Source organism: Papaver somniferum, chromosome 2 (assembly GCF_003573695.1).
Source record: "Papaver somniferum cultivar HN1 chromosome 2, ASM357369v1, whole genome shotgun sequence".
In the NCBI taxonomy this organism is placed as follows: domain Eukaryota; kingdom Viridiplantae; phylum Streptophyta; class Magnoliopsida; order Ranunculales; family Papaveraceae; genus Papaver; species Papaver somniferum.
Genome location: NC_039359.1, coordinates 136,754,217 through 136,826,305, shown reverse-complemented (window position 1 = coordinate 136,826,305; position 72,089 = coordinate 136,754,217). Strand labels below are relative to the sequence as shown.

At 35.7% G+C, this 72,089-nt stretch overlaps 5 protein-coding genes and 1 non-coding gene across 6 annotated transcripts; 3 read left to right on the top strand and 3 right to left on the bottom strand.

The window, feature by feature from the left end:
• The first annotated feature begins 21,129 nt into the window (after positions 1-21,129).
• Positions 21,130-23,882, top strand: LOC113354001. Its single transcript, XM_026597459.1, has 4 exons — positions 21,130-21,466; positions 22,181-22,291; positions 22,380-23,364; positions 23,470-23,882. Exons 1-4 carry the CDS (start codon positions 21,230-21,232, stop codon positions 23,697-23,699), a joined length of 1,563 nt encoding a protein of 520 aa, XP_026453244.1. The 5' UTR covers positions 21,130-21,229; the 3' UTR covers positions 23,700-23,882.
• Positions 23,883-24,566: 684 nt separating this feature from the next.
• Positions 24,567-28,041, top strand: LOC113354000 (probable peptide/nitrate transporter At3g43790). The gene is made up of 15 exons (XM_026597458.1): positions 24,567-24,595; positions 25,393-25,534; positions 25,636-25,683; positions 25,799-25,859; positions 25,973-26,075; positions 26,181-26,283; positions 26,393-26,446; positions 26,533-26,595; positions 26,744-26,793; positions 26,873-26,948; positions 27,077-27,259; positions 27,344-27,517; positions 27,618-27,725; positions 27,820-27,864; positions 27,949-28,041. Exons 2-15 carry the CDS (start codon positions 25,403-25,405, stop codon positions 28,039-28,041), a joined length of 1,293 nt encoding a protein of 430 aa, XP_026453243.1. The 5' UTR covers positions 24,567-24,595; positions 25,393-25,402.
• A 6,320-nt stretch (positions 28,042-34,361) lies between these two features.
• Positions 34,362-44,538, bottom strand: LOC113349219 (nuclear pore complex protein NUP93A-like). The gene is made up of 16 exons (XM_026593150.1): positions 44,268-44,538; positions 44,063-44,187; positions 43,864-43,955; positions 43,675-43,741; positions 42,738-42,797; positions 41,836-41,925; positions 41,082-41,351; positions 40,671-40,766; positions 40,433-40,567; positions 38,973-39,026; positions 38,802-38,885; positions 37,800-37,886; positions 36,740-37,651; positions 35,400-35,581; positions 35,024-35,315; positions 34,362-34,636 (listed from the first exon to the last, which is right to left on the bottom strand). Exons 2-16 carry the CDS (start codon positions 44,162-44,164, stop codon positions 34,559-34,561), a joined length of 2,601 nt encoding a protein of 866 aa, XP_026448935.1. The 5' UTR covers positions 44,165-44,187; positions 44,268-44,538; the 3' UTR covers positions 34,362-34,558.
• Positions 44,539-52,275: 7,737 nt separating this feature from the next.
• LOC113352031 (extensin-1-like) lies at positions 52,276-52,761 on the bottom strand. The gene has a single exon (XM_026595915.1). It carries the CDS (start codon positions 52,759-52,761, stop codon positions 52,276-52,278), a length of 486 nt encoding a protein of 161 aa, XP_026451700.1.
• Positions 52,762-58,584: 5,823 nt separating this feature from the next.
• LOC113349218 (putative ABC transporter B family member 8) lies at positions 58,585-64,178 on the top strand. Its single transcript, XM_026593149.1, has 8 exons — positions 58,585-58,932; positions 59,027-59,081; positions 59,173-59,351; positions 60,359-60,816; positions 60,924-61,644; positions 61,719-63,011; positions 63,097-63,512; positions 63,614-64,178. Exons 1-8 carry the CDS (start codon positions 58,705-58,707, stop codon positions 63,963-63,965), a joined length of 3,702 nt encoding a protein of 1,233 aa, XP_026448934.1. The 5' UTR covers positions 58,585-58,704; the 3' UTR covers positions 63,966-64,178.
• Positions 64,024-64,095, bottom strand: TRNAC-GCA. The gene has a single exon. It is a non-coding gene; the product is annotated as a tRNA-Cys (tRNA).
• Positions 64,179-72,089: the final 7,911 nt, after the last annotated feature.

Sequence of the window (72,089 nt, the reverse complement as noted above, 5' to 3'; positions counted from 1 at the left end):
TTAGCTGATATCACCCACAACCAAGAGTTGCTGCGACCCAAAGTCGAAGACTTGATACAAATCTGTCTCACACGGAATAGTCTATTGGAATAGATAAATCTGTCTCCCACAGAAATACCTACGAGTTTTGTTCCGTTTTTTGATAAATCAAGGTGCACATTAACCAATTGATAAACCAGACTTATATTCCCGAAGAACAACCTAGTATTATCAATCACCTCACAATAATATTAATCGTATGGTAGTGAAATAAGATATTGTGGAATCACAAATGATGAGATGAAGATGTTTGTAACTACTTTTAATCTTACCTATCAGAGATAAATCTCAAGAAAATCTTAGCAAAGATAATACTCAATCACGATAGTAGAAGTAGGATCAGAACACACAATTACAGAGAAAATAGTTGGATCTGGCTTTACAATCCCAATGAAGTCTTCAAGTCATTAAACCTACAGGGTTTCGTGAAAAACCTAAGGTTAAAGGAGAATTGACTCTAGTCGCAACTACTATCACACAGGAGGTTTGTGGATTAGGTTTCCCAGTTGCTAGAGTTCTCCCTTATATAGTTTTCAAATCGGGGTTTGCAACCTAAGTTACCTTGGTAACAAAGCATTCAATATTCATCGTTAGATGAAAACCTGATTAGATTCAAGCTAATATCTTTCAGCTGATAGATCGAACTTAGCTTGTTATATACAAATGAAATGTACTTTAGTTTAAGTTTGAGTAACCGTACCTAAACGTGTACACTGGGTTGGCTCAACAGTAGTTAACCGTGGTTAGCTATATGAACACTCTCATATCAATCTTATTCATCTTAACCATAACTAGTTCAAATGACTCAAATTAAACTAGTAAAAGAGTTGTTCAATTGTTATATTCTCATAGAAGTATACAAGAACACAATTGAAGCAAAATCGATTTGATTCTCTCGAATCAATTCATGAACATTATAGACATGGTTTGCAAATAATGCATTCCTTATTATATAAATGTATTAGTTCATGTCACAACCGATTTTAGAACTTTAACCACTCAATTATGCAAACGGGTACGCATACTTAAGTAGCCGGACCAAGTTTGGTTTTCGCCAGTATGCGAACGGGTACGCATACCTCGAAACCCAGCAGAATTTTCCGGACTCAAAACCTTCGCCAGTACGCGTACGGGTACATGTACTTAGGTTCCCGGACTTCTCAAACCAACAGGTATGCATACGGGTATGCATACTATGGTTCCCGGACATGGATTACATATATGCAAGAGTGCATAACATGTTTACAATCCAATGTTGGTTAAGCGTTCTAAACTCTATTTCAATCATTGAAACTTTCTTAGAGAATGACAATAGCCGTTTTCACACACTATTAGCATCAAAGCAATTTTCAAGTTATTGAAATAATCATAACGAAACATTCCAAGTCTACACCAAATGATTGTATCACACAAACCATGTAAAATAATATAAGATGAACTTGGTTGAAGCGAAAGCTTACCAACACATATTTCGAGAAATATGTAAGCGAGTTAAACTCATCTCGAAGTCTCAAATGTGCATAATCGAATACTATATAGTAATACGACTTTTGTCTCAATATAGGAGATAGAGTAGAAATAGACTTTCCAAGTGATAGATGAGTTTTAGTCTCCACATACCTTTTGTTGATGAAGTTCCACAAGCTCTCCTTAGTAGTTCTTCATCTTCAATTGATGAACGTCGTGAAGTCTAATGCTCAACTACACAATTTATCCTAGTCCGAGACTTTACTATAAGTAGATTAGAAATCAAGACTTATAGTTTTGATCACTAACATTGACAAACAAGCTTGATGAAAAAGTGGGGGTCTAACAACCACACCTAATATTTCGATTAGCAATCTGTATGGACTAACTCCAATATACTTTTAAGAGAATCAACTAGACAGTCAGACTCAATCTTAATAAAAATATGTCAAAGAGTAATATCTCTCCTTCTCGATTCAATGCTTACTCAAGCAAATAGAAATCTGCGAGTCTAATTAAATACAAGAGAAATCACTTGAACGGTACCAAAGACCAATGTTCAAGTATCAATCAACAACCAAAGGTTGGATTTCCCAATTGATTGATTTAACGCACAACCTGTGATATTTCAATTATATAACAAAATATAATGCGGAAAAAAATAACACAGACACCAGAAGTTTTGTTAACGAGGAAACCGAAAATACAGAAAAACCTCGGGACCTAGTCCAGATTGAACACACATTGTATTAAGCCGCTACAGACACTAGCCTACTACAAACTAACTTCGGTCTGGACTATAGTTGAACTCCAATCAATCTCACACTGATCCAAGGTACAGTTGCGCTCCTACGTCTCTGATCCCGGCAGGATACTACGCATTTGATTCCCTTAGATGATCTCATCCACAACTAAGAGCTGCTACAACCCAGAGTCGAAGACTTTAATAAACAAATTTGTATCACACAGAAAAGTCTACGGTAATAGATAAATTTGTCTCCCACAGAAATACCTACGATTTTTTGTTCCGTCTTTTGATAAATCAAGGTGAGCAGGAACCAATTGATAAACCAAACTTATATTCCCGAAGAACAGCTTAGTATTATCAATCACCTCACAATAATCTAAATCGTATGATGACGAAACTAGATATTGTGGAATCACAAACGATGAGACGAAGATGTTTGTGACTACTTTTATATCTTGCCTATCGGAGAAATCAATCTCAAGTCAATCCTTATGATTGTACTTAGTACGATAGAAACAACAAGATCATATCACACAACTACGAGAAAGTAGTATCGGTCTGGCTTCACAATCCCAATGAAGTCTTTAAGTCGTTAACCTACATGGTCTCGGTAGAAACCTAAGGTTAAAGGAGAATCGACTCTAGCTCAAGTATATACTTTTGAGTGATAGATAAGTTCAAGTCTCCACATACCTTTTAGTCGATGAAGTTCCACCAGTTCCTTGAGTAGTTCTTCGTCTTTGTATGATGATTGCCATGGAGTCTTGAGATCAACTACACTTTCTATCCTAGTCCGAGACTTAGATAATAGTAGACTAGAAATCAAGACTCATAGTTATGATCACTAACATTGAAAAACATGCTTGAGATAGCAACGCATGCGAGTTCGACCGAGCAGTGCTCTAACAATCTCACCCTTTGTTAATTTTAGTGACAAAACTATCAATACATATGGAATACAAAAATAGACAAACAAACTTTTGTAGCTTCTCTTCCACATGCCTGATCTTCTTGGTTCTTCAACATTACTCGAAATCTTCGTCACTTCCAAGTACTCCAATAATCCCAAAGGTTGTAAGTTTAGTATCACCGTTGTTGAAAATCCGTAGTCATAACAATGAGAAAACAAGGATTCTCAGTCATTGTTATACAGTGTCATAGTATTATTATACAACATCAAAGTTCAATGGTATCACAACTTCGACAACAATACTATGGAGATATGTATCACTCCCCCTTAGTCAATACTCCATCTCATATGGAAACCACCCCCTCTTACATAATGATCCGAAAACCATATGTATTTGTAGTGTGAACTACACATTAATTCTCCCCCTTTTTGTCAATAAAATTGGCTTAGGTACGAAAACTAGTGGGATCCTAATGAAATTTCCATAAAGACATTTCATGACCAAAAGCAAGTACATATTAACTTTTTAGATGCCATCATAAGTCGAAACTAAATGCACTCATCAAGGAGTTTATAAAAACCTCTATAGTATTCCACAGCCGCACTTCCTACAAAGATTTGGCAATTAAGCACAAGTTCAATTAAGAACTCTCCCCATAAAATGTCATTCCCAAAAGAACAACAAGAGCGACCTTACTTTCACAAGAAAAGAAGGATTTCTTAGGACATAACAAATCACATACGAATATGAATTTGAACCCAAAAATACTGAATTAAATTAACCACAAGAAAACCCATGATTAATTCAATCGGAATACACAACTAAATTACCACAAGAGTGTGATCAATTCAATTGGTCATGCTCGACATAAGAGAACTTACGGAGCCGCACGGTATATACATAAAATATGGATCAGGGAAGATCAATACTGCGGAATAGACAAGGATTCATTCTATTTCCCATCACTATTTGCACAATGACATACAATAGACATAATCCTTGTAAACAAAAGTTCATCCTATCTTCCATCTATATTTGCATAATGACACAATAGGCTTAAAACTTTTGTAATGTCAAAAGCTCATTCATTCTTTTATCAATACATGCATATCGACATATGAAAGATTTAACTTTTGAGAAAGTATGGGACAATCATAGTTCACGGTCGCGAATACACATACCCCATAACAAGTTTTCAATATATAAAACCATAAATATTAATACTGCAAAAATCATCTTCCAAACAATTTTTTTAGAATTTAAACAAATAAATCTAAAAACAATAAAGATGAAAATGTTGGTCATAGCTATGCGTAATCACAATAATGGCTATTCCAAACTTTAATTATTCTTCCTAAAAACACAAGAATAAAATTCTCATAAGAAGATTTAATAGACATAATAAAATCAACAAGCTAAAGACAAAGTGGACTCCTATGCCGAAGGCGAACACGAGCTAGATAGACAATTCGGGATCCTCACGAGCCTTGAGGTCTTTGAGCTTGTGATCGACAACATCAACTGCTTCTTCAGAGAAGATATTCTCATTGAGAAGTTCTTTAACATGTGTCTTTATGAGACCAAGGTTAGAGGTAAACTTTTTCAACTCAGTTTTTAACACATCAAGACTCTTCAAAGTATCAACGAGCTGCAATTTTGCTTCCTCAAAATATTTAAGAAAATCATGAACCACTACAGCAGAAACCATGTCCTCATTCTCAACATCCTGATGTGTATAGGCATAGTAACATGAGGCATTAGGATGATCATCTTCTGCGAGGGTTCTTTTCTTCCTTCCCTTGGACTCAAAACCAATACCTTTGTCAAGAAACCCTTTTCCAAAACCACTAGAGTTAGAAGAAGACATTCTTGGTAGACCACAAAAAAAAATTCCAGAATATGCGTACAAGACTCAAGGGTTTTGGTATTTAAATGGTTTCTTAGGGAAGGTAACTTTTAGGGTTTCTAAAAATTGATTCGTGACAGTAACACGGGTAATCGTACGAACACAATCTTGACCCAACACAAAAGGTACGTTACCGGTCGTAAATTTACGACAAGACAGAGTTTCTGCTATATGAAAAATATCACAAGATTTTTGGCTCAATAAACATTATATCTCAGTGGAGAAACAATATTAGAGCACAAAAGTAGCAAGCAACATGGTTGCAAAAAAAAATTCTTCGAAAAAGAGAAGGCAAAACGAAGGACCGCATTAGACACAATTAATACTTTAGGCAAAGTTGTCTGCAGTCAATAGTTGAGTCATAAACGATAAGAAGATAACCCAACTAAAAAGAAAACAATTTTGACAGAAGTATACCCGATTATTAACACGACTTACCCAACAAGATTTTTATTAGTAAGTTCTCAATCCTTGTGATTAATTAGCACAAGAATAAGCTTTCAGCTCATTAGATGAACAAAGTTCATGGTTGAGTTTATTTTTCCTTTCAAGTCTAGGAAAAAATCTCTTTTGATGTGAAAAATTATCATAAAACTTACAGTCATCAAAATATGAGTTTGAGTTCTTACCAGAAGAATTTTGACTTGAGGAGGATGACAACCTGTTGACAATTTCTTTATAGCCTTCAATTATCTTTTTCAGGTTATTTCTCATATCATCAATTTTTCTTCTCTCTCCTGGGATTTCGTTCACATCAAAGGTAATGTTATTTCCAAAGGAAACGACTTGATCTTTCCTTAGACGATTTTTGTTAAGACATTTGTTCTGCTTTTGAGCATTCGAGGAACTCATTGAACTGACTCTCCTGGTAGCAAACACAGGGTAAATACTAAAACCAATTGGTTTAGACATGCGAATGTCAGTTACACCTTTGAGAATTAAGTCTAAGGTGTATTGAAGTTGAACAACGGAATTGTTATTCAACCTAGAGTTTCTCTTTAGCTTAACAGGCCCTTTTGAATCACAAAAGAGACATACTTTATGATCATGAGGATGATTAGAAGGTTTCGTCTTAACATCATCGTTTTAAGATTTCTTCATTCCATTTGATGTGCAACATCCTTGATTAATGGAGATTTCAGGCACATCCTTTTTAATAGGAAGGGATTTCGATTTTACTTCTAAACCTGGAGATTTGGTTTGAATAGAAGTAGATGGTATAGAGGACTTTTTGACACAACCTTGAATAGAGAGTTTATTCAAGCGATGTTCAATTTCCAACACATCCTTTTCAAGACTTGCCTCAAGTAGGATACGTGAAGACTGATCTTCAGCGTTTTTGGAATTGCAGTCTCTTACTACACCAAGAAGGACATTGACATGGTTTTTCAACCGATTAAATCTATCAACTTTGATTCTAACAAGATTTAGAATCAGTTGACTCTCTTCAGCTGTTTCCCTTTCATTAATGGAGATAAACTCTTTTGAAGGGTAATCGGAACAACACATGTCAGTGTTTGTCTGTCTCATCAGAATACTAGGTTCTTCTATATTTGAGATTGAAGAATCTTTCTCTTTAATAGATACAGCAGATACAGAACTTTTATTTCTGGTGATACGTTTATCAAAGATAGCACTCTTGTCCATAGAGTCAGATCGCTACAAACAGAGACTTATAAGGTCTTTAAACGTGTTTGCCTACTCTAATACCAATTGAAAAAGCGGGGGTCTAACAACCACACCCAATATTTCGATTAGAAATATGTATGGAATAACTCCAATATACTTTTAAGAGAATCAACTAGATAGTCAGACTCAATCTTAATAAAAGTATATCAAAGAGTTATATTTTTCTTTCTCGATTCAATGCTTGCTCAAGCAAATAGAAATCTGCGAGTCTAACTGAATACAAGAGAAATCACTTGAACAATACCAAAGACCAATGTTCAAGTATCAATCAATTTCAATAAACAACCAAAGGTTGGATTTCCCAATTCATTGATTTAACGCACAACCTGTGATATTTCAATTATATAACAAAATATAATGCGGAAAAGAAATAACACAAACACCAGAAGTTTTGTTAACGAGGAAACCGCAAATGTAAAAAAAAAACCGGGACCTAGTCTAGATTGAACACAAACTATATTAAGCTGCTACAGACACTAGCCTATTACAAACTAACTTCGATCTGGACTGTAGTTGAACCCCAATCAATCTCACAGTGATCCAAGGTACATTTGCGCTCCTATGTCTCTGATCCCCGCAGGATACTACGCACTTGATTCCCTTAGATGATCTCACCCACAACTAAGAGGTGCTACGACCCAAAGTCGAACACTTTAATAAAAAAATCTGTATCACACAGAAAATTCTACGGTAATAGATAAATCTGTCTCACACAGAAATACTTACGAGTTTTTGTTCTGTCTTTTGATAAATTAAGGTGAACAGGAACCAATTGATAAACCAGACTTATATTCCCGAAGAACAGCATAGTATTATCAATCACCTCACAATAATCTAAATTGTATGATGGCGAAACTAGATATTGTGGAATCACAAACGATGAGACGAAGATGTTTGTGACTACTTTTATATCTTACCTATCGGAGAAATCAATATCAAGTGAATACTTACGATTGTACTTAGTACGATAGAAACAGCAAGATAAGATCACACAACTACGAGAAAGTAGTATCGTTATGGCTTCACAATCCCAATGAAGTCTTCAAGTCGTTAACCTACAGGGTCTCGGTAGAAACCTAAGGTTAAAGAGGAATCGACTCTAGATAATACAACTAGTATCACACAGGAGGTGCAGGATTAGGTTTCCCAGTTGCTAGATTTCTCCCTTATATAGTCTTTCAAATCAGGGTTTGCAATCAATGTTAGCTTAGTAACAAAGCATTCAATATTTACCGTTAGATGAAAACCTGATTAGATTCAAGCTAATATATTTCAACTGTTAGATCGAAACTTAGCTTGTTACACACAAATGAAATTTACGTTTATCTAGGTTTGTGTAACCGTACCCAAACATGTACATCTAGTGGGTTCAACAGTAGTTAACCAAATGCTTAGTCATATGAGCACTTTCATGTCAACCATATTCTTCTTTACCACAACTAGTTCAAATGACTCAAATGAAATAGTTAGAGAGTTGTTCAATTGCTTAGATCTTTATAATAGACACAATTGAAACAAAAACGATTTGATTCACTCGAATCGATTCATGAACTTTATAGCCACGGTTTGCAAACTTGCATTCCTTGGTTTATATAAGTTTAAGTTCACGAATAATCGTTTTTAGAAAATAACCAACTTAAGTACGCGGACTGGTACGCGGGCTTTAGTAGCCGGAATAAGTTTGTAAATAGTTCACAAACTCCAACAGATTTTCTCGGGAAGAGAACCTCCGACAGTACGCGGACTGGGTTCGCGGACTCTGTTCCGGTTTTCCTGATCAACAAAGTACGCATACTTTGGTTCAAGGAATAAGAACTTATACATGTATGAGTTATCACACAATGCTTATATCCAACAATGGTTATATAATCTAAACTCTCATTTCAATCATTGAAACATTCTTAGAGGACGTTATATAGTTGTTCACAAACCAGTTTTCGTCAAAGCCACTTAAAGTGAAAACTTAACATGACTTTCGTCACTAGTAAAGATGAACTTGGCCAAATCGAAAGCTTACCAACACATATTTCGAGAAATATATAAGCGAGATAAACTTGGCTCGAAATATCAAATGTGTATAATCAAAGTCTATATAGCAAAACGACTTTTGTCTCAAGATAGGATATATAGTAGATAGACTTTTGAGTGATAAATAAGTTCAAGTCTCCACATACCTTTTAGTCGATGAAGTTCCACCAGTTCCTTGAATAGTTCTTCGTCTTTGTATAATGATCGCCATAGAGTCTTGAGCTCAACTACACTTTATATCCTAGTCCGAGACTTAGCTAATAGTAGACTAGAAATTAAAACTTATAGTTTTGATCACTAACATTGACAAACATGCTTGAGATAGCAACGCATGCGAGTTCGACCGAGCAGTGCTCTAACACTTGAGATAGCAACGCTTGCGAGTTCGACCGAGCAGTGCTCTAACAATCTCCCCCTTTGTCAATTTTAGTGAAAAAATTATCAATACATATGCATTACAAAATAAATAAACTTTGTAGAGCTTCTCATCCAAATGCTTGATCTCCTTGGTTATTCAACATTACTCGAAATCTTCGTCACTTCCAAGTACTCCAATGATTACAAATGTGTTCAACTCAGCATCATAGTTGTTGAAGATCTGTAGTTATAACAATGAGAAAACAATTGATCTCAATCATTGTTATACAGTGTCATAATATTAGTACACATCATCAAAGTTCAATTGTATCACAACTTTCACAACAATACTATGGTGATATGTATCACTCCCCCTTAGTTAATACCTCATCTCACAATGAAAACCACTCCCCCTTACATAATGATCTGTAAACCATATGTATTTGTAGTGTTAACTACACATAATTAATTCTCCCCCTTTGGCAAAGGTACGAAAACTAGTGGGATCCTCATCAAATTTTCATACAGATACTTCATGACCAAAAGAGAACAACATACCAACTTGTTTCGATGATTTCATATAGTCGAAACTTAGTGTATTCATCAAGGAGTTTATAAAGATACAAGATAACTCTTACAATATTCCATAGCCGCACTCCCCACAAAGATTTGGCAATTAAGCACAAGTTAAATTAATAACTCTCCCACATAAAATGTCATTCCCCAAAGAACAACAAGAACGACCTTACTTTCACATGAAAAGAAGGATTTCTTTGGACATTAACAAATCACATGAAACATGAATTTGTACCAAAAAATCTCAATTGAATTAACCACAAGGAAAATGATCAATTCAATTTCCATATTCACATAAGAGAACTTACGGAGCCGCGCAGTAGATACACAAAGATGTGGATCAGAGAAAGACCAATACTGCGGAATAATCAAAGGTTCATTCTATTTTTCATCACTATTTGCACAGTGACATATTAAAAGTTCATCCTATCTTCCATCAATATTTGCATAATAACATAATAGGCTAAACTTTTGTTGTCAAAAGTTTATTCTATCTTTTATCAATACTTTCATACTGACATATAATAGAGTTAACTTTTGAACAAATATGGGACAGTCAAGGTTCACGGACGTAAACAACATATCCCATAACAATTTGCAATATATAAAACCATAAAGATTAATACTGCAAAAACCATCTTCCAAATAACTTATAATTTAAATAGATAAATCCAAAAACATTGCAAGATGAAAACGTTGGCAATAGCTATGTGAACTCACAATAATGGCTATTCCAAACCCTAGTTATCTTTCTTAAAAACACAAGAATAAATTCTCATAAGAAGTTTTCTAGACAAATATTAAAAGAACCAAAGCAACTCTAAAAACAAAACGATCACAATCAAAAATCAACGTTCCCATGCGCAAGCTTCATGAGTTTCAAGACCTTCAAGCTTGTGACAGATGGTATTGACTGCATCTTTGGACAAGATATTCTTCTTGAGACGATCCTTAACACGTGTCTTCATGAGAGCAAGGTCAGAGTTAACCTTTTTCAACTCAGTTCTTATCATATCAAGGTTTTTTAAGGTATCAACAAGAAGCAGTTTTACATCGTTAAACTGACCGATAAAATCTTGAACAACTTCAGCAGAAATCTCTTCATCATCCTCAATGTCTGAAAAATTATCAGGAGATTGAGTAGAGGTGTCATTGACTTCCACAAGAGATCTTTTCTCCTCTTCTTCGAAACCAAAACCCTTATCAAGAAAACCTTTCAAAAAGTTGCAAGATCCCTAAGGAGAAGCCATTCTTGACAAGAAAAAAAATAACCTGGAGTACACGTACTCTTCAAATTTGTTATTTAAATGGTTTCTCTGGAAAACAGATTTTAGGGTTTCCAAAGTCGGTCCGAGACATGTAACCTGAGTACCCGTACGAACACAAACTTGACCCGTAGGATAAAAGAATCAAGGCAACGAAGGATGCAATCCAAGAAAACTATTTGCAAGGCAGTATTTTGCCAAGTGAAAGATTTCACAAGTCTTAGATCGATAAATTTTACATTCTCACAAGAGAAAATTTTAGAGCAAAAGAGTAGCAGTTTTTGACATATTAAAATTTTAGAAAGAAAAAAAAAACTTGACAAGACCAAGCACAAATACTTATGCAACCATGTTTATGATAATCCAGCTAAGAACGATAAGAAAATAGCTAGAGAGTCTAAAACATTTTTCCATCAAGTATACTTGATTATATCTCACTCATGCCGGGAATTTTTTTTGTGAGTGAGAATTCAACCTTGTGATTAATTAACACAAGTATAAGCCTTGAGCTCATCAAATAAATGTTGTTTTCGGTTAAACCTCTTTCTCATGATCTTTGGAGGAAAACTGTTATGATGCGAAAAGTTATCGTAAAATTTACTATCATCAAGATACGATGCACAGTATGTATTCATACCTGGAGAATTTTGACCAGAGGGAATTGACAGCATGTTAATAATCTCTTTATAACCTTCAATTGTCATCTTTAGGTTGTCTTCCAGCTCTCCATTTTTACTTCCTTCTTCTGGTACCCTTTTCACATAAAGAACAACATTATTTCCATTTTTGTTTGAAGAAGATCCATGAGTTATTCCTGAACAAATTGATTTAGGGAGACTGCTTCTCAATTGAACATTTGAGGAACACATCGAACTGACTTTCCTGGTGGGGTACACAGGGTGAGTACTAAAACAAATTGGTCTAGACGTACGAATCTCAGTTACACCTTTGATAATTAAATCTAATTAAGGTGTGTTGAAGACGATCAATAGAATTGTCATTCAACCTAGATTTCCTCTTTTGTTCAACAAGTCCTTATGAATCACAAAAGAGACACACTTTCTGATCACCTGAGTGATTAGACAGAACAGTCTTAAAAAAATCGTTGGGAGATATCTTCCTTCCATGTGATGTGGCTATTCCTTGATTAGAGGAAGAGACAAGCACATCTTTTTCAACAGGAAGGGATTTCGATTTTACTTCTGGAACAGAAAAAATTTCAGTTGAATCAGAAGCAGTTGGTATAGTGGACTCTTTGGAACATCCTTGAATAGAGAGTTTACTCAAAAGAAGTTCAATTTCCAAAGCATCATCTTTGAGTTTTTCCTCAAGCAGAGTTCTTGAAGAAAAGACTAAGGCTTTTTCCTCATGAAGGACTTTTAGAAGAGAGTCACGCTCATTTACCATACCAACAAGGACATTGACTTTGTGTTGATCAACCGGTTGACATCATCATCCTGGATTCTAACAAGTTTTAGAATCACTGTACTCTCTTTGGCTGCTTCCCTTTCAACTTCAGAGTCAGACTCGTTAGTAAGGTAATCCGGGTAACACTTGTCAATGGAAGTCTGTTTCTTTGGAACACTAGGTTCGTCTATATTTGAGATTGACAAATCTTTCTCTTTAATATATTTCATAGAAACAGACCTTTTGTTTCTGGTGATGCGTTTATCAGAGATAAAATTGTCCATACTCAGATCGCTACAAACACAGACTTATTAGGTCTTTTAAATGTGTTTGCCTGATCTGATACCAATTGAAAAAGCAGGGTCTAACAACCACACCCAATATTTCGTTCGGAAATCTGAATAGACAAACTCCAATATACTTTCAATAGAATCAACTAGACAGTCAGACTCAATCTAGAGAAAAGTATATTAAAGAGCTTATATCTCAATTCCTCAATTAAATCTGCAATCAGCAAATAAGAATTTGCGGTCCGGATTGAATAAGATAAATAACTTGAACGGTACCAAAGAAAAATGTTCAAGTGTCAATCAATTTATATCAATAACCAAAGGTTGGATTATCTAATTGATTGATCTTAACGCACAACATGTGATATTTCTATTATATAAAAAAATATAATGTGGAAAAGAAATAATACAGACACCAGAAATTTTGTTAACGAGGAAACCGCAAATGTAAAAAAATCCCGGGACCTAGTCCAGCTTTGAACACCACATTCTATTAAGCCGCTACAGACACTAGCCTACTACTTCAGACTGGAATGTAGTTGAGCCCTAATCAATCTCACACTGATCAAGGTACATTTGCGCCCCTTACGTCTCTGAACCCCGGCAGGATTCTACGCACTTGAATTCCTTAGTTGATCTCACCCACAACCAAGAGTTTCTACGACCCAAAGTCAAAGACTTGATAAATAAATCTGTCTCACACAGAAAAGTCTACTGGAATAGAGAAATCTGTCTCCCACAGAAATACCTACGAGTTTTGTTTCGTCTTTTGATAAATCAAGGTGCACATGAACCAAATGATAAATCAGACTTATATTCCCGAAGAACAAACTAGTATTATCAATCACCTCACAATAATCTTAATCGTATGGTAGCGAAACAAGATATTGTGGAATCACAAACGATGAGACGAAGATGTTTATGACTACTTTTAATCTTACCTATCGGAGATAAATCTCAAGAAAATCTTAGCAAAGATAATACTCAATCACGATAGTATAAGTAAGATCAAAACACACAACTACAGAGAAAATAGTTGGGTCTGGCTTCACAATCCCAATGAAGTCTACATGTCGTTAACCTACAGGGTTTTGTGAAAAACCTAAGGTTAAAGGAGAATCGACTCTAGTCGCAACTAGTATCACACGGAGGTGTGGGGATTAGGTTTCTCAGTTGCTAGAGTTTTCCCTTATATAGTTTTCAAATCAGGGTTTGCAATCTAAGTTACCTTGGTAACAAAGCATTCAATATTCATTGTTAGATGAAAACCTAATTAGATTCAAGCTAATATCTTTCAACCGTTAGATCGAACTTAGCTTGTTATACACAAATGAAATCTACCTTCATTTAGGTTTGAATAACCGTACCTAAACGTATACACTAGGTTGGCTCAACAGTAGTTAACCGTGGTTAGCTATATGAACACTCTCATATCAACCTTATTCATCTTAACCATAACTAGTTCAAATGATTCAAATGAAACTAGTTAAAGAGTTGTTGAATTGTTATATTCTCATAGAAGTATTCAAGAACACAATTGAAGCAAAATAGTTTTGCTTCACTCGAATCAATTCATGAACATTATAGCCATGGTTTGCAAAGAATGCATTCTTTATTATATAAATGTATTAGTTCGTGTCACAACCGATTTTAGAACTTTAACCAATCAAGTGTGCAAACGGGTAAGTATACTTCAGTAGTCGGACCAAGTATTATTTTCGCCAGTATGCGAACGGGTACGCATACCTCGAAACCCAACAGAATTTTCCGGACTCAAACCCTTCGCAGTACGCGTACGGGTACGTGTACTTAGGTTCCCGGAATTCTCAAACCAACAGTTACGCATACGGGTATGTATACTATGGTTCCTGGACATGGATTACATATATGCAAGAGTGCATAACATGTTTATAATCCAATGTTGGTTAAGTGTTCTAAACTCTATTTCAATCATTGAAACTTTCTTAGAGGATGACAATAGCCGTTTTCACACACTATTAGCATCAAAGCAATTTTCAAGTTATTGAAATAATCATAACGAAACATTCCAAGTCTACACAAACCATGTACGATGTTACTCGGCGATTTTCCCATGATCATCTTTTGACTTTCGTCAAGAATATAAGATGAACTTGGTTGAAGCGAAAGCTTACCAACACATATGTCAAGAAATATGCAAGCGAATTAATGTCAGCTCGAAATATCAAATGTGCATTATCGAATACTATATAGCAATACGACTTTTGTCTCAATATAGGATATAGAGTAGAAATAGACTTTCCGAGTGATAGATGAGTTTTAGTCTCCACATACCTTTTGTTGATGAAGTTCCAAAAGCTCTCCCTAGTAGTTCTTCGTCTTCAATTGATGAACGTTGTGAAGTCTAATGCTCAACTACACAATTTATCCTAGTCCGAGACATTACTATAAGTAGACTATAAATCAAGACTTATAGTTTTGATCACTACCATTGACAAACAATCTTGAGATAGCAACGCTTGCGAGTTCGACCGAGTAATGCTCTAACACATCTCCCCAAACGGCATATGAAAGGTGTGAGTCTCGGGTACAATCTCTCCATAAAATCCGATATCGCGACCCCATCATGTTCAAACATTGAGTTCTGACAGCAGTAGATAATCACGAGTTGGCTACAGTTATCTTGAACCTTTCACATTTACCGGATAAAGGACAATCTTTCAATACTTTCGATGGTGCGACAGTGGTTTTGAGTAGACGAATCGCATCGGAATGATACTAATAAACACACAACACATTACAAAATTAATATAGTATTATTACGAATAAAACGAAAATACGTTAGTAAAAAAGAATACGATTGTTACCTCGTTTTTGTAGATTTATATGGACCAGGAGTCTTTGTAGCCAAATAACAATGCTCCTTCATCTCTAGGCATCCCCGAGATTTCTTCTTCAAAATCCGTCTTCTTCGACTCAATGGGGACAAGGTATGATGCTTTCTTCGCAATTGGCTTCCTTGTAAATCCTCCTTCTCCTTGTGTACCACTTGGTTGTCCTTCTTCTTGAGTGATTTCTGGAACACTTTTCCAACTTCATCTTGAGTGATTTCTGGAGCGCTTGGTTGTACTTCTTCTTGAGTTCCTTGTTGAGTGCTTGGTTCTACTTCTTTTTGACTCCTTTCTCTCCGCGCACTAGTGCTTAGTTTCTTACCCCCTTTTCGACGAGGCCCTGTAACAGTTATACCTTGGTATTTCTTACCTCATCTGTCCCTAAACAATAAAATTGGTTCGTAAGAATTACACGATAAACTACACCATCGGAAGTCATAATTAAAATATAAAATTCCGATTATGAACAATCGAAAGCACGGGTAAAAGCTTTTCTTCCGATTACACACAATCAAAAGTCATATTCTAGTTTTATCTCCCGAATATGCATCAATTTGGGTTCAGAAATTGATAATGTCATGAGACATATATAATCGGAACAAAACAATCTAACATATCCACCGATTGCATATACTCGGAATTAAAGAAATAGCTTTTGGCTTCCGATTAAAACGTAGCCCCGAAATTGGATTTTGCCAAAATCACAAAATTTTCAAATTTTACAACTTACATAATCGGTAGTGGGTTTCGTCTAACCTACGATTACATACAATCGGAAGATAAATACTATATAGTATCTTCCGATTCTGGGTACCAATTGTGTTCCCTACATGTTCTAATTCTCTGTTAGAATCGTAAGGAAACATATAACCTATCTACCGATTATGTCAATTTTAGGGTCCAGTGGCAAACAACTATGTATAATCGGAAGCAAGCTATAAAAATTAACTCCCGATCTGGTCGACGTAACCAAAAACCCTAGAAAATGGACACAATCGGGAGATAAAATGAAGATCTAACTACCGATTCTGGGAAATAACCGAAAACCCTAGAACTTATTTTCATAGATTCGTCAAATTGAAGCAATATAAACACATAAAACTATAGAAACTTACCTAATTGGGGCCATTTGCTGGAGAGTTTGATTATCAGAATCACCACCACCACCTACATGAGCGGTGTCATCTTCTTCATGTTCTTCGTGTTCGTCGTCTTCGTTGTTTGCAGCAGTTACAATCACTTTGTTCTTTAATTTTTCTCCAATTTTTGGATCGTCACCACGGTAGACGTTTTTTGCTCGAGCTCTCATGGGTTCATTAGTATTAGTCATCGTTTTATAGAAGAATCGACGATGTTTTTGATTCGGCGATGAACGACGACGATGAATTGAAGTTTGAGAATGATGGAATGTTCTTTTTACTCTCCACAATCGAAAGGGAAGAAGAACATGACAATAAGAGTTGGAAATAAAAGAAAATAAAATGAAATGAAAGGTTAGGTTTTGGGTGGTTTTAATCATCGAAAGGTTGTGTCGGCAATTATACAACGGTAGTCATATGATGTTCATTTGCTACCGATTATAGACGGTTGCCCCAAATTCATTTTTGGAAAAACCGATAAAATTGAGTTTTCTATTTTAGCATGATATGTTATTATCCTACCGATTATAGCAATACCCCATTCTTAAACAAACTAGTAATCGTTAGACATAAACTCTACGCTAAAGTACCGATTATAGAAGGGTATTCTCCGGAAATTTGGACATCCCATAACCGTGTCTATGGATTGGGAATAAAAAAATCGCCCCTAATTCTTTCAGGGTCGCCCCTAATGACGCCAGGTTTATTTTCCCGACCTTTATAAATTTGAACAATGTCCCCAGAAATTGAGGTTTCTAAACTCAAATTTCAATTTCTCCACCTACAACGAAGGCAACCGTCCTTTTCAAGTAAATCATGATAGTGATACCGTTTACCTCTTTTTAATTTCCATGACAAATATCAGTAGAAGCTGCAGAATAACAACAAATCGCATCAAACAATTTTTCTAAACAATTAATATCGTTCTTAATTGGCCGACTGATAAGGAGGCCTTCTATAGGGTGACTCCATTGGATTTTGTCCTCACACTTTCATGGTCCTTAAAATTGGATTTAAAAGAAATCAAAATTGATCGTTTCTCTATTGTTTTCCTTCGGATTTTTTTGCAGTAAAGAGCTCTTATTCGTTATCTCTATCATAAATTGAAAGAAAATCTGAAAAATATAATCCATGATCAAAGAATTTCAAGATTGAAATTTCGATAAAAAAAACGTTTTCTTAAAATTTCAATTTTGATTAATTTTTGATCGTTATTCTTCAAATTATTACATTGGATGGTAATTTATAGTTATAATTTATATGGGTTAATAGAAATTCCGAAAATTTTGATCAACAATTGAAGACTAACGAGTTTCAAATTTAAATCAGAAAAACGAGTCTCCATCGGGTTAAATTGTGGGCGAAGAAGAAAGAGTCCATGGATCTGTTTATAACACTTATAAAAGTTGTTATTTCGTGACAGGGTTTGTTGTTGCTAAAGACTTTAGAAACATTTTATTTCGTTGCTAAAAGTGTGTTTCTTGGCCATTTCACAAGCAACTCATAGATCTTTTAGGAACGTTAATAAAGTTGCTATTTGGGGCAGACTAAATGTTTATTTTCCTATTAAGAGTGTGATTTTCGTTATCAACGCTTAGCAAGAGATATATACATCTAAATTTTGTTCTGGTCGCCAAATGAAAGATATTAGACTGTTTTAAAACAAATTTGTTTCGGAATTTCGGTCGGCCACCCACACTGCTGCAACAGTAATCTAATCGTTAAAATTTATTCCCAAAACAAAATTCACTACTGTATCTCTTTAAACTTCATGGAAGAAGAAAAATTGGTTGTGGTTCCTTTACCAAGGAAGGTAGCTGCAAAATGAAGGAATTCCCAGATCATGGAGAACTAATTGACCCATCAAAAATCATTAAAACTGGTGCCTCCAAAAAAACTTTGAAGAAATTAAAATTTCTCAAATTCGCACTATACACTAAAACATATCACAAGTGTAAGAATTTTACAGCGATCCACCCACAAAACAAACCCCGTGTTTTACTCATAGTTTAATTGACATTGTTAATGGATGTCAAATCAAGACATAACTAAAAAAAGGGGAGTTGAAACCAAAACTAAACATAGCAGTTGACAAGGATTTCCAGAGGTGGAACGTGTAGCTAATAGACAAAACTTTTTTTGTTAATCGATAGCAATAAACATAAGTGAAAACCCTAATGTAAAACAGGAAAACATTTTTTGTTCATCAACATTGGATGAATTGATAGGCATCAGCCTTTGGTGAGACTGGTGGTGTTCTGTGATTTTTGGAGACAGTTTATCGAGGAATAAGGAAATTGAATCCATGGCGTGCGTTTCTTTTGCTGTGATTTCACTAATAAATCAATCCGAGCGTGAATCTCATCATTATGGCAAACCTAGAACCGTTACTGATTCCAGAAATTCAGAAATTGGTCGAATGGGAATTTGGAGCGACTATGAAATGGTAATGAAAAATGGAATTAATGAATAAGGAATGAAAGGAGATTGAATCACAAATAATGGAAGGATTGAATCGGATGTACTTAATAGAGGTTTTATTTTGGCGTAACAAAAGAGAGCGAATGGAGGTTCTTTTTTTAATCATTCCTAGGGTTTACTACCGACAACCATAAACACCAGCGCTAGCCACCGGATCAAACCAATCTAGAATAATCTGAGAGGGGAGGGTGAGATCACAGCCGCTAGTTGATCCCAACGGATGTATCTTGGCCGCTGGGTGACACAACAAATACTACTGTTGTGTAAGCATTGATATATATGAAAAGGAAAAAAATCTTAAAATAGGACTCAAAGCGTGTGAACTAGTTATTTAGGGCAATTCTTATGGAATGAACAAACTTGGAGTTTGTTCATTTTGCTCCCACTATGGAATGAACAAACACATAAAATGGATGTTCAAATGAACAGATCTGTTCATTTGAACATCGAGTCGGAACATCAGGCGCGCGTCTATTTTAAAGGCGCACGCCATCCCTACTAATGCTGGCGTCAGAAAAATGACGTACGTTCATGCAAAAAACGCCAGCGACTCTTGGATTGACGCCCGCGACTCTTGGATTGACGCCAAGTACAATCCCTGATTATTTTACTACTTTTTAACCTTATTTTATCTCATTTCATCCTATTTTATCTCACTTCATCCTATTTTATCTCACTTAAATATTTTATTTTATTTTTCATCTTTATCCTACAAAATATTTTATATTAAAAAGAAATACTATTGGGGTCCTAGAAAACCAAATCTGTTCATTTTTCCCTGCTTTACCATAGTGGAGAAACACGTTTGACCATCCACGTGGCTCAACAAAATTTTGAGTTTGAACATTACCATAGGGACTGCTCTTAGGAGTTATAAACAACACTCACGCGTTGATGTCTTTTTCTTTTTCAACACCATAACGTTTCCGGCACACCAAAACGGAGCCATGCTCAGATACAAAAAGAAATGAAGGAAGCACACTTGGTGTTCTTGCAACAATGAAATGGGTTCCGATACAAAGAGAAAGGACCTGCAACATCCAAGTGGAAGACAATAAGTTGATAAAGGAGTTGAAGAAAAAGTGGAGCAACCACCATTACCAGTCCAACAATGTGCTACTAGATGACTACGTAGATTACGGTTCTTACTTTCACAAATTTGAGTGTAATTCCTTAAGGCAGGTTTGGTTGCCAAAATTGTAGGACATAGCCTTTTACGACAGCTTTTCCGTGACATTGATGCTTTTGTAAAACATGATGATCGCCAGCTCTGTTGCTTGACTGAGTAGCTTTTTAATCTAGTCTCCTTTCCAAATAAAATAAAATAAATATATTGTATATTACATAAAACTGGCCACATACAATCAGACTAATTTCCTTTTTTTCCTCCCTCTTATCTGTACAAGCATGTTTGGGATGATGATATGTGCAAACATATCATTCAGTGATCAGGGTGAAATTAGACGAAGCCATTAGAAGAGAAGGAAAGAATTATCAGATGCGAAGCAAGACGAATCACAGAATCAGAGAAGAGAATCAGACACAGAGTCATGCTCTAGAATATCACCATTTTCATAGATAATTATGATTGTTACACAATGGCATATATATAGCCAAACCTATAACTGAAAATACAAACTATCCAAACCGCCCAGGACATGTGTACATATCAGATGAATCCTACGTAAACATATTAAATAAATAAATCTTTAACCAGGACTCAAAGCGTATGAATTTGTTAGGAGTTACAAGCCACACCCATCTAGGCTATTTCCAAGTTGGTGTTTTTTTCTTGTGCATCACAATAACGTTTCCGGCACAACAAGATGGAGCCATGATCCTAGCAACCTATGGGCCAAGGGCCTAAGAAGGCACACGACTAATATACCCGTTGTGAAAAAACATTTATTATAGTCCGCCTATTCCCAAAGAGAAGAAGAAATTCAAAATCTTTTTCATTTCCCCAAATAATATAATCTCGTCTCTGTCTATCCACCAAACCCCTGGTTTTTGCCCTAGAAATCCTTCACTAGATTTGTACGAAACAGAGATTATAATGGCGAAAATCAACAACAACAGAGAGAAATCAATCACAAGGAAACCATTATTGGATATCTCTAACGGCGGTGGTTGTCTAAAAAACAAATCGAATCAACCCTTGAAGAAGAAAATCTCCTCTAAACAAGAAGAACAGATTGCTGTTAAAATTGAAAAACAAGAAGAAGAAGATGATGATAAAATCCTCGATCGTCTTCTTCTTACTCATTCCGAACTCTCAAATCTCATTCACGAGGTAATAATACAAAAACCATAGAAATTTCTCTTCAGATTTTAGAATTCCTTCGATTTGGTTAGGGTTTTTCGATGATTTTATCAAATTATTGGTTGATTTAGTTAATTATTTGGGGTTGTGATTGTCTAATTTGGGGGGTTTAACAGGTTAACCCCCAATTTGAGTTTTTCTTCTTCCTGTTTCTAGGTTTATTTTTCTCCGTGGTGCAAAATTTGATGCTTGATTGATTTCAATTTTTATTATAAGCTTGGTTGATCTGTTTGTTCTCATTGTTACTCTTTCATATGGGTATAAGCTTGAAATGCTTACTAATGCTTAAAATTTTCTTCTGTCTACTGCATTCTCTCAATTTATTGTGCAGCTGCTGAAATGTGACCTCCACACTTAGGCTAACAAGAATTTCTCTCTGAATAAAACAAAAATGTTAGAGGTTCTCCTCTTTGCTTAGCTACATAGGTGGTTGAAATGTTGGTGCGAAAATGCAAATATCATCTAAAATTTGTGGGTTTTTATCTTCTTCAATTTATGTATTTTAATCAGAGTTCTACTGTAGGTTTTCTAGTCAATTCCGTGTTCTTTGAGATTTTATTGTGATGAGTTTCATAGATTTAACATATCCTAAGACATGTTATGTCCTTGGGGCTTCAAGATGACATTTAAGCATTCTGGCATGATGTCCGTTTGTAATTATAGTTTGGATGATGCACTTGGCAGATTGATGAATTGGTTGTGCAAGCATTCAAAGTTAAACTGAGAAGCGGAAAGGAAAGGAAAGAGGTTGAATCCTTTACACATGTCTTATCTGATATGCACTCCTCCTTGAAGGTAGAAACTACTAACCTATCTTTTTATAGTCTATGGCACCAGTTTAATTTTCAACAACTAAAATTGTGTTTGATTTCTTCTATATTAGGCATGGGTTCCAAGGTTTCAAAATGCATTGTCTAGTCCTTCTGTAGTGCCTGATAATCAAATTGGAGAATCTTCACCAAGAGAAACTACTCCCAATGCATGTAAGGAGTTAAATGATGTTTCTGAAAGTCCAGAACAGCTCGACTTGGATTCCCTAGTCTCCCCTTCACCCCTTGTGTCCTGGCATGCTGAACATACTGTTGAAAATGGAAGACAACTATTTCTGCTCACTCCATTGCCCAGATCAAGAGCATTATCTTCCATGCGCTGTTGCTCATCTACATCTACATCAGTCTTTGAAAGATTTACTGATTTGGATGCCCCTCCTAACACTACTCTAGGATTACCTTCATTACGGTCCATTTCTGTGGATGCCAGTGATGATCTGCTGGAAGGGGTACATATTAAACCAACACAGAAGAAAGTTTTGGGTTCTTTCAATGAGAAGGAGAGTGCTGCGGAAAGTGGGTTTCTCTCTACCCCCAAGACATATAACAGAAATAAGTCAACTTTTCTTGTGACAACCCCTCGGCTGAAAGTATCACCACCAAAATCTTGTGTGTTGCTAGAGCCAATCTCAGAGTCCTTTCACCATAATTTCAATAACAACCGTAAATTGACCCCGTTTCCTGTTAGACGTGAAATATCCAGTCCATCAGAGGCTTCTGAATCTTCAAGCAGCTTTACCTCTGAGAGTTTGGCGTTGAAATATCCAGAACTTTTTGGAATAAAGCAGACTACTGGTAAGTCTGGAGCATGGAGGAAAGAAGTGGATGCTTCTCTTGAAAATTGGTTGATGTCACCTCCCAAATCTTGTGTTCTGATGGAGCCGCCAATGAAGAATGTATCAACAGAACGCACTGGAGTTCATTTGTCTAATTTGGGGCCTGTACATGATGAGAGAATTTCTTGCGCAGCAGCTCCTGCTGAAAGAAAGCAGGATCTTCAAGGAGTGTCTGAAACAAAGACTAAAGATTTGAATGAAGGTACTTACATTTTTCCCTTTCATGTCTTGTTCCCCTCGACATTTTGGTTCAACTGAAAACGCTCTTGGATTCGTTATATCTAAATAGTTTTTCTATTATTTACAGAACCACCCAATGAAAGCACATTACTTGTAGAAAGTACTCCTATGTGGAAAGAGCCCAACAGCGTGATTCACACAGGAAAGCGTCGTGGCGAGAACACATTGAAGAGGGAGTTATGGACCAGATTTGAAGCCGCTTCATCTAACACATTACATTTTGATCTCTCTGACTTCCCAGAGACAACAACAAAAGGACTTCTAGACAAATTCGAAGAGGTTTCTTGTGATAAATGAATATATGTATTCCCTTAATATCCCTCTTTAAACAAGACTGTCTTTATATAGAAAACGGATGATATGTATTTTCTGTCCTTAAAAATCATAGTCATCCTTTGCTTTCCTTTCTTATGATATTAGTTACGGTACTTGGTCTTACAAAAATATCTTGGGATTGCCTTGATGCGCGGTGATGGTATTTGTATTGCACAACCAATTCTGCATCACACTCTCCATGTGTATTCCTCAATCCGAGGCTGAAAGAGCCAAATAAAGTAAGATCGCTTTGCAAACCAATTATAAAAAGTATGACCATTCTGTAAATGGCCTTAATAAAATTCACTACTACTATATTTGTCATAATTCTGGTACTGAGGGTTCTTTCAATTGTTAGTGTTTTTTCAAGGATTGGATGGGTCATCAAATGGTTACCAAAATGGCAAGTGGCTGAAGTCTGAGGCTGTCAAGGATGGTCTACTTTCTTGATGTTTTTTTTCCTTGATGTAATTGGGGATTTGGAAGATAAATTTAGTTGTGACTCGGTGTACATAGTTTCCTCGTGCAATGAAGAAAAGGACCCTCCCTTTGAGGCTCTATTTACGACACCACGGAGTTGCAAAAGAAAATTCTGAGTCGGTCACGATTAACCGCTGCTATCGTGAGACAAATTTTGATGCCGATGATGCTAAGGGAGTTTCTGGAAAGAAAAAGAAAAAAAAAAATCATTCTAGACGGACTGTTATTTTGAACAACCCGAAAAACCGTAAATCCGTTGGGAATGATAATTCCCACGACTCACCAATAACAAGACGGTTATGGTGTTTTTTCTTTCTTATTACACAACTGCTATCAAGGCTTTTTCTTTTCTTTTTTTTCGAAACAGCAGAACGAGAAAGAGAAGATGATAAATAAAGGTGAGTTTTGCTTTCAACTAAGGTTTTTAATATTTCCAAATTTTAGTGTACTGTCTGCTTACTACTTGGTCAAGATTTCTCAATAGATTTTTGACATTCTTCCTTGTTATTAATAAGATTATAACGAAGGGTTCTTTTTTTTTATCTCGTCATTTATGGCTAAAAGCTAGCTATCAAGAGGTAATTAGTATTGTATTTTTATAGGAGTGAATATATATTGTATTAATGGGAGTAGTATTTTGTTTGGAGTCTGGACTTGCTTAATGCTTATTGTCTGGTTTTCTTCCCATGGAATTGTAAAGGGAGATGCATTATGCATGCATATTATGGTTATTAGTCAGGCAACACTGACACCGGAATCGGGATTATAATTGTACCTTGGCCGAGAATGTCAGTGTTTTTAAGAATGAACTCATCGATTTCTTCTGTTGCGCAAAAAGAATATTTTTAAGAAAATCGTGTCAAATTAATCACTGGATACTGACAGCTACTTGAAAATAATTACGTGGTGCCTTTGCGTTAATATATGTACATTTTGGGAGAAGAAGCGTATGTGAGTACAGTTTGAGTTTTGGTGATGCAAATCGAAGACTTTTGTTTATAGGCAAGAAACATTTGTCAGATCAGTAGTATATCTATTCATGAGATTGGCAGCATATATTTTTATGTTCTTTCAAAGTCTTGTGAATTTCAGCTTTTAGGTCATTAAGTTAGGGTTTGCAGTGAACCAAGGCATATACTCAAAACCCTAGTAACTTTCTTTATATGCTTACTTGCTTGCTGCTGTCATTCTTCAGAGTAGCGGCAATGGATAATGGTACTGCCAACCAAATGCCGTCCAATAAAGTGGTTTATCATGAGAATTGCGAGGGCTGCAAGGTTGATGCACGGAAAGAAAAACACAAAGGTGTACCTTACAAAGAATTGATCTTTATATGGGGTGGTTTCTCTGACTGCTTGTAAGTGTCATCTAATCGGTGTCTTCGTTTTATTCTGTAAATGGAAGTTTTGTGTATATGCACTACATGATTAACTAACATGTTATTTTTCTGTGTATATCATCTCTCTTTCCATTCCTATACTTCATGGTATTCACATTTGTGCCTTGTACTTTGAGCTTCACTTGAATTTTGTTTAATTGTGTTATGGTTGCTATGAAATTCCAGCTTTCCACGTATATATGCATTATTTCATAATTTGCAGATAGAAGACTTCCGTATTGCGAAAAAGGAAGAAGATATTGGATTTTATGCAGGATTTGTGGGTGAGTATGTTTCTGTTGATCAATGAACTTGCTATGTGCATCACAATGTATTAGAAAAAAATGTTTTAATTCCTTTTTATATTTATCATGGTAAAGCCGTTTGTTTCATTTAGGGTCAGCGTATATGTTTGGAAGAGCTGCAACCTCAATTTTATGGGGAATGATAGCTGATCGTTATGGTCGAAAGCCTGTCATTATCATTGGTACTTTGGCAGTGTAAGTATTATATTTCATTGAGCTTTCAGCCATACTTTGAAAAATTCAATGAATTACTTCATCAATATCAGTTGCAATGATGCTTCGCGTAATTTTCCATCTCAGAGTAATCATGAACACTCTATTTGGTCTCAGTACAAAACTTTGGATGGCAGTTTCTACGAGGTTTATACTAGGATTGCTTTGCGGTTTACTTGGCCCCATCAAGGTAGATTTCTCTGCATTATATGCCATAGTTGTAGTGCTATTATGAAACTCCCATCCAAAATTTCTTTTTTTGTGTATGTGTTTTCTACTTATATTTGACTTCTGTTCAGGCATATGCTTGCGAAGTTTGCCGACCTGAACATCAAGCCGTGGGACTATCACTTGTAAGAGTTGTATCCGATCATCATTTTCAATTTTCTCCATAAGAATTGTGCTGCTTATTCTTCATGAACACCTATTTTCGTCTCAGATCACGACATCGTGGGGAGTAGGCTTGGTCCTTGGTCCAGCCATAGGAGGCTTTCTGGCGAAGGTAAAAAAATATCAATGCATCTTTTTTCTTAGAAACACAATAAAATTAGACATTTTCGAAAAAAAACTTGTGTGCTAAAACTAAGTTTTGCTCCAACTAGGGACTTATAAGTCTGTTTTGCTTCTGAACTTTTGATTTTATGTCACAGCCGGCGAAGAAATACCCGAAAGTGTTTCCTGCGGGATCTTTCTTTGCTAGGTAAGCTGCAGATCAATTTACAGAACGTTCTTTTCTCTTTATCTTTTCTAATATGAATAATATTTTTTTTTTGTTGCAGATTTCCGTTTTTCCTACCCTGCCTATGTATATCAATCTGTGCAGGACTCGCGTTTATAACTTGTTGGTGGCTCCCGGTATATATTCTTAATTCCTTCAGTTCACGTTCACAACAATATTGTGAGAATGAGAAAGTACACTCCTCTAAGTTTTATATTATGTGTCTGATGGCGCTGGTACCTGACGGTTTCTTGCAATGTTCTAGGAAACATTACATAGACATAATGTCACAAATGAAGAACAAAATGTGGAGGATAAAAATGAAAAGCTACCAGGTATAGATAGAACCAAATCAGACACTGAGAAAAGTCTTGTTAGGAATTGGCCGTTAATGTCATCCATCATTGTGTATTCCCTTTTCTCGCTTCATGATATGGCATACTCAGAGGTAAGCATCCAATCGCGTATTCTTCTGTTTTCACACCAACCTGTCGGTGCACAATGTATTTTGATGCATAAATGTATTCTGCAGATTTTCTCCTTATGGGCTGTTAGTCCTAAGAAGTTTGGCGGATTGAGCTTTTCTACCAAGAAAGTTGGTACAGCACTTTCAATCACAGGCGCTGGTCTAATTGTTTCTCAACAAGTTCTGTATCCAATAGTTGAGAGGATTTCTGGTCACGTGATAATTACTCGTACTGCCTCGGTATGATTGTGACAACCAATTTTATTTGATAATTGACTCAACTGGAATGATCAAAAATTGTTTCGACTTGAATCCTTCTCTAATCTTTTATCTGTTGCAGGTTTTGTCAATACCATTGCTAACAAGCTATCCTTTCATAGCCAGGTTTTCTGGTGTGAGCCAGTTTTTAGTCTTAAACTGTGCGTCTGTGCTGAAGAATGCGTTTTCTGTAAGTATAACAGATACAGACATAACTTCTGGTTTGCTCTCTCTAGATTTCCTCTTTACTTGCCATTGAAAGTTTTAAATGTCTTCTCAATCAGAATGCAATTCTCACTGGCTTATTCCTTATTCAAAACAACGCTGTGGTAAGTTTTCGTTAACTATCCTTGGCATTTTCAAGTTATCTAGCAATACAGTGTGTATTTTAACGAAAGCTAATTCACAAACAGCCTCAACACCAAAGAGGAGCTGCAAATGGTATTGCAATGACTTCAATGTCTCTTTTCAAAGCATTTGGCCCGGCCGGAGGTGGCGCTATGTAAGTGTCCCGTTTTAATGGATTTGTTCGTGTTGTTTACTGCAACATGATTCGTGTATCTAATATACGGCTTATGTTTTTACAGATTTTCATGGGCGCTGAAACGCATTAGTGCTTCATTCCTTCCTGGTATTGGAACATCATACCCACTTAGCCATTTGTTTGTTGAGTTCTCTGATATCTTTTTTGTAAGAGCTTAATTTGTTCATCGAAATAGTGCAGGAGTTCACATGGTTTTCTTCCTCCTGAACGTTATTGAAGCACTCGGATTAATTTTGACTTGCAGAGCATTTCTCCAGTTTCCGAAGTGACTCAAGAGATTATGATGTCATTTCTCCGGTTTCCCAAGTGAGTCAAGAGATTACAATGTGTCGATTCGGTGACGTCTGATTATTGTAATACAAAAAAATGGTTAAGACTCTTCACTATAGTTTTTTTTCTTTGAAAATGAATGTTTAGGAACAAATATTTGGGAGACTGTAAAAAAAAAATGGTGTTAAAATCTCTTGATTATGGGTTTCTATAGCCTGGCATTTTCAGGGGTGACCCAAAAGGAATTAGGGGCGACACTAAAAGACAAAAAAGGTCACCCAAACGTAATTCTAAGCTACCCCTTATCTCTGATTTTTCGAAATGGCCAATATGCCCTTATATAATCGGGAGCCTACACCATAATCGGTAGGTTAGAGGTGAATCGGTACCTACCGATTATAGTGTAGATACTTCGGCTAATAATTCCTTTTATAATCGGTAGGTTATCCAACATATATGACTACCGATTATAAGTTGCCGCAAAATGAGTTTTTTCTAAAATCCTTCATGTATTGAATTTTGAAACCTGCTATAATCGGAAGGGAATACAACTTAACAACCTACCGATTATAAGGAGCCACATATCGAACCCTTGCCATATTCCATAGGTTTTGAGTGTACACAGCCAGCCATAACCACTTGGTTCGTGTTTTGGATGCAGCGTTAATCGGGAGTTAAATATATTACAAATCCTACCGATTATAAGTTGCCCCAAAATGAGTTTTTTCTAAAATCCTTCATGTATTGAATTTTGAAACCTCCTATAATCGGAAGGGAATACAACTTAACAACCTACCGATTATAAGGAGCCGCAGATCGAACCCTTGCCATATTCCATAGGTTTTGAGTGTACACAGCCAGCCATAACCACTTGGTTCGTGTTTTGGATGCAGCGTTAATCGGGAATTAAATTTATTACAAAACCTACCGATTATAAGTTGCCCCAAAATGAGTTTTTTCTAAAATCCTTCATGTATTGAATTTTGAAACCTGCTATAATCGGAAGGGAATACAACTTAACAATCTACCGATTATAAGGAGCCACAGATCGAACCCTTGTCATATTCCATAGGTTTTGAGTGTACACAGCCATCCATAACCACTTGGTTCGTGTTTTGGATGCAGCGTTAATCGGGAGTTAAATATATTACAAAACCTACCGATTATAAGTTGCCAAAAATGAGTTTTTCTAAAATCCTTCATGTATTGAATTTTAAAACCTGCTATAATCGGAAGGGAATACAACTTAACAACCTACCGATTATAAGGAGCCACAGATCGAACCCTTTCCATATTCCACAGGTTTTGAGTGTACACTACCAGCCATTACCACTTGGTTTGTGTATTGGATGCAGCGTTAATCGGGAGTTAAATATATTACAAAACCTACCGATTATAAGTTGCCCCAAACTGAGTTTTTTCTAAAATCCTTCATGTATTGAATTTTAAAACCTGCTATAATCGGAAGGGAATACAACTTCACAACCTACCGATTATAAGGAGCCACAGATTGAACCCTTTCCATATTCCATAAGTTTTGAGTGTACACAACCATCCATAACCACTTGGTTCGTGTTTTGGATGCAGCGTTAATCGGGAGTTAAATAAATTACAAAACCTACCGATTATAAGTTGCCCCAAATTCAAATTTTGAAAGCTACCATAATCGGTAGATATGCTAAATACAATACCTACCGATTATTGGTTTCTCCACATTCAAGTTTCGTCGAATTAGCCGTAGGAGTTTTTGGGAAAAACAAAAAGAGTCGTTGGACCCTAAACCTATATAAAGAAACTCATATCTATCACCCAATTGCACCAAACTCTTTCCTCTCTTCAGTTTTAATTTTCATAACAAAAAACATGGATATTACTTTTGCCGAAGAAGAAGATTGTGCTATTTATAGAGCGTGGGTTGTGGTAACTGCTCCGGCAGCCCAAGGATTACACCTTCTGGAATATCCTTCACCTTCAGTTCATTTGGGACAAGGTGTTGTGCTTTCTTTCGAGGAGGATTTTTCTTTTCGTCTTCTCCTTCTTCTTGCGCACCACTAGGTTTTCCTACTTCTGGTACTCTATTTTCGGGTGCTTCTAGTTGAATTTCTGCTAGTGATTGTGGAGCACTTGGTTGAACACCTTCTTGAACTGGCTGTGATTGAGAGGCACATGGTTTAACATCTTCTTGAACTGGTTCTGATTGAGGGGCACTTTGTTGAACACCTTCTTGACTTGCTTGTTGAGTTCCATCTTGAGCACTTGAAGCGGCTTTATCAGTCCTAGCTCTCCTTGCACTAGATGTCAAGTTCTGACGCCTTTGCTTCCTTGCACTATATGAGACAATTGCATCTTCGACTTGTCTACCTCACCTATCCCTAAACAACGCGAAGAAAGTACAACAAGTTAGTAAACTATATAATCAGAAGTTAATCTAAATACACCGCTCCCGAATATCCATATTTGATTGGTTGAGTAAACCACTAGCTTCCGATTACGAACAATCGTAATCCCCAGTTCACTAAACCCTACCGAATACAAATAATCGGAAACAAAAGAAATTTTTGGTGTTCGAATATGTTTATCTACACCAAATAATCGAAAACTAAATTTCAACACAACCTTCCGAATAGGAATAATCGAAAGTAATAAAAAGTATAACCTTCCGAATAAATCTCAATCGGAAGTCTCACAAAACTAATGTCTACCGAATATGCATCACTTTGTTTCCAGAATTTACTAATATGGTTCAGCCTAAACAATCGGAAGCAAACTACACAACATATCAACCGCTTAATACGTCTCTAATACTTGTTCTTCCCTAGTATATTCGGAAGTCAAAAACACAATTACATTCCGATTATGATCGATTTAGGCCTCAGTAATGAAAAATTTTCAATAATCGGTAGGAAACCTAAATATTTAGCACCCTAATATAACGAATGTTCTTGTGAAATGAAGAAATCGACAACAATCGGGAGTTTAAAACAATTACTAACTTAACGAATATGTGTAATAACCGAAAACCCTAAAAAAAAGGGTTATTTTGTTTTTGGTACTTAAGTTTTGTCTAGCTTTTGAGTTTGGTCTAACATTTGTCCAGCTTGGTGTTTGGTACTTGGATAAAACGTTGACCTTCATTGACCGTTTATCATGAGACTTTAATTATTTTTGTAAAATAAAAATATTGTAAAATTTTGAGTTTACAAGTGTACCCCTGAATCTGGTATAAGATCCAACGGTTGGATTCAAAGCACTTTATCTTACGGTCCTGATTTACACCATCAACTAACCCTAACTCTTACTATTTTTCTTCCTCCATTAGCAGCAACAGCTGCTTGTTCTTCAAAACCAACCTCCATTAGCAAAGCAACAATCAAACCATATCACAAAGCACTTGTATAATCGCATCAATCAAACTTCAAACATACAACCGTTTTTCATATTCAACAATTTTGTAATCACAAAGATCAAATCTATTAGCCTACACTGGGAGATCAAGAAATTCATTAATCAAAATTCTTGTGTTCCTCTTTTGTCTCCGCCTCTGCAAATAAGAATTTAGGGAAACTTCATGGATGTAAGAGAGCAAAAATTGACGATGGTTGTTTCAGTGAACTACTAATACCACAATCTTCACAGTTCACGTTATATTTTCCAATATCTATTTCCATACTGTCACATAACTAACTCATATCCATTTATCATCCAATAAATGGTTCCCTGAATCCTTCAGTCTTCTCCATCAGCTCCACCACGACCTTCACATCACCCTTTTTTTCAATCAATTTCTCCCAAAATCCTTCAATCGTCTCAATCAATTTTACCCCAGATCTTTGATTTTGTTTCTTTTGTGATTTTAGTTAAGTAGGAATTGTGAAATTAGAGCTCAGTGAATGATTTCTTTGATTGGATTTCCCAATTTTGAAACCTTAGAAATTAGACTAAGATAAAAGAGATGGGGAATCCACTTGATTTAAGAATTATTTTGGGTTTGGAAAAGAAAGAGGAGATGGTTGAGAAATAGAACATAAGAAGGTGGTTGTGATTACGAGAAGGTAAGTGGGCGGTTATGATGGTTGTTGCACTGGTAGTGAGATGGTGGCAGAAAAAGAGAAGGGAATGATAATTTCGGTGACGGTGATGGGTATGTTTACAGCTAGTTGAGATGCCACCTATGGAGGAGGAATGGAACACGGGTTCATGAAGGGAATTTTGGGTAGTAGATGATTTAATAAAGTGAAGGTACAATTGTAAATTAATTAACCATTAGATTTAATTTAATTTTTTGCACAATTATTAACCAGAAGTCAAGACCTAAACCGATTCAATGCCAGTCAACGTCTATTTCAGGTACCAAACACCAAGCTGGACAAATGTTAGACCAAACTCAAAAGCTGGACAAAACTTGAGTACCAAAAACAAAATAACCCAACAAGAAAAATCATGGATTCGACGAATTGAAGCAATATAAAGCAAATTAATGGTAGAATCTTATCTAATAGGAACCATTTCAAGTTGTTGGAGAGTTTGGCTTTGAGTATCGCCTACATCAGGGGCCGCATCTTCTTCGCGTTCTCCGAGTTCGTGAGTTAAAACCTCTTTATTACGGGCATGCAACCCAATGTTTGGATCCTTACCGCGACAAACGTTTTTGGTTTTAGCTTTCTGGGGTTCCTTTTCTTTCATCTTTATAGAGAATAATCGACGATGATTCGATTCGACGATTAACGATGTATAGCGAGGAGAGGGGGAGAGTTTTCCTCTCTGCAATCGGAAGGAAAGAGGAGTTGAAGTTGAAGTTGAAGTTGAAAAGAAATGAAATGAAATGAAATGAATTTAGATTGACTTTGGTTTTATCTGTCAAATGGTTAATAATCGGTAGGCATTACCACATCATAAGCTACCGATTGTTGAGCCCAACATCGTTAGGGTTTGTTACTTATATACCTACCGATTATAGGAAGCCCCAAATCGAACCACTGCCAAATTCCATAAGTTTCGGGGGTACAAAGCCGACCATAACCATTTGGTTCGTGTTTTGGATGTAGTCATAATCGGAAGGTATATGGATTATATAAACTTCCGATTATAGGTTGCCCCAAAATAAGTTTTCTTCTAAAATCCTTCATTTAATGAATTTGAAATCTACCATAATCGGGAGGTATTGTTACTCGTAGCTTTCCCATTATGGGAATCCCCAAATCGTTAGCTTAGACAGGTTTTAATTCGTCCGATTATATAGGAGCCCCAAATTTCACCATTGCAAAAATCTAAAGATTTCTAATTTCTATACTTTAACAATCGGTAGTCTCTTGAGGATCTTGTTACTCCCAATTGTTATAGAAGCCAGATACGAGTTTGGCACATAAGCGAACTTAATCGGTAGTGTAATCTAGTTAATAACCTTTCGATTAGGTATTTAGGCTAATCCCTATGGGCTAAATTTGAGTGCTAGATTGGCCAAAAAAGTGTTGCAAATCAAAAAATAAGTGTTGGAAAAAAGTTAACAGTGATAGTTGATAGTTCTCTCACCTAGCAAGTGCTCGCAGTCCAACTATCAGCGAGATTGAAACACTGAACCGTTCGGCGCTCAAAAAGTGGTTTAAACGCTGAACCGTTCAGCGTTGGGAGAAAATTTTCTGATCTAACGGCTGAGATTTAAAGCGCCGAACGGTTCGGCATTATATGGTGGTCCCGCTGCTAATCTAGCTGCTAGATTAGCCATCCCATAGGACTTAGGAGGTTGCCCATGCTGACATGGATGGTCAATCTAGCAGCTAGATATCTAACCCATAAGACTAAGCCGTACAATCGTGTACAGTATAGCTTCCGATTATGTAAGGGCATTAACGTATTTTCCGCGTTTTTGGACATCCCTTAACGTAGTGTATAGGTTGGAAATAAAAAAGTCGCCCCTAATTCCTTTTGGGTCGACCCTAAAAATGACAGGTTCTATAGGCTGTCTTGGGTTCTACAGAAACTCACTTCTATATTTTATAAATGAAGTAGTGGAAATGAGGGAAAATTGCAAAGTCTGGATATCTACTTTTTCATTCATTCACAGTAAAGCAGATCATGCCATCCACATGGCACACGGATAAAAAAAATTACTGCGAAAGAAGAGCCAATAAAGCATCTACATGGATGAAAGCAAGCAAGTTTTTTTACATTAGTGTGACAAACATAACTAAACATTGCAGGCATCAGTCCTTTCAAATGGTTCGTGCAACCTTTTCGTACAAATCGCGGGGCCAGTTCCTCGCCATATTGTTTGCAACAAAATTGGCAATCTGCAAGGTTGAGCAGTTAAACAGTTAGAGAGAATTGGTTGATATTTAACATTTGTCTTGTGAATGATAAGAGTATGAAATTCATAGTTGAAAAGAAAAGAAAAGAGTACTGGTTGAAGTAACAGACGAATCATCGGACAATGACACCAAGCATTATCAGTCTACAAAGCATTGGGCTGGCAACATGGCCAGTATGAGATGGGTTTTCTTCAAACATTATCGTACCCAAATCATCACATGTGAGGAGGTTTTATCTAACAATGCTAGCCCTTAATTGTGGTCTATACCCATGTCATGTACAGGGTAAGTTTATCTCATCTCATTAAGGCAGCAAATGTGAGACACCTAGAATTGCACTATCAAAATACTATCAAATTGCATGCTCACCTTAATCCGTAAGGCGCGCAGTAGTCCATCTGAATCTGCTACATTGTCTAGACAGCTAAGAGCAACCTTCAGGAGATCTGGCACACAAGCTTGGACATGCAATGCTAACTTGGGAAACACATCAACTGAGATATCTTGTGACCGCGGATCTAAGGGAAGGAATGACAGCTTCATTAGCTCCCTTAAAGCATCTGCATATTGACCTGATTTAGCTAGTTTATGGATAAACAATATCGCCTCAAGCTGTCTTAACACTGTTTGCTGCTCCAAAATATGCTCTCTATCATGCAGGCTGCACATGAAAAGAAACAAGTGAGTTTTTAGCCAACCAAGAAGAGGAAACGTGTACACCCCGAGAAAGAAACATCAAATATACCTTGATTCATGTGAGTATTTGTAAGCTTCCAATATCTCATTCGCTTTTTGAATGAGACCAGAAGTCTGACTGTCCCCGTCAAATCTACCACGCGAGAGAGCACAAATGGATTCTGAGAGGCACTTATTTATTGTCTCCAGTGCTACTGAATAGGCCCCAATTCTCTTTTGTATTTCTACAGACTGAAATTTTCAAAGTGAGAAGAGGAAAAATACAAAACGAAGGAGACGGAAATCTTGAGGATGGAGAAATGGACATGATCTACAAGTAACAAGATAGACAAAGGCTTATAGACATAAGACAGGGAGAAAGCAAAGCAACTGAATGACTATCAAAATGACAGCACACGCTAGCAAGATAGTGTCCTTCATAAGTTATATTCAATTCACCAAGTTGCAATTTTGCCAAGTCCAGTTTTAGATATCTATAGATAATCAGGAATATTGTACTTTCTTCAAAAGATACTACGCACAAAATCAGAAATCCGGAATTCCTTCGCGGTCAAATAGGAAAGCTAAAGATATACCAAGGAGCCAAGTAAACTAATGTTTGAACACCATGAGAGTAACTTAACACAGTAAGGCCCATTCAGAAAATAGCTTTGACAAAATATTTGACCACAAAATTGCCTATTAGCAATGTGCAACCTTCCTCCAAAAACTTTTATGCAAACCATAATTTCAAAAAATATATGAACAAAAAATAGAGAAAATGGTACTCACAATAAACATTAAAGAAAAACAGAGATTATTCTTCCTCCTAAGATTTTATAGAGTTTGTCAATTTCAGGAACCATGCTTATTAAAGACTGAACTACATCCATCAAAAGTCTGTACTCTCTCTACTATATAAATGTTCAACAGTTAGCTCACCCTTTTATGTTAGTCGCTGAATGTCCTAATCTATTGTACAATGTCTACATATGTTACATGATGTCTCATGGGAAAAACAGAATGTCGCACTATATTAGTATAAACACAAAGTCAGAAGCTAATGGACCTACACATATCATGTGCGCCAGTGAGCAAGGTGCCAAATGACCTAACCTAAATGTCAGAACAGGCGAACAGCATATAAGAGAAAGCATATCATGTTTCCTGACAAGCTGACAACAGCTACTCTTCCACTATTAAAAAGCTTGATGAGATATACTAAAGATCTCCATAACAGAAGACTAAGACAACAAAGCACATATTCTTTCTACTGTGCCTGTAGAGAATATATAGTCAGCGTTGTCCAGCAAACGAACTTTTTTGTTGTATAGCCAGCTTTAGAAGTTAGTTAATTATCTATTTCCTACAAGGCATTTAACAAAAACAACAAATGAGGCAGAGGTTTACTTTGTCGTATAGCCCAGCTTCCTGGCATTGGCGAGCAGCTTCAAGCAAAAACTGTTGTTGTGCTGTTCTGTCATTTAGAAACCTCCTAAGTTGACCTTCCTCGCCAGCACCTCTTGCACCAAGCAAAAGAGATATGCCACCATCACGTAATAATAGCTCAATAAGGAGTTGCTTGAGCATCAATTGTCTCTGTCTTTGCTGATTGCTGTTTCCTCCTCCAGTCCAAGATAACTCTCCACCACCCATTGCAGAAGCAGCTTGTGCATAATATTCTAGTGCCGCTGAGAGATTATCTGAATGCAAATATGCCGAACCATACTGGCGAATCATGCTAGCAGCTTCAGCAAAAGCATCCATTAGACCCAGCTTTGGACCAGTTCCAGCACCATCCGAAAGAACCCCATGATCTGCTAGAACAATTGAAATATGAACTGCGTCGATATTGAATCCTCCATCTCCAGTTTCCTTGGATAAGTATAAAACCGCTGGCAAAAACTGGATGCTCAAAAGTAATATGTAAGGGTACACTAACGGATCCTTCCCGTTCTTTGTGTAATACGAAGGCTCAAACTTATTAAGGTAAACCTGCAGATCGTCTAAACTGTAAGGTACCATGCCCTCATTCAAAATAGCAGAGGAGGAAGAAGCTCCACCACCTGGGCGATCTCGAACTGCTGACAATTTGAACCACAAAAAATCCTCGATAGTATTGAAAATTGTTGGTAGATCCCTAAGCAACCAGTCAATCTGTTTGCGTGAACCAGATATGATAGCATAAAGTAGTAACTTTTTCTTGTCATACGCAGGTCGACCAATTCGATCCCCCATCCTCAACATTTTCTCACATTCTTCTGTAGCAGCAGCTGCAGTCTCTTGGGACACCATACCTCCAGTAGAAATCCACTCAGCAAGCTGCAAAAAAAAAAAAAAAAAACTTACTATGCTGATGAGGATGATTTCAACATTATGACCACTAAGATTGGGTCAAACAATGGTTCTTGTTGCCCTGAATTAATTGCTGGTAGAGTGAGCAAGTATGGAAAAGTATCAGGAAAAGTACCTGAGCAGCAAATTGATGTGAAGCACGAGATGACAAAGCAACATTTCTAGCCTCATCATAATAACCAGTTCGCAAGCAAAAATAAATCTGCAAGTAATTAAGAAGATAAAATCAATGTCAGAACATGGTAGAAATATGATAACAAGAATATAACAGTTGATATTAGTAATATTGTCTCAATGGCACTTGCGTTTGTAATTCTCTTTACACAATACAATCACAAAGATATCAAATATTTGTCATTCACTAAAGTAAAAAAAGAAAAGAAAAAAACAGAAACATGGTCCCCACAAATAGGCACCAAGCCAATGGAAAACCAGTGGGGGCATGAGAAAATGTTGTGAGCCTACTCCGAAGCATAACTTAGGATAAGTACTAATGGAGGAAAAAACACTAACTTCAAGGATATATAGTGGAACATAAACAAGCTGAAAACCAGGGAAGATATGTGATACATGAAATGAAAATTTGTAACTCAATTTGAAGGAGTAGCTTCACAACTAACTCAAATGACATTTGAACCACATTATAAGTGAACTGTCGTGTTGAAAATCCAGTCATTTCTTGACAACACTTGCTGCAACCTACATTTCTCGTCACTGGAGCACCACAGGGCACACGCTAGGGAAACATGAGGGTGTTACTTGATGGGACCAACAAATCCCCACCCTTGCAAATAAATGATAGTAGAGTACATTTCAAAAAAGAGTCACGAATCACGAAAGCTCTGCACTGGGATTCAACGTTGTCGTAAGGTTTTAAGGGATGCCATGGTTCGGTTCTAAAAATAAAGTACATGATGCAGATTCAGCCTTTATGATAACTTGAGAAAGAATGGAGTTGAAGAAAAACCAAGAAAAGCTAATCACATTCCTTAATGGCTTAGTAATGGGACTTTAAACCATGACTTCTATAATCATTTAAACCAATCACAGATATAAGAAACCCAACGGCCCAAAAGAAGACCGAGAGTAAGATAAAACTAAAGTATAGTCAAAACACCTGTTGCCAAGTCGTATCAACGGGAGGCTGCCTGCGTGCATCGCTTGCATCAAAATCTAGAATCCCATACTCCCTCAAACGGATCTGCAAAGCAGTTTATAAGAACCTTTAGATGCAACCTGTAGAACTGTTACCTAAATGCAGTAACATCTAAAAGAAAATTTCCCTAACCCGGAGAAAGGCACGAATTTTCTGCAGGTTCCCCACAACCCCACCAAGAGCAGCCTGCCAAAACGAAATCAGAGATGAGCAAAAATCAATAGAAACAGCAAAAATGACATGATACTTGAAGATATAAGTGTAGTTGAGATTGTCATTTAACTAAGCACTTCCAGATCTCGGGAAATTACTGATCTATTCAAATTCAGAATAATACTACCTACACCAGGAATTAACTTAGAAGGGGTAACCAAGTGGACAAACATCGAGAGCCTAGAAAGACAAACAAAGACTGTTTGATAACCAGAAGTTGAAGTACTCTAAACATCTAGAGCGTTTGTTGAATGATTAGTTCAGAAATCCATGGGGTGTAAACCAGTAACAGCGCATATTATCTCTCGGTTTGCAGCACATAAGGGAGAATGCATTTTAACTCAGAAATAAGAAACTAATTTTTACTACTCCATTTCGTCTTCTCAGAGATTCGCTGCAATGGAAGAAACTAAAAAGAACTCATCATCACATAACCAAAACAGACACACACAACAAAAAAAAAAGTGTAATCATTGATTTAAAAGACATCCATTTGTTTTCTAGAGACAGTCATAACGCAATGCCATGTTCTAATCACCAAATTTGCTTCAGTAGGGTTAGAATGTTGGATAAGACATCAAATGGCAACTTTTAAGTAAAATCTGGTTTAGGACTATACTTTGATCCTTACAATTTTTATAATAGACATGCACTCAAGTATTGGTTACTTTGAATAAGATCTACAGCAGCAATTACAGAGAAAAAAGGACTTGTTGAAAACAAGTTTTGTTAGGATGATGATTTTCATTCTTCACAATCTCAAGTTTTGTTAAGAAAAAAAGGAAAATGAGCACAACAAAAATTTGAGGAAAGGAGTTACTTCTTGAAAACAAAGCCTTTTTTTTTGTTACAGGAGGGAGCTTTTTACGTACTTCCAAAACACGCTTTGAATCGTTAGTGTTCCGACACAAAATAGGAACCCATGGAGCTAGAATACCAAGAAATAAAAAGTAAGAACTTAATTTATGAAGCAGAAGCTTCTTGCATTTCAAGAAGCAACCTAGACTAAGGTGTTAAGTGTCACCATGATCATGAGGATACACTTTTTTTTTACCACTCTTTCATCAACAGAAAACACTCTTCTCCATCTTCACCTATTCACTTTACCATGATGATGAGGATACACAAGGCATTGGCAAAGTTCATGTGCACTGACAAAGAGTCATTTCTCCGTTATTCACATTGTAAAGCTCATTTTCTATTTGTTTGTCCAGAAACTCCTTTTCTAGGTCATTATGGCTCTTGTATAAATCAGCTCCATTTTTTGCAGTTATTAAAAAGGATGTGGGAAACTAAAAACCCTAAAACAAATGTAATGCTCTAATAAACTCTCAATATCTCAGAAAACAAATTACAAGTCCAATAGAGCTTTTTAGTACCTGTGCAGGGTGACTTTGGATTGTATCAAGGATATACTTCTCATGACCCCTTTCCAGGTGTCGTCTTGCACCAATTACTAATGACATTTTCCTTGATACATTGTGTTTAACAGACGAGTCTTCACCAACTAATGCCTGCATTGCAGAGGAGCCCCGTTAATATTCTTGTAAGCAAACATTTATCACAAACACAGATAAAATGAAGTATCAGCACATGACCACTGAAATTAGTGTGTACCTGAATTAAGTGCCAGATCTTCTGCATAGTAACTGATTTTCCACCAGAAACATCGAGTCCTAAAGTTTCATAAGCACCTCTGAAAGCAGTAGCAGGCTAGCAAGGACAAAAGAAATGGAAATAAGATGCACTAATTTTTAATGAACTAATAGACAGTACAGTTATGTAGTCAGACAGCAGTGGTTTCAAGAAGCGTAGTACATGGGAGGAATAGAGGTATCAACATCCTAACTTGACTTTTTATTATCAATATGTGCACTTTAACAATACAACGTACCCTTACTAGATATGAGAAGAAAAGCAGCCTAATTGCTCAGAGCTCATAAACTATACAGAAAGAATACAAAAGAGAAAAGGTATCAGCAGCAATGGCTTGCATACCCGATGCATACTAAAAGAAATAAAGCTTACTTTAAATGGTAGGGCTCGTTCTCTTGCGTCATTTAGTTTCCTAACAACCTCAGCATACACTGAAGCCTTCATTTCGAGGGTAGGCTTATTATTTGCTGAAGGCACGAGCTCCATGCCTGTTGTACCAGTAGAAACCCTTGGACTAGAAGTAATGGAAGCCATTTCACCAGGACGATTAATCACTGTGCCTACACTACCGCTTGCTCTGGGAAGTGTAGAAAGCCGACTCAAACCTTGAAGAAAATCCCACTTTTCCTTTTGCCAATCCTCCTGTTGAACATCAAATCCACATATTAAGCTTGATAATATAGTGGAGGATAAAAGAAGTTTAACCTGATATATTCTGAAATCTGAAACTAAAATTTATCTCTTGCTCGGGATATCATATAGTTGGTTTCTCTACTCTCTAAAGGTCAGTCATTCATAATGTTTAGGCACTGTACTAATAAAGAGAACACGGCTAAAGAACGACTATGGTTAACTGTGACCATATAAACCCATGAACTCCTACAAAATCCTCTCTTTCTCTCCAACATGGGAAATTAATTTAGTGACCAAAGAAATTTATGATTCAGATTCAACTGTAGGCTCCATTTTCTTTAACAGTCAGACACTAAACCTGTATGAGCATATGGGAAACTTCAACAAAATAAGAAGAAGCAAGGGACAATAACTATAGCTCATGCACAATTAAAACCACCCAAATGAAATAGCTGATGCAACCAAGGTATAGTATACATTGAAGCATACTAACCTCCAAAACTTTCACCATGTAATCATTAAAGCTTCTAACGTTATCCTTCTGAGCCTCCTGAATAGCTGTGACCATGGCCATTTCATGAACCTGATATGCAAGTCACATACAAAAACAACACGTTGTCAAGGAAGGTAGAGAGAGTATTTTCTGCGGACAAAGATGCATGGGCATGGCATAACTCCAGAAGAATGTGATCACTAATTGGAGAGAGTATGACGGGAAATAATTTAACTTACACTATTAAGTTCAATAACTAGCAAGCAAGGAGCACAAGTTTAAATTGGAAGACTTTATTGGTGGTTCTTTTTCTGTACATTTAACCCATTCCCAGTATCTGCAATTAAGGTTGTCTGTCGTACTCGAAATCATTCATATATCCAAAGCTTCTCAACATTCATGAGATTCGGGCATATGACCAAGTAATTTTAAGTGGGCACACTAATAACGAGGCATGAATGCTGTGAATAGTTGTCACCCTAGCAGAGTTACTTTTCCAGCCTTTGTTTAAGGCTCACTTTGAATTACCAAGATCTAATTGATCTCCACCTAAAATCCATAGAACTAAGTTTTTCCCTTGTCACATGTTCTCGCACTACAAAAAATGGTGGTCTGCTGATACCCCTATATTTTCCACAAACCATACTCACAAAAATGCACATAAGATTCTAGACTACCACATGGGAAATGTCTAAATGGTTCCATTTTAATTGTAAAACCATTCAATTTTAGAAAAATATTTAGCAAGATTGACAGCAATACGACAGCAAGAACTTTGTAATGTGATCTAAATATTACATGTGCTTGAGTTTGCAAAAAAAATACTGAACAGTTCCAGGAAGAGAAAGAACATTTATTGACTAAAATAATGGGCACTGTACATTAAGTGGCACAAAAACTACCTGCTGCAAATACTCTTCAACACTTGTTGCCTCAGCGGGGAAGACATCCTCAAATTTCGTCTTCAAAAATACAAAAAGATAATTAGAGCGAGAAACATAAAAAGAATAAAGGAAAGATATACAACTGCCAATAGGTCTATCAATCATCCTCCCCTTACAAAAACGATGATGTATTGAAAATTCAAAGGATTGGACACCAGTACAAGCATCAGTAAGTTACACTCCGTTGGTGGAGGTAAAGATTGTTGAAGTTGAACGAGAAGATGGCATTTTCAGAGACCTATAACCCTATAAATAATCACTTTACCTCAGAGTCTATGTCAAACATCTAAAAATTATCCTCGTTATCCATCCACACACTCTAGTTCATTCAGAAACTATAATAGTGCATACAGTTTCTCCTTCACATTTCAGAAGCAAGCGCAAGCAAAATTCAAAATCTCGTATTGTTAAGTATAAAAAGTAAAAGTGCTTGCATAAGAGAGAAACAGAAACTAAGTTCGCTTTCAGAGTTTCAGTTGTGAAATTCTGCTTCCATTGGTGAAATCAAGTTTCTAACATTTACTCATCCACTGCTCAAAGGATCTTGAACTTCAAAGTATAATTTTCTGTCACCAGAGTGATAGAAAGGAAAAGGCAGAGGGAGAGGGTAAAGTCTTTTCCTGACTAACTAGAAACCGGACATGGTCAATCAAATCGAGCCAATTTGAATTGGAATTTCCAGGTAGTGACCTAGCTACCAATTACAATACATCCGATTAAGTTAACCTAGTTTGTATCTATGGTTATTAACACCAAATTTAGAGTTCTAGGATACACATTTCTAAGCCTAAAGCCACAATCAAAACCCAACAAAAATAAAAATAAAGAGATAATCTAAACTCATAAAAACAGTTATAAAGTATCGCAATATCCAAACACCAGTTTCAAATGTCACCTTTAACTCAAAAGACTTGAGATCCCGCGCAAGTTGTTCGGCATTTATCCCTTCACGCGCTAACAGCCTGTTTAACACAATTTACAAATGAACTCAGTTCTCCAAATAAGAATCAGCCACAATCAGCCCACAATAGAAAAAGAAAAATCCAAAAAAAAAAAAAATTGAAAAAAAAAACAAACAAGAAACCTGGTGGCTGCATTAGATTCTGCAGGAACTTCAGTTCGTACAGTTTTAGATTTAAGCTTCTTTGATAACGCTTCTAATTGATCTAAGTTTCTCTGTAGGTATAAAACAACTTTAGGGTTAGGGTTTTTCAAAAACAATCTTATAAAACGTAGAAATTAATAACTGAATCAGAAGAAAAAGAAGAAGAAGAAGAAAGTACCTGTAAGGCAGGAAACTGGGCAGATGGAGCAGCTTGTTCGAGAAGTTTAGTAGAAGAATGAAGAAGATCAGTCCAACTACTCATGTCTGGTTCACTCGCCATGTTTCTGTCTATCAGTAAGTGACCTGTTGAAGGATTATCTCGTAATCAATACAATGCATGTAAGCTAAAACCAGGATTTAAGAAGATTTTTCTAGGGTTTTACCTTTGAAGATTGGAGAACGCAGAGTAGAGAGACGGAGAGAGAGAAGTCTCTCGTTCGCGGGATTTGAATGAGAATGAAAATGAAATTCAAGGGTTTATTCGTTCTCTATGAATTGGGGTTTATAGAGAATCGCCTTATTTAGCTATTGGTCCTTACTCCTAGGCCGATTCATATTGGCATTGGTAACTTTGCCAAATTGTCCGGTCAGGTGGATGCGCAAATGTGCTCGTCTGCTATGGATTAAGGCAGGCAGCTGAGCGGACGGTTCTAAAGCGACCAGCGTTCAAGAGTCTATCGCTTGGTATAGGCTCGTCCATTCAACAACACTTTCAATTTCCTTTATAGAAATGGATAAAGAATTTGTTCACAAATTTTATACAAAGCCTTTCTGAGATTTTCATACGATGAGTAGTCAACAGAAAAAAACGTTGGAGGATAAAAATTGGACTCGGAATAAAAATCAACAGTTTTGTGGTGTTAAACAAGTGGCTGGCAAAGGTCTGCTTCGTGATCATATATCTCAAAATGAAATGTTATGTCATTGTACAAAATTAAGAGGTGGGTGGTCATAAATGCATGATGCATGTGTATGGCTACCTTAACCTGACGATGTTAGAGAATAAGTGTGGATTTTAAGATATCCTTGGTAGTATTTCCATTTGTCACACCATAAAAATTAGAAGACTCAAGGTGTTAAAGGTGGAAGCCTCCAGATAATGATTATCCGAAGATAAGTTTTGATGCCTCTTTCGTAGAAGAAACTTTCCAGGAAGGAATAGGACTAGTGGTTAGGAATTTTGCAAGCATCTGCTATGGAGCTAGAGGGAGACACTTTAGTTGAGGAATGATTGAAGGTGTTGAAGTGGATGAATTGGAATACTTGGCTATAAAGGAAGTTGTAAGCTGAGCTATATCAAGAAAGCTGAAGAGAGTTGTTTTTGAGACAGATGGTGAGGTTCTAATAAAATATGTTAATGAATAAGCTTTCTATGTCCACCGGAAGAATCAGATTTTAGTCCTTGATATTAGATTTCTTTTAAGTAAAATTATTCATTGGAAGTGTTTTTCTGTTAAGAGAGTAGTTAATGGAGTCGCAGATCAACTAGCCAAAAGATATAGAACTCTAAAAGCTGATATTGAGTACCTGGATGAATTACCACAAGGTATTCAAGAACTTGTTAATCAAGAAGCTATTGTAATCTCCAATTATAATTAATAAATTTACCCTTTTGACTTAAGGAAAAGAAGTAATATTGGAATATTGGTAGAGCACTACAAATGCATTTTAGGATTTCGAATGCGGTAAAATTTGTTCTTTCTCTAGTTTAATTTTTGGATTTAACTTTACATTTCGTGTGCATACCTGAATATGCACAATTTAGATTATGAATATGTTGTTTGTAAGACTTATATTGTTAAATTTGTAATTTCTTATGAAAATATTATGTGAGGGAAATATAATTTTGCTTTACCAAGTGAAGTGGCGGTCAGGTGGGAAATGAAAAGATTGTCTTCGGTTGTACAGTGAAGATAAAAAAAAAGTGTTCCCACTTTCTAGAAAAATGAAGTTTCTGGACTATATGAGGCTGGATTATTGAATATTTTTAATTAAACATAGACGTCGCAAGTAAATTGTGATATTTACTTCCAAGATGCACGTAAAACCATTGAGCTTCTTTTGTTAGTAGCGCAATTATCCAACGTTATGTATAGCTAGGCTAAAATTCAGCCCCCATTATGATTTGGTGTCGCTTATGCCAAATCCCCAATGCTTCAAGCCAAACAATTATTGTCACTGTATTGGCATTGGGAGAACATATGGCCAAGTACCATAACACAAATACTCTTTCGAGCATATCAAAATGATTTGGGTCCAAATAGTCTAGGTTCTTAGTGGATTTGTTTATAGCTTTGTAAAATTAGTATTCTTTTTAAATAGTAATATATTAAACCATAGTTTTTACTTTTAGTATTGGTTGTATAGTCATTTTCGTGTTGGTTCATGCAACTGTTATTTTCAAAAACTATCATATTTTTTCAGTCATAAGAAAGTACGGAGCGGATATTCGGCGGCTTGATTAGATTGATGATGTTCACAAATCCGATATAAGTTATTAAATTTAATAACTTTATAGAAGTAGTTACAATCATTCAAGGACGGCGTTTAGGGACTTTGAAGAGTACGAAGTTCCTGAAGCCGAGATGATGTTAGACAAAGCTTATATCGGCATGTTTCATACGATACAGTGGAAGGAAGGGGGTTGGTACTTTGGTAAAACTTTCCTGCTACAACTACAAAAAAGAACAGTGATGACCATAGACGATAATATAAAGAAATATCTAATGCAGAAAATTAATTACTATATAAATATTTACTACTCCATAATGCATTCAATAATATTTATTAATGTATTTACTATGCGCATTACTACTAATATAATTGTCAAAATGTTCATCTTGTGTTAACAATATAGTATGTCATAGTAACTTATTATATCTAGTTTTTCAAGTACAATATGATTCTTTCTTTTTTTCATATATATTTTTTTCTTCGTATAATATTATAATGATAATTTTGGTAAACAGTTTAAAAAAATTATAATTTCTAATAATCCATATAAGAAGCATATATCAATTTGAAAGAAGGATTATTTTATCTAAATGCCAAGAAATGAAGATCACATATATCTTTTTATATTATATATAAATATAAATAATAAATATTCATAGGAATGTAAAAATAGAATGTTGTTTGATGGAAAATTCTGCATATCCTTGCATTTACTAACAAGTATTAATAAGAAAAAATAATAATAAGATACTATATAATAATGTGGCTAAGAATACTTCAAAGGTTTTGTGTGAAAACACTAATTGTTATTTCAGATATGACCACTATGTCGGTTTATCCTTTAAAGGTTCTTTTATAGCTCGAGAGTCTTTTAGAGGCACATTTTGAGGGTCTTTTATATCTTGCTCGTAGGTTCCCTCACATTAAATTGGTTTATCGTGTGTGCGATTCAGACAGAGTGAGCATGTCCGTTGAAGAGTGTTTTATCATCAGCCATTCTGATAGTTATCGACTACACCCCGTGAAAAATCTAATAAAATTTTATGTTCCTTGACTGGAGGAGCAGTTCAGAAAGGGTGATTCACTTCTTTATATCGTTGAAATTATAACGAAATAATTGATGAAGGAAGAAAATATAGCAGACATGGTGCTATGTTAAATGCTTTTAGAAAAGGTTTGAATAGACCCGCTGATTATATGGTTAAGATGGTGTCATATGCTGGGGAGACAAAGATGCTTTTAGTTGATGCCATTATGTGAACCCGGAAGCCCAAGAAAAGCAATACTTATGACCGATTTTTTTTCTTCTTTTTTTTCCCGGATTACGCACTATATATTTTACATCTTCTCAAACTCTAAGGTTTGAGTATTTTTCATACCCTGAACGTTGTTTGGTTGATCCCTATTTTTCTTTGACAAGACTTAAAAAGAGGCAAAACGATATTTGACATCATGTCAAAAAGTTTTGTGACGAGGCAAGAAGAGTGTACGTAAATATCTTTTTATATATATTCTAGAAGACAGTTATTTTGGGTGACTAAAAGACGTTTCCATTCAAGCATGTAAAACTGATATGCCCACATGGTTTATTAATTTGTTTCAAAAACATAATACTTGATATGTTTCAACAACTTTCTTGGTTTGTCGCGTCAAATATTCAATACAGATGGCCTAATCCTCAAACTTGAGAATTTGTACATCGACACGCAATATTAGTCACACAATAAATGTTTTGCCGCATGGATAAACTTTTGTCTCGCGACAGAAGTTGTATCGCTGAGCAAAGGGGTTTGAGATGAGCAACACAAGTTACACCGCTCAACGTCTATATCCAACGACTCTCTTTAAATTTCTATAAATATTTATTGTATCACCCATTTTAAATTACACCTTCGCCACATCTTCTTCAATCATCTCTACATTTTTCCAATTCAAATTTCTTGCAAAAATGACATCAAGCTCGCAACAAAGATCATCCCAAGCTTCCGGTAGAGTTCGTGGTCCAAAATATTTAATGGATGAAAATGAATATATTTGTAGGAATTATGTTTATTTTACAAACGATGTTATATATCATTGATGTACAACAACAAACTATAACCTTTGGCAATTTTTCCCATATAAATTATGTAAAGAATTAGGAGCTAGCCTCCATCATTGTGATATAAATGGATTGTCTCAGTTTTTTCATTCTATCAACAATGAAGTTGATGAATATTTATCTGCAATCCTACTAATAAATCGATGCAAAGGAAGCGGTGAAACTAAAACTGGTTCGGCAAGAAGAATTCAAAAAATTTGAATGTAAATAATGAATTTGTTAAAGTGTTGTGATTTTTAAATTTCATTGTTTTCTTAATAACAAAAACAAAGATATACAGAGGAATGTCAAAGTTCACGAAAAATGATTTCCAATATGAAAGTTATTTTAACATTCTGAGGAAGCTAAACAGATTTAACCCATACTTGTTGGAGAATAATTTAATACCAACTAGATTTCCATATTTCCCTATTTCAAAATGGCGCACCATATTCAACTGAAACAACTCCACCCCAAGAAAATGAAAATCTCAATCAGGATCATTCAAATTCAAATCTTAGAGTTACTAACACTGCCAAGAATCGAAGGGATGACGGTCAAAGAAACTCAAGAATATTAAGAAAATAAGAATAAGGAGGTTCTTCATCAACTGATTTTAAAATGATCGAGTACACTAAGCACGAGCGTCAGGCAGAGCAAGCTAGATCAACACAGTTTGGTTTCGTGGTAATGAATCTTTAGAAAAGTCATCTTTCACGTGACAAGCAATACTTTAGTTATAACAAAATAAAATTATTTTCATAAAAACCTCAACAATGAATGACCAACAACGTATGTAATGACAAGGGGAACTTGATAAGTACAAAAAAAATTGGATGAACAACAAATACCAAAGCTTTCCATTATGAAGACGGCGATGCAACATTGATTTAATCGTTTTACTTCATTATAGTCACGCTCCTTACGCTTCTTGGATCCTAGCAGGACTCTGCGCAATTGATTCCCTTAGCTGACGTCCTTTACAGCCAAAGAGTTGATTCAACTCAATTAAAGACTTTAAACCAATTTGCCTCCCACAGATAAACCTATTTGTGATTTCCATTTTGATCAAATATCAAGGTGAGGTAAGAAATCGATTGCAATAGACAAAGTCTAGCAAACCTCAAAATCCAGTCTTATGACTCTCGAAGAGCAGCCTAGATTATTATTCACCTCACAAGTCGAAACTTGTGGAATCACAAAGTCTGAGACGAAGATACTTTGTGATTTCTATTTATATCTTGTTTGATAGAGCATGATCAACAATCAAAACAAGATCAGGATACACGAATTATCAAGAGAAAGATAGATGGACCTGACTTCATGAATCCCTAGGTGACGTCTTTTTATTCGTTAAACCCTAAAAGAGTAAAAGGGTTTGAAAGAGAGGATGACTCTAGTTTACAACTAGGACACACAAGAGTAGTGTCCGGCATTCAAAGATCCCAATTGTTTGAGGTTCTCCTTATATAAACTTTCAAGATCAAGGTTGCTTTAGGTTTAAGCTAAGATAGATTTGGAACCAAGCAATCAATAATCACGGTTAGATGAAAAACTTGAGTTGAGATTAACATAATAGAATATACACTCTGGTTAAGATTAACCATAACTGAACCGTCTACAATGACATGTTCATAAAGGTTATCCGAAACTAGCAATTGAACGATAAGCTTAACCATTTTCATATAATACTTTAAGACTTTCCTTAAATCACACATATGATCAAAAATGTCTAGATAGTGTTTTTAAAGAGTTTTTCAAATGATGATTATCTCATAGAAATAATTCGTATGCATCTGAAAATACTCGACAGGGTAAGTACGTGTACCTGTTACGTATACTGTTAGTGTTCATGAATATCCTTATCATAGTACGTGTACCGGGTATGGATACCCTTAAGACAAAAACGATTCCAGGAACTCACATATCTTTTATGGTTTGCATACTGGGTATGCGTACCATTTTCGGTTTTGAAACCAACAGATCTTTTCCGATATGCATACTGGTTATGCGTACCTTTTCTGGTTCACCATCAACATAGTTTTTATAGTATAGATACCGGACATGCGTACCAAAAAATCTCTGCCGAACTATAACTATGCCGGGAGTACTTTGGTACATGTACTGCGGCTCTAATTTTCCCAGTATGTGAACTGGTATGCATACTGTCATGTATCCAGATTAACAATATTTTTATATTTCTCTGATAATCAATTCGAAACATTCCCGAATAACATGAATGACACATATCATTGTTCCAGGCTATTTTCAAATGATTAATCTTGAATCATTATTTGGTTACAAACAATAAATTGTTTTTACCAAATTCATCAAGTATGAACAAATGTTCTTAAGCTTATAGACGTCATGTTTCGAGAAAAATATTCAAGACAAACTTGACTCGAAATTTCTATTATGCATTAGTGTCTAATTTATTCATGTGACAATGTCTCATAAATATAAATGTGAAAACTTGAGAAATAGGTGGTTCAATCTTCACTCACCTTATGATGTTGAAGTTCTCCAAAGCTCCTGTTGATCTTCGCCTTCAAACGGTAGAACACAGCGGTATCCGATTCTCAACTACATACTTATATCCTAATCCGAGACCCGACTAAATGTAGACTAGAAATCAAGATATAGTTTTGACAACTAAATTTGACAACAAGCTTGAGATAGCAATAGTTGTGAGTTCGACCGAGCAATGCTCTATCGGGGTCTCAAATTCAAGTCTTATTACCTTCCATATTTTCTTTTAACATTCCTTCATATTTTTCTTGACATTAATTTCTAATTTTTAATAGTCAAAATTGGTCAAACAAAGTCAAGAATGGTGACAAAATTGGTCAAAGTTGCGATTCATGAGAGGTGCGATTCAAACCAACGATTTGAATCGATTTCAAAATTAAGAGAAAAAAACGACACGACATCTGATTAGGATAATATGAGATCCAAAATCCAAGTCAGATTCAGACAAGGGTTATTTTGCATTTGGGTAGGACGGACACGGTGGTTGTATAGTACTAGTCACTTTGGCGGTTAATAATTTTAGGTTATTAAAGTTTAAATTTTCTTTTTTTTGTTGGTTCAAATGATGTTACAGTTGTTGAGGTTCTCGTGTTACGAGAGCATGCAGTAAACCTTTCTTACAGAAAATTCGATTAAAAAGATTGAAACCACTGCCAAAAAGGTGAGTACACGAAGGAATCAAGAGAGTATGCCGTTCCCAAAAAGTGTACAAGGCTATGGTAGTTCACCTTGGGACCATGCCCTTTAAAAACTGCTCGTATACAAAGACTACCGAGTCCTTTTTCACTTTGGGACCCAAAAACTAAGGTGCGCGGCTATGGGAGAGTCTTGAGAAATACAAATTTCTTGGTGTGGTCACTTTCATAAACGATTTCTATCAATAGCAGTCTACAGTGAATCATCCCAACAAGTTGGAGTCTTTTTTTTTTTTTTTTTTTTTTTTGAGTTCGTTTCATATCAGTTGAATTTTTTTTATATACATTAGGTTTGAATCGTTTGATGCATCAATTTCCATAAGGATGATTAAAATGTGTCTCATTATTAATGTATGCAAACTGTAATCTCGTGCATTAATTTGTAATACGACATCAGATTAAAGATTAACACACAGCGTACCTCTTATTTATAAAACCTGGTGCAATATTAAGCTTATACATATTACATCTCACTGAAAAAGATATTGGCTTAAAAACATTTCATAACTTCAGTTTCGTTCATGTATATTGATCTTTCTTTCATAACTGGAAGGAAAATCGTCAATGAACTGCAACAGATATGTGCCAAGTCTCCCCTGTTTATTCACTTAAACTAATTACTAAAGCCTTTGCTTAATAAAGTGGGGGACGGAATTTCTTCTTTGGTGGGGGAGGGAATTTCTTCTTTGGTGGTGGTGGTGGGAATAATTTCTTCATCTTTGGCGGTGGTGGAGATTTCCCCTTTGGTGGAGATTTCGGGTGCCCTGGTATTGTTACAACAATTGGTGGCGACTTAAACACCTTATAAACCACTGGCGCCGGAAGCGTATCGACTGTAGAAGGCATATCCTCTGGCGCATATGGTGGTGGAGGCATATGCTTTACTGGAGGCTTCTTTGGTGATTTCGGAGGCATATAATATGGTTTATGAGGTGGTGGTTTAGGCACATAGGTTGGCTTCTTTGGTGGTGGTGGTGTAGACACATATACTCCATGGTGTGAAGGTTTAGAATCCGCATCAGCAAGAAGTGGAAAACTCAAGGATGCTATTACTACAAGAAGAGCACCAGTAGTAAACAAGAGAGACGTTGAGTCTTTCATCCCTCCTTTGTTTCCCATTTCTAAATTTTTCTTGTGATTTTGAACATGCTTCTCTGCTCGTTTATATAGAGAGGAAAATACGTACGTTACTGGCTAAGTTCTTGTAGTAAGCCATAACTACCAGCTAACTGTATAAACTCGTACATTTCTAGTGGCTTAATTGAAGGGCCATTGCACATTGTCATATACCCTTGTGAGATGTAGGCCTGTCCTTTGAGTTACAGTTGGAACTATTTATTAGGGGCTGCTGATCTATTGCAAGCCATACCAAGCAAGTTGATGTCTTTTGTACATTAGAGTGCCATTACTAGTTACCCACAACTCTTTCAATCGTCCCGACAACTTAATGAATTTACTGTTGATATATTGTGAATTTTGATGGTGTGATTTTTTTTTTTTTTGACAGGATAGATCGCGCGGTTAAGAGACCCAACTTTACCACGAAAAATTGAAACAACCCCACTCCACTTACACCTACAAAAAGAAACTCGGCGAGACTTGTCGGCAGCGGAAAATCTTCCACGCCTGCAAACCTACTAGAAGGGTGTGTACCGCCGGCACGGTGGTCCCCAGCTCTGTTACTGTCTCCTATAGCAGTGGCTAAATCTAATATTGTCAAGCTGAAAGAATATATAACTGGGCAGTGACGGGAAGTTAATAAGGAGAATTTGCCAATTAGTCATCTTGAGAGGAGGAAATGCAAATTATATTGTTTATTAGAGGAGGATGATACACAAAATAATCCTTCTTTTAATTATTTTTTTGAGATATTTAAAAAAAATAATCGTCAGTTTAGTACCTTATTAGGATATATATAGGTAAATATGCAATCCATACATTAGGGGTGCAGATGATCAGAAACTATTCGAAAAATTATTAGCTTACCTTTTTGAATTTTGCCAAACACTTTGTTCACCAGTTGACTCGCGTTGACAGGTTAAAAATAGTCAAAACAATAAGCTCTCACTTTTTTCCATCTTTATCCATTTATGTTAAATTTCACTCTTCTTCCCCTTGCATATTGCTGCTTCCATAGCCACTATTATTATTTCCGCCGAAACATCACTTGGATTTAAAATAAGTAAAACCACCGTGAATAAAATTCTTTCAACAATGTATAATGGTTGACCAAAATAATAATAATCTACGATATAGTCAAAATAAATTTTAATCGATTTTTTTCAGCACAATTAACTTCATTGTTGTGCTGAAAAAAACTCTCTAGTTAAGCGTGTGACTATGAACGAATCCAGTTCCATGTTGATAAAAGCTTCTAATCCAAATCTCAAGTAAATTGGTGAAATCAGACCGATTGGATATTTAAAAAACAAAGAGATTGTTGGAGAATCACCCGATCAGTCCACTACAATAGTCAAATAGTCGTTGGTTAGTTACAGGCTCATGTTAGTAAACTGAAGCGTATGTTAGCAATCTGTTATTACAGCTGTGAATGTCGGTTGTACTCTGCTATAAAGAGAAGTGTGTGGTCCTTGTAACAATAATGAATTCTGAAATGAAAACTTGAGCAATTTTCTAACGATACAGAGCTTTTCACATGGTATCAGATACAAAAATACCATTAATGGAAACTTCAAAATCTTCAACCCCTTCGAATGATCATATTTCCCTTACCTTCAAACCTCCATCCAAACTATCAAACATCAATTTCATTATGTGGAAATCACATATCGAACCTCTATTACGCAATTACGACTTTTTTCATTTTGTTGATTGATCTTTTGAATGTCCAATGAAGTATGTTCGTCCAGATCCAACTTCATCAACAACTGCTGAAGAACATCACGACTTTGTTCAAAATCCTGCTTATCTGTATTGGATTAATCAAGATCAAGCGATTTTATCCTGGTTATTCTCTGCTTGTACTGAAGAAATCTACTCTCAAGTTGTTGATTGTACTTACTCTCATGAAGTCTGCACTCGTTTGGAGAATAATTATAATGTTACTACCAGATCTCGTCTTATGCATTTAAAAACTGATTTGATCAAACTCAAGAAAGGATCTGATTCTATGCATACTTACTTCAACAAGGCTCGATCAATTGCTTTTCAACTTTCTCAGATTGATCGTCCATTTTCAGATGTGGATCTTTTTTTCATATCCTTGAAGGACTACCTCAAGAATTCAATGCTTTCAAGGCTTCTGTTAACACTCAGCAATTAAAGAATGTAAATCCGATTACTCCATTTGATCTTCTAGGTCTTCTTCTCTCCGAAGAAACTCGTGTTCTTGCTGAATCACAAATAGATCTCAATACTGCTTCTGCAAATATTTCCCATCCACCACAACATAATTTTAGTTCATTTGAAACCTCTCATGTGAGCAATTTTTTAGGTAATTTTTCTTCTAATTTCTCGAATTCAAATTGGTCCTCTAATTCATCTCGTGGTGGTGGTTATCCTCGATCTAATTTTCTAAGAGGAGGTCAAAAATTTTCAAGAGGATGACGTTTCAATTCAGGAGGTAGATCTAATTTTGGAGGAAGATTTTCTTCTAATGGTAGATTTCAATCTGGAGGTCGTTCTAATGGAAGATTTGGTAGAGGTTCTTCAAATTTTTATCCTCATGTGAGGTATGATTATTATATTGAGTGTCAACTGTGTCGAAAACCTGGACATTCTGCTAATGAGTGTAGATATAGGTATTCTGGCACTAATTTCTCTACAACTCCAGGTTATAATGCATATTCTGATGATGAGTATTGTGAATATGATGATTTATGGATTTCTGAACCTGAGGCCTATGCAGTATACAATGAAGAATTTTCAACTCCTTCTACTTCTTGGGTACCAGACTCTGGTGCAACTCATCACATTACTTCAGATTTGTCAAATTTAAATCTTCATTTTGAGTATCAATGTTCAGATCAAGTTAAAGTTGGTAATGGCTCAGGTTTGCTTATAACTCATGCTGGCTCTTCTATTTTTCATTATAATGATACTAAGTTAGCTCTCTCTAATGTTCTTCATGTACCTAGTATCACTAAGAATCTGCTCTCTATGCTTCAATTTGCAAGGATAATAACTGTTATTTTTCCTTCTATCCTGATCATTTTTGTGTCAAGGATTTGGTTGCTCTTTTTTTTCCCTGCCCGAACCCAGCCTGTTGGACTGGCCCCACTGTCAGACCCAACACCGCTAAACCCACTATACAACTAATCTAAACCTTTACGGCGACGGGGATTGAACCCCTGACTTCCTCCTTATTGGAGTTGATGGGATACCACTGAGCTATGCTCTTGGACCCAAGGATTTGGTTACTCAGAAAGAAGTTCTCAATGAACCTGTTAAGAGTGGACTTTATGTCTTATCCTACTGAATCTCACTGGTCTGGAGTTAAGAGAATTTTACGCTATCTGCAGGGTAGCATATCTTTTGGTCTTCAATTCAAGAGGTCTAGCAGTTTGCAACTTCAGGTTTTTTCTGATGCAGATTGGGCTGGTGACCCAATTGAAAGACGCTCTACCAGTGGCATGGCCATCTTTATGGGTCCTAATATTATCTCCTGGTGTTCATGCAAACATAAAATTGTCTTTAATTCCAGTACAGAGGATGAATATCGTGTTGTTGCTGATGCTACATCTGAGCTTATTTGGGTACAATCTCTTATGAATGAGATGCATTTTTCTTCTCCCAGAATTCCAGTTCTCTGGTGTGATAATATGGGTGCTACTTATCTTACAACTAACCCATTTTTTCATAATCACATGAAGCTTATTGAGATTGCGTTTCACTTTTTCTGTGAATTGGTTGCCAGTAAGCAGTTATCTGTTCGTTATATCAGTACCCATGACCAGACTGCTGATATTCTCACCAAGGGATTGTATATACTACTAAGTTTGCTTTGTTGCGTTCCAAGCTTAGTGTCTCTTCCAAGACCCTGAACTTGCGGGGAGGTTATTGGGGAATCACCTGATCAGTCCACTACAATAGTCAAATAGTCGTTGGTTAGTTACACGCTCATGTTAGCAAACTATAACGTATGTTAGCAATCTGTTATTACAACTGTGAATGTCGGTTGTACTATGCTATAAAGAGAAGTATGTGGTCCTTGTAACAGTAATGAATTATGAAATGAAAACCTGAGCAATTGTCTAACACCACACAGCTCTTCACAGGGATCTTCTTAAAAATCATAAATCCTCTTCATTTTTGTTGTTCTTTATTAGTTATATTTGAAAATTAAATTAAATGAAATCTGAGAAATGATAAAAATCTAAAGTCCAAACTTTGACAAAATCATTAAATTTTGACCAAGTATACAAAAGAAAAAAAGAAGTAAATACCTGGGACTTGCGAGAGGAACCCAAAATCTTATCCGTTTCAAACTGTTCTACCTATTGGTCACCAAATTTTAATGGGCCGATGTTAGGACATAAAGCCAACCCAAATCACCCGATTTTGGTTAATTGGGTACCCATTGACATAGCGAAGAAACACGAGTTGCACAACTAACACAGAGTAATACTCGAACTAGATAGCAGTACTTCTTAGCTTAATTTTTATTATACAATTTACTTTTTTTGGTAAGCATTATACAAAATTTTTATTCATCCAATTATAGGACCCGGCAAACCCACTTATTTTTTTTCTTATTTCCAAAATATAAATGTTATATGTTAGCGTGACATATGTCTATCTCCAAGAAGAATTATTTTTAAAAAAGAAAAATTAATTATGGGTTTAACGTGAGCAGAATAGAATGATCCATGTATCTATATAACGTCTCACCAGGCCGCCTATCTAAATCTTCTATGCACTTGAGACTTTCAATAGAGAAGTAATTTCAACCTTTCAAATATTTAGGCATGACTTTTGCACCAATCCTAAAGTTTTGTGAATACACTACCTTGATGCTTAAATACATTGGAATATTTTGCCTTTATTCTGCTTTGGAATACAAAAATTCTTAGTATACCGCTCAAACAGACACTTTAAAAACTGCCCCCTCTCAAACCTCAACTTGATGGCCTCGCAAAACGGATCCCTGCAAATTCTCATGCCGTGGGGCCATTCTATATTAGTGCACGGTTTCTAGAGTGTTTATTTAAACGGTACGCATAGAACCACTATTTGCAATATATAACTAATGGTATGATTACAATTTACGAAGCATTGCAACTTTTTTGTCCTCAACTAGCCATATCTTAGAGTTGATCAAACATTAATAAAAAGTAATGAATATAGAATAAGTTTGTTGTCATGCAATCGCAGTAATTTCTACAGTTCAACTATCTGGCCTTTGATTCTAATATTTACATATGGGCCATACAGCATTTGCACCAATCCTAAGGTTTTGTGTTCATGGTCATGCAGCTAACAACTCTTTGATGCAGATGCACGGGTACATTTGGCCAGCTTTGCAAAAACTAATGGCATGATCATAAAGCATTACAAGTTCTTGTCCTCACCTAGCCATAACAAAGGGTTCAACGTTCAATCTTTAGCCAAAAGTAACTAATATAGACATGTGGGGATAATAAATAAATATTTATATCACCTCACGATATCAAATGCAAAGCTAAAGTTACTTAGCTTAGGTAGCTAGACAAATATGACACCACGAATTAGCGTTTTGTAACTATAAAATTAACTTTTAAAAGGTGCAAAACGACCCAATTTAGGGTTGTAATCAATAACATTCTCGAGTAGTGACCAACTGACCACCCCATGCACAGATGTTTCTCCATAATTTAATATTTTGAATCGAAAAGCAACGTAAAAAAGAAGAAACATGATATTACAAAGTATACGCAACCAACCCTACATATATAAAAATAAAGCTTATGAGCTATCATGTAACTAATGCATTCATACTCAATATATGATGCACGATTAATTAGCAAATATAAATCTACTTGAGTAAGAACTTCCGGCGCGCACTCTTCCGTTTTGATCTTGCGCAAACTTCGAACATTCTATTCTTTGTTATCACAAGTAATCATGATGAGTAATTCCAAATCCAAAGAGCAGGAGAGTAAATCACTAGCTGTAATATTCAGGTACGCTGATTGGATTGATGTTTTGTTAATGGTGCTGGGTACTATTGGAGCAGTAGGTGATGGCATGTCAACCAACTGGTTACTAGTTTTTGCTAGTCGTCTCATGAATAGCTTAGGGTATGGTAAGACAACGCAAAATAATGGAAATTTCATGACTGAAGTTGAAAAGGTAAGATGAAAGCCATATTCTACCTCTTTTTTTTTTTTCCTTCTTCAGATAATTTCCTGGCGAATTCTCATTATTTTGCTTTTGAGGTTTATAGGTCAGTTTGCACTTTGTTTATTTGGGATTAGCAGTTTTGGTGGTATGTTTTATGGGTAAGTATTCAGCATCCAATATACCTGTATAACTAGTTAGAATTCAAGTGTTTCTCATAGACTGATCATGTTCATTGAAATATATCTACAGAAGGATATTGTTGGAGCAGAACAAGTGAACGGCAAGTTCTTCGGATTCGGTATAAGTATCTAGAATCGATTCTTAGACAAGAAGTTGGATTTTTCGATTCACAAGAAGCAACCACTTCAGAGATTATTAACAGCATTTCAAAAGATACTTCTCTCACTCAAGAAGTTCTTAGTGAAAAGGTAAGAAGTTAAAAACTTTGAAATCCATTCACACAAGGGTCATAATTCTTGATCGACCGTTGTTTTACATGACCTGAAATAAAATCTTACTTTGGAATGGTAGATCCCATGCGAATGAAACACACCCAAAACCAAAAAAAACAAAACAAAACAAAAAAATTAAATGAGAGGACGGTTTTGGATTCTTCCTGAGGAACGGCCTGTCAAATATTTTTCTATATTTTTAAACCTCCAACACGTTAAATTAGTGTAGTGTGCGTACGTATTTATAATCGCCCAAGCATGGACATTACGGCTTTTCATTGAGAATTCTGACACATGCATGCATTGGTAGCTAAATAGTATTTATTATGCACGAGCCCATTTTCGCTTCCTACCCCCACTATTCAGTATACTCCCTTTTCACTGCAGATCCTGTAGAATGTAGATGATGATAAACTAAAGCGGTGTAGGTGTGTCTGTAGCTCATAATGGACTATTATTAATCAAAAAGAAAAAGAGAAAGCTAATTAGACCTAAAGTAGATCAAAAGAAAATGCGAAAGCTAAAGTAGTATTTATAGGTATATCAGTATCATACATTTCCACTAAAAATGTATAGACAATTTCCCTTTTTGAAAAGCTACAACTTATTCCTTGCCGTCTTTAAATTTTAGTGGGGAGGATCTTCAAATTATACTACCCCTTCCTGGAAAAGAATTATTATTGCGTTTTCAATTTGTTATTTTTAGGCTATAACTAAAAAGTGATAATACCTCATGGAGGTAGTATATTAGTTCGTAAAAATACGAGGAAAATAGCTAGACATAAATATACTTTGAGAGGAAACTGACCTGCTAGCCCTTACTTGGCTCATCCTATGGAGCAAGAGCCGGTTAAGAGCTCTCTCTTGGCCCTTACTAGTGTGCTTATTTTGTTTACTAAGTATTGAATGTAGTAATGCGACTAGTAATTACTGAGATGATGAGAAGCTAACAGTGTGCATGAACTTGATCTCACAAATAACAGGTGCCACTATTCTTGATGCATACATCGGCATTTATCTCTGGACTTGCATTCTCAATGTACTTCTCGTGGAGACTTGCCTTGTTAGCCTTTCCCTTAATAATCCTTCTCATTATTCCTGGAATCATATATGGGAAATACCTTCTTCATCTTTCTAAGAAATCACACAAAGAATACAGTAAAGCAAACATGATTGTAGAGCAAGCTTTAAGCTCAATCAAAACAGTCTATTCGTTCACGGCTGAAAAGAGGATTGTTGAGAGATATTCAATGATTCTTGATAAAACAGTGAAGCTTGGTATGAAACAAGGTATTGCAAAAGGTCTAGCTGTAGGCAGTACTGGTCTTTCGTTTACGATATGGGCTTTTCTTGCCTGGTATGGTAGTCATCTGGTAATGTGCAAAGGGGAGAGTGGAGGAAACATTTACGCTGCAGGAATCACTTTTGTCTTGAGCGGATTGTACGTGGTTTTCTAGCTATTTCATTTATGTGCATATTATAGTGTTATTTTAAGAGCATTTGTTGAGTAAGTGCATTTTTAATGAGAGATTGCAAAATGTCATGCAGATCTCTTGGGGTGGCGCTTCCTGATCTTAAGTATTTCACAGAAGCTTCAATTGCTGCAACTAGAATTTTCAAGAGGATCGACCGGGTTCCTATAATTGACGGAGAGGATATGAAGGGTATGGTATTAGATCAAGTGCATGGAGAAATTGAGTTCGAGCACGTGGAGTTCACATACCCGTCCCGGCCGGATTCAATTGTTCTCAGAGATTTCAATCTTAAGGTTCAGGCAGGCCAAACAGTTGCACTCGTGGGGGCAAGCGGGTGTGGGAAGTCAACTGCAATTGCATTGTTACAAAGATTTTATGATTCCGATTCCGGAGTAATAAAGATTGATGGCGCAGATATAAAAAAGCTACAACTGAAATGCATAAGGGGGAAAATGGGTCTTGTTAGTCAAGACCACGCATTGTTCGGAACATCGATAAAGGAGAACATCATGTTTGGGAAACCAGATGCAACCATGGATGAGATTATAGCTGCAACAATGGCAGCTAATGCTCATAACTTCATAAGGCAGTTACCAGAAGGATATGAAACTAAGGTTGGTGAACGTGGAGCTCTTTTATCCGGTGGGCAAAAGCAACGAATCGCCATTGCTAGAGCCATTATCAAGAACCCCTCAATTCTTCTCCTAGATGAAGCAACTAGTGCCTTAGACTCAGAATCTGAAGCACTAGTCCAAAATGCCCTCGATCAAGCCTCCATGGGCAGAACAACATTGGTACGTACGTTTTTTAACAATCACAGTTGCACCTTAGCTATATACTCTCACATTTTTGTACCTCATATCATCAGGTTGTTGCACACAAACTTTCAACTGTAAAAAATGCAGACCAAATTGCAGTTGTCAGCGGAGGTTGTATCATCGAAAACGGTTCTCACAGTGATCTCATTAGTAAGAAAAATGGGCATTATGCAAAACTAGCAAAATTACAAAGGCAATTTAGTGTGGATGATCACGAGATGGCGGTATCCGAGTTTGGTTCTTCACTTACTAGAAGTAGTGCAAACCGCTTAAGCTTAACAAGATCAAGTCCTGCTTCTTCCTGGTTCGCATCTCCATTAGCCTTTGACAACACATCCATCGTACCCTCTTATCCTCCTCCATCTTTTCAGCGGCTTTTATCTATGAATTCTCCTGAATGGAAACAAGGCCTAGTTGGCAGTCTCTCAGCGGTTGTTTTTGGAGCAGTGCAACCAGTATATGCGTTAACAATTGGTGGTATGATTGCTGCATTCTTTATTCAAAACCACGACGAGATGAAAGCTCGTATACGTACGTATACATTAATCTTCTCCTCCCTCACTGTCGTCTCCATCATTGTAAACCTCATCCAACACTATAATTTTGCGTATATGGGTGAACGCTTAACCAGAAGAATAAGATTGAGAATGTTAGAGAAGATCCTCACCTTTGAAGCTGCATGGTTCGACCAAGAGCAAAACTCAAGCGGGGTACTGTCTTCTCGTCTAAGCAATGAAGCTTCATTAGTTAAATCACTAGTGGCCGATCGGGTTTCTCTGTTACTCCAAACTTCTTCAGCTGTCATTATAGCCATGATTATGGGTCTAGTCGTAGCTTGGAAGCTCGCATTAGTCATGATTGCAGTTCAACCATTAACAATATTGTGCTTTTACACTCGCAAAGTTCTACTCTCGAGTATTTCCACGAATTTCGTCAAGGCACAGCATCAAAGTACTCAAATTGCTGTTGAAGCTGTGTACAATCACAGAGTTGTGACCTCCTTCGGGAGCGTTGGCAAAGTTCTCCAGATATTTGATGAAGCTCAAGAAGAGCCAAGAAAAGAAGCGACAAAAAAATCATGGTTTGCAGGTATAGGGATGGGTTCTGCATTATGTCTTACTTATATGTCATGGGCTTTGGATTTTTGGTACGGTGGAAAGCTAGTTGAGTCAGGTCAGATATCTTCTGGAGATGTTTTCAAGACCTTCTTCATATTGGTAAGCACCGGCAGGGTGATTGCCGAAGCTGGGAGCATGACGTCTGACTTAGCAAAGGGTGCGACTGCTGTTGCATCAGTGTTCGAGGTGCTAGACCGGCAGTCCTTGATTGAAGGACCTTGTCAGGTAGACGCGCACTTTTACTTCTCAGTCTGCGAAACCTTTTCCATAGTTGCAACTGCAAAAATGTAATAAATCTAATTTGTGGCAGGAAAATGATAGTACGAACTCGTCAAAGTTGGAGAGGATTTCTGGTGCAATAGAGATAAACAAAGTTGATTTCGCATACCCAAGTAGGCCTGAGTTTTTAGTGCTGCGTCAATTTTCTTTGAAGGTGAAGGCAGGTACAAGTATTGGTTTTGTAGGAAAAAGCGGGTGCGGTAAATCCACGATAATAGGAATGATCTTAAGATTTTACGATGTCGAGAGAGGAGTGATCAAGGTAGATGGAGTTGACTTGAGAGAACTTAACCTAGCATGGTACAGAGGACACACTGCACTGGTTAGTCAAGAACCTGGTATCTATTCAGGAACCATACGCGATAACATTGTATTTGGGAAGTTGGAGGCATCTGAAGCTGAGGTGGTTGAGGCTGCTAAAGCTGCCAATGCACACGACTTTATCTCGTAAGTTACTCACAATATGCAACGCACATTGTACTTGAAAATTACAATACATATTCGGTCCATTGGGAGCTTTCCTGACAGAATTATCTTTTTATGTTCAGAACTCTGAAGAACGGCTATGAAACTGAATGTGGAGACAGAGGAGTGCAACTATCAGGAGGGCAAAAACAGCGGATAGCCATAGCAAGAGCGATCATTCGAAACCCAACTATTTTGTTACTTGATGAAGCTACTAGTGCTCTTGATGTACAGTCAGAACAGGTTGTGCAAGAAGTGCTAGACCGAATAATGGTAGGGAGGACAACCATTATAGTGGCGCATCGGCTCAACACAGTCAAGAAACTTGATTCCATTGCCTTTGTTGGTGATGGTAGGGTGGTCGAGCGGGGTACATATCAAGAGCTGAAGAGTAAGCGAGGAGCTTTCTTTAACCTAGCCAGTCTTCAAAAATGAAATGTGTAAAAAGAACCGGTAATCTTACTTTAAATTTAGTAAAAAAAGACGGGTAAAAAGGGCCCAACCGGGTTCGAACCGGTGACCTCTTGATCTGCAGTCAAATGCTCTACCACTGAGCTATGGACCCTTGGTGGTTATACTGTTACAGGTTTTTGCATCTCTCCTCGTTAATTTTAAAAAACGTTCTCTGATGATTCCTCCCTTGGACAAATCCCGCCTAAAATCCTTTCACACACAGATCAATCCACGTGCACTCGTTATGCTAGGAAATGAGAATCAAGGAACCTCTTGCATGATCAAAACTTTCTCCTTCCGGTTTCCGTTGTATCTTTCGTGAAGAAATTATAACTATACTATGTTTGGAATATTTGAGGCATTTCGAATTATTGTTTTGAGTGCTAGTTGCACATTAGGAAATTGTTTTGAATGGTGGTTAATTAGTTGGTATTTGGGATTTGTAGTGGCTAATTAGTTTCGGAAGCTTGAGCACGACAATCTTCGTCTAAACCAAGGTCGTTCAAAGACTGCTTCAGTCAAAAAACCAGTTTTTTAGTTGTGAAATTAGAATTCTAAAGTTAGGGATGGTCTCGGGTAGGGAAGCAGAAAGAGAGAAAGCTCAGAGTAATTCTTGGTTGCAGAAAAATGTTATGTATTATATATATAGCAGGGTTGATAAATGGCATATAGCTGGAGAAACTTTAAAATGGTGAAGAGTATACCAATATAACATTGAGAGGATGAACTAAAAAGAAGCAGTTTAAGCACATAATTGGTGCAGCAAAAATTCTGCACACACACACCAATCATCATCTAATTTTTAGAAGACATTCGTTTTAATTTCAAATGGTACACAATTAAGTTTGCACCTAACTAACTCAATATAGTGGTAACAAGCATGTTCAGATTTAGTAGTATCAGGCATTAATACCAGTAGGACTTGATAAAATAACTAGTTCAAATTCAATCCTAGTTATAATGAAAACATATTTGAAGATGAAATTGAATCTTGATGAGATAGTGATATAGAAATTGAACACAAGAGATTAAATCTGAAGTAATATAAAGATGAAATTAGAGATTACCATAATATATTCGATTTAAGCAGTTAGGTAGAAGAATCAAGTTCCAATCGTAAACCAATGAAGAAAACAAGAATCTCCAGGAGCTTAAGTGAGTAAACCTAATTCCAAATCTAAGATAATTGCTTAATCTTGTTCGTTAATGTAGCAAGTGAAGCATCAAGATCAAATCCTAATTCACACCAAGAACCATCGGTAACAACAACTTTATTCGAACTCCATGAATCTTCAAGCCAAACTCCACAACTCTATGAGTTTTAATTGTATCATAAATTTGATGAAAAACAACAGAAGAAGAAGAAGATGAATTAAATAAATTTAGGGTTGATTAGTGGAAGAAGGATCGATATCATGATAATTTCAATTTTCAGATTTGATACCAATGCCATACTAGATTTAGATTGAATTTATACTGACAGTTTGAATCAATATTGATTATAAGAAAAGATAGTTTTTTTACAAGACAGAGATCAGATTTCTAAGAATATATAGGTACCTTCTCTCGACTCAATTCTCTCTTACACTCACTCGTTTTGTTAGAACATACAATATACTCACACCTTTCACACACTCACCATCACACATTCTCTCTCTCCATCCATGCTATCATTGTTAACCATTATTCTATGTACTCTCACACGTTTTGTTAATGGGGGTGGATTAATTCCATTATAATACTAAGAAATACATGTTGAGTAATCAAATTAAGAGTATGAATACGAAACTGAGCCATGCCACATTATCTGATCAAGTACATCAATTTGCTGATCGTCCCATAGTTGTTCCCAATAAACACTACCAAATTCTCCTTCTCCAAGCTTATTATCATAATTAAATTTTTTTGTAATTAAAAGTAATCACTTCAAAGCAAATATATCCACCTTAAAACTGTTTTTTTTTTTACCATTTCTTTCCGATTTGGTATACTTTTTCCATAACACATCTAGCTTAGCAAATGAAGCCATCCCTTACTGATTGATTCAAACCTGATTTTCCTATCTTTTCCGGATTTGGTATACTTTTAATGCTTCTGGATATAACTAAAAGCATTGATAACTGAACAGATGTTTAAGGTTTTCTTCTTCTGAATCTTATTTCCTTGTACTTTAAAATTTACTGCATGTTTTTCCGATGTCTTATGCTGCCTTTTTGGGTAAAAAAACCCCCCTAGTGTTTTGGGTTCTCTTTCATCTGCTATAACTATAATAACATATCCTTGTTTCACTAGTACTGTTATAAATAGGAGGCCTTGTACTTTTTTATATTCAGATACAGATAGTATCATCTTAACAAAATTCAGTGGAGACCAAGGTGACTTTTCTAGTTTATTTTATCATGAATTATTTATCTACTTTCTTTCAAGTAGGATCTTAAATATTATGTAAATAGTTGTAAACTTCCAAAACACATCTTTTTACCTCTAATATTTACTTTGTTTAAAGTAATGCTCGGATGTTTAGTGATATTTTGCGTACTTGTTCTTTTCAGTGACACATGGAGGAAGGTGATATATAATGGTTCACTTGAACTTGGTCGGCATGGTTGTCCTCTTCTAAAGTAATGATTGAATTTTTAGCCACTTAAATCCTTTATTTCAAATTTTTAGACAATTTTTTTCATCTCGGTTAGTGATGTATTACATATTTTTCCTTTTTTTTGGTGCACCTGTTGTGCTCATCGTTATCCTCATAGTTTAAAACAATGTCCTCATTTTTGACCATGCCATAAAAAAAAAAGTGTTACTGTACAAGATATTAAGTGATGATCTAACTCTCAAGAATTATTATACAACACATTGATTATATACTTAGACAATTATCTCTTATTTCACAGTTTCTGATATATGTTGCGTCTAATTTTGTTTTTGTCAGTGACACTGATGAAATGGAGGGTGGTGGCAGTATGGAAGGTGGTAGCAGCAGGGGTTGTACTCAAGTTGATCGTCTTGGTGATTCTAGCCATCCTCATGGTTTTCCTTTTTAGTTTCTCCACTCCATCCCTCGAGCAACCGAGATATTATCAAACCCTCGAGCCATTTAAATATATAAAAGATGAGAATGTGTATGTTAAGGAGGTTGATAGATGGAATAAAGATACGGAATCTGAAGATACTCATAATGATGCTAGCTAAGACCATATCTACACCTGTAACAACTTCAAGCGTAATTACTGCAGAGGAACTACTTTGGTATGAGTCAATATATGAGGACGTGAAGGAAGCGTCGCAGTGTTCACAAGACGCAAAAGATGTGTTTCTGATTATCTTTGATGGATATCACAGGAAAACAACAAAGTTAAAATTGGAGGTTATGGGACCGTGTTATGGTCTGGTGGCTTGAATGGTGTCCCTATTGCTACTGTTGGGAAAGTTCCAAATATAAAAGGTAATCAAAAAAACCTTTCATCATTTTTACATTTCTTAAATTTTGAAATGTAGATGGATAAAAAAAACCTTTCATCTAGAATTTACACGAAATTCACCTCGAGTATTTTGATATTGTGGCACGATTTTTTGAATGATCCATTGATTTATTTTTATATAAAAAAAGATTATGAGGTCAAATATTGTTGTATTATGTTGTAAATTTAAAATCGAGTGAAGGAGAAGTAGATCAACTGTTTGAACTTGGAAACTGATGAAGAAACTAGAGTTTGAACCTTTTTCTTGATTTTGGTAAACAATCAAAACATTTGAAGGGAAGATATTACTATTATAAACTAGAAATCTAAGAGTGTAAATTAGATATTAAAAAGGGGGAAATGGTTACCAGTGAGATCGAAACCCAGGGATTCAAACTAAGTCTTATTAAACAGAAGGAAAAATATCAATTGTTTTAGGGATGAATGAAGTATCGCCTTTTCGCATTCTTTAAAAAAATATTACGGTTTTTTGTTCATAAAGTTTCAAACACATGTTAATGTTAACAAATGAATCAAAGTTCTGATATGTTGCTAGATTTTTGTAAAATTGATTTATTGACATTGAAACCTAGGGTTACATGTGTCGTCAAACTAAGTCTTATAACACATAATGGAAAATATCAATTATTTTAGGGAGGAATGAAGTATCACCTTTTCGCATTATTTAAAAAAATATTACGGTTTTTTATTCATAAAGAATCAAACACATGTTAATTTTAACAAATGAATCAAAGTTCTGATATATTGCTAGTTTTTTATAAAATTGATTTATTAAACCAATGATGATTTATTATTCCTTTGCTATTGATTCTTAACTTATGTAATTATTATGGCCAAGTCTAGAAATTAATTCGGATTTGTACTACTCAAACCATTTATTCAAATAAAAGAAGATGCATCAAATTTTATCTTAATGACCTTTTTTTTAAATAATCTTTATATGTTGTTTACCAATAAAAGTTACCGCTTTACATTTTTATTTTTATTTTTAAATTAGGATTTAAGATGATAAATCAATAAATGTGAAACTTTTGTATATTCACAACATCAATAGCAAGTGAAGATGTACAATCGTCAAATTCACATGCTCATTCATCACAATCGGGTGGAAAAGGGAAAAATATTACTTCAAAAGAGTCTAATGGTGATTTTTTTAAATGCACCATTTTTTGTTTTCGATTTTCTCTTGATGTGCCCAATGAAGGGCAGCAGTATTGAAACCTTCTCCTCATATACAATACAATAATTCTTGGACTTGATTTTTTTTTTTTTACTCTTCTTTCGATTGCGATCTTATCCTTTTAAGGGGAATATTAGATCTCATTTAGAAATTTATATTAAATTTTAAAGAAATGGTGTTTATAGATCATACATTTCAATGAATCATGGAAATTACTTATAAAGATATATTGATTTACCATGAGTTTCAGGAATTCATTTCTTATAATTTCCCCCGGTAGGTTCTTTTGTGACTTGTCTGTCTTGGCCATTGCTACTACAAAATTCTGAAATCTAATTGTCAAATTAATACAAAGAAATTATGAAATTTAAATCAAATGCAAAGATATTTTAAAATATTTAAGAAATTTTGAAATATCAAATTAATCAGTAAGATGGAATTGAGATCACCGAGATGATAATCTGTAAAGAGAAAGAGTGATTAGAGATACCGAGATGATCCTTAGTTGGAAGAAGGTAGACTAGGATTTCACTTTCTTTGATCCAATTTCGATTCACTCAATGTAAATAAGGAAATTGTTATAAAAAAAAGAAAAAATTGATACTACACAACTCTCCATGCAGTAATATCGTTATGAGACGCCTTAGGGTATAACGTTGTATTGAATTTACTATGTAAAAATCCGATGATACCGCCTTTGTTTTTCTTTCTTCTTTATGTGTCTCTTTTTCTATATAAGTTTTATAATAAAATGGAAAATAATTCACCAATGCTCTCAACGAGAAGTGTGGGAGTAATATAGAATCCACTGATCTCTGAATATATCATTTCTTATGTTGAGATGATTCATCGGTTGACTAGTTCTTCATTTTTTTCATTTACCCATTTGTTACAAAATGTTGCTATGTTTGTTGTAAGAGTATTGCATTTGTATGTTAACTAGACTAAAAGACGTAGCTTTGAAGTTAAATTTTTTGTTATTATGACTTCGAAAGAAAGTTTTGTTTTTGAATCTATCTTGATTTGGCATACATTACAAATAGCAACAACAAGATCGGTTTCGAGTCACATTTAAATTCAATGTTGTGTCCAAATAACATTGTTCTACACTGTAAAGTAGCTTCTTCCCCACTTAGTTGAAGCAATCCTCTTGAATTTCATCCCGATGATTTATCTCTAGCCTCTTTGCATATTCTTGTATCGCTAATGAGATTCAGTGACAGAATCACAAATATCTGGTAGCATTAATATGATTGTTGTGTTTTATTTTACATTTCATAAATCCTGGATAGTGCCAGATATTTTGGTAATGCATATATATTTTTTTCTTCGAGATCAATCAAATGTATGCATTTACCAATATAATTGCGATATATATTTTAATCAATTAATCTAAAAAATAAAAATCACTAGCTTCGCCTGGCCGAATATAATTAATAGAAAAAGGTCTATAATAATCCTACATTCGACATTGGAAGAAACTTCAGTACCACCTCTTTATCTTGGTGTCCACTTCAATACTAAAAGAACTTTTTTTAAGGAAAAAATTATATAGAAAAGCAAAAAACGAATTACATAGAAAGATTTCATAAATAAACACAATTATAGTTAAGCATTGTTTTCTAGTGTGTTATAATTTCGTTAAGTTGAATTGATCCAGACCAACTCGATTTGCGTGTCCAAATAAAAATAAAGCTATTTACCTTATTAATACCTCATTCCTTTTTTGTGTGCCACAATCCTCATATTTCTTTTTCTCAAAATGACCGAATAATAACAAAGGAAAGTATGGGCCACCATTTTCGTCCTCTGCCACTAATTCTCCAAATTTTGAGGACAATAGCCAGTGATTGTAAGGATGCCTTAAACTTTCTATTTATAGATGTTTTGTAAAATGATCGTAAATTTAGTTCATAATTAAGGTATGGGTCATAGAACATACAGTTGATGCGTTAGGGTCGTCAACTGACCACTGACTAGCTGGATCGTCTAAAATAATTACTAAAACACCCTTATAAAGTAATTAAATTACATTATATCCTAACCATGTATTAAAACTTAACTAGGTTTGTTTAGAGATATTTTCAGACGCATGCCGTGTATGGTCGACATTCGAAAAATTTTACACATATGGATCGAATTATTTCACACCTTCGAAAAGGTGCCATCAGGAGGAGGGAGACTTATTATCATTGAAATTGTATTGGACATGGATTCGGTTCATCCGTTTGCAAAACTTAGACTCATTTTTTATATAGATATCAAATTAATTACTATATAAGTTAAAACATGGTCATTTTATAAATGCCCTATCCACCTATTTTTGTTAATGGAAAATGTGCTCTTAATTAACTAGTGTTGATTAATCGATTAGAAATTAATTAATTATTATTTAGAATTGGATTATAGTTAGTTAATTAGAGTAGAGTTTCATTGTTTGAAAGGTTTGAATTAGAAGATGTTGAGGTAAATAGAAAAAACTAGCAAATATCAAATTTTGTAGTGATAATTAAGATTGTAGTAGGGATGAAGAAGTGGGTGCATCTACATATCGCCAATCAGGTTATCTTTATTTTGATCCTACCGATTTAAGTTATTTATTGGATGGACAAGAACATGTAAATCAAAGCATAATTGAGGATTTTGTTCAAGCAAATGAAGAATCATACGGGCCAAATGAGATCATAATGATTATATACTGGTCATTTATGCATGGTAAGGTTCTCGAAATATTTATTTATAGTTTATACTCGCAAAAAAAAGGGAAATTTTAGAATTTGCATGGTTTTTCTGGATTACTATCATTTAGAATCGACTCAAATAATAAATCATGTTGATCATAAAATTTTGAAATGAGGTGGAATATATTGTTCATCGTTGAACGCTTTCATACCATCCAAGGAGGGGTCAAATAATAAGGTTGTGAAAAGGAGATAGTACCAAGTACACCACCTACTTTTTCGTTTGGACTTATAAGACAAAACCTAATAAAATTGAAAGTACACCAACTTAATGATTTTTGAACAATATGTATATACGGTTTATCTGTGTTGTACAATCAGTAGTTTAGATCAAAGTTCCGTGAAATTTATTGTGATTAATAACTCTTGGATGATCTCAAAAATCAATATACATGATCAACCTAGTATATATCGGAACAGTACACGAACCGAAATTCAACAAGAACAAGTCTTGTAATCTATATTTTAAGGAAGGAATTCTCAAGAACAAGTCTTGTACGTTCTATACAGTTTTAGTTAATAACTGTCTAGGTTGTATATTGAATCACTTGCTTTTACTTTAATTATATCAAGCACAAATATAATGTGAAAGTAAAGCAAGACGCGGAGAAATTTTTTTAACGAGAAAAACTGCACCTGCATAAAAACCTCGGGACCTCGTCCAGATTTGAACACTGAGCCGTATTAAGCCACTACAGAA

Excerpts from the sequence above, each read along its gene's own strand:
- LOC113354001 (XM_026597459.1), top strand. The coding sequence starts at position 21,230 with ATGGCGAAAATCAACAACAACAGAGAGAAATCAATCACAAGGAAACCA. Across the intron at positions 22,292-22,379 it reads ATATGCACTCCTCCTTGAAG|GCATGGGTTCCAAGGTTTCA; the intron begins GTAGAAACTACT and ends CTTCTATATTAG. Across the intron at positions 23,365-23,469 it reads GACTAAAGATTTGAATGAAG|AACCACCCAATGAAAGCACA; the intron begins GTACTTACATTT and ends TATTATTTACAG.
- LOC113352031 (XM_026595915.1), bottom strand. The coding sequence starts at position 52,761 with ATGGGAAACAAAGGAGGGATGAAAGACTCAACGTCTCTCTTGTTTACT.
- LOC113349219 (XM_026593150.1), bottom strand. The coding sequence starts at position 44,164 with ATGGCGAGTGAACCAGACATGAGTAGTTGGACTGATCTTCTTCATTCT. Across the intron at positions 40,568-40,670 it reads AGATCTGGCACTTAATTCAG|GCATTAGTTGGTGAAGACTC; the intron begins GTACACACTAAT and ends TCTGCAATGCAG. Across the intron at positions 34,637-35,023 it reads TGCGCGCCTTACGGATTAAG|ATTGCCAATTTTGTTGCAAA; the intron begins GTGAGCATGCAA and ends TCAACCTTGCAG.
- LOC113354000 (XM_026597458.1), top strand. The coding sequence starts at position 25,403 with ATGGATAATGGTACTGCCAACCAAATGCCGTCCAATAAAGTGGTTTAT. Across the intron at positions 26,076-26,180 it reads ATCATTGGTACTTTGGCAGT|AGTAATCATGAACACTCTAT; the intron begins GTAAGTATTATA and ends TTTCCATCTCAG. Across the intron at positions 26,284-26,392 it reads GTTTACTTGGCCCCATCAAG|GCATATGCTTGCGAAGTTTG; the intron begins GTAGATTTCTCT and ends ACTTCTGTTCAG.
- LOC113349218 (XM_026593149.1), top strand. The coding sequence starts at position 58,705 with ATGATGAGTAATTCCAAATCCAAAGAGCAGGAGAGTAAATCACTAGCT. Across the intron at positions 59,082-59,172 it reads TTTGGTGGTATGTTTTATGG|AAGGATATTGTTGGAGCAGA; the intron begins GTAAGTATTCAG and ends ATATATCTACAG. Across the intron at positions 61,645-61,718 it reads CCATGGGCAGAACAACATTG|GTTGTTGCACACAAACTTTC; the intron begins GTACGTACGTTT and ends TCATATCATCAG.